Genomic DNA, 69,003 nt, shown 5'->3' with positions numbered 1-69,003 from the left:
GCCAGATGTTATTAGTGTTCAGCATATCATAGAGAATGCATGGTTGTAGCTCAATGTATTTGTATTTTACACAATATTTTCAGTAAAAATTGATACCAGTCTTTGGATTAGGTACTTTGCATGATTGATTAGTATGAGCCACTCACATCGTTTTTTAAGGATAGGTGGGAGTAGTACGATCTAAACATGGTTTAAGCTCGCATAGACGCACATTGACTTATTAGTGCTGTTTTAACTAGCAAGTAGGACAAAATTTATTGCATTACAACCAGGACTGGTTGTCATACTAGATTTATTTTTGTATATCACCAGGGTTAAAATTAAGAAGACAATTTTTTGAGATTAAAAATTAAGAAGACATATTAAGTGGCATTCTGTACCCCCTCTGGTTATGCAAGAGTTATCATTTTGGACATCGACACGGTCTTTAAAAAAAACACAAATTTGATCATTATTTGTTTACATTATGTTTATAAAAAAAATCACAAGTGCATATTGAGAAAAAATTACACGTATAATTTCCAAATATCAAATCTAAATACCCGTAAACATATACTCCCTCCATTCCCCAATATTTGTCTTTCTAGACATTTCAAATGGACTACAACATATGGATGTATGTAGACATATTTTAGAGTGTAGATTCACTCACTTTGCTTCGTATGTAGTCATTTGTTGAAATCTCTAGAAAGACAAATATTTAGGAATGAAGGGAGTATAACATAGTCAAAGTCGTGAAAGTTTGACTTTATCCATGTCCAAAACAAAAAGAAACTTCTACATGACCAGAAAGGCTTCCTCTCCTAGAGAAACGAACTAGCTAGGCCTAGGCTACTTCATATGCCCTAAAGATTGACAAATGTTTTTTTTTGTTTTCCTACTAAAATGGCATTGAACATTTTACTGAAAGGAATACTAGCTAGGATAGCCACACATTGACAAGTGGAGCCACTTGGTTATCTTCGGCCTTGGATAGCTAGCAATCCAGCCTTTTTCAGTTCCACTTATACAAGATGATATTCCTTTTTGCCCTTCCTTTTTTTAGAACAATTCTTATCACTTCGAGAGAGAAATGCAGAAGAAAAAAAAAATCTGTTGCCAGTGGCATATGCGTATGCGTGGAGCTAGCTTGTGGCCGGTCGTCTCTTGCGCTGACGTGAAGCTGCTCCTCTTATTTGTGGGAAGAAAAGGCGAAATGGAAATAAACAAAAAGGAATAACAGGTGAAGAGGAAAAGGCTTGAGGTAGACCCACCACCTAAACCACCTTATAAACCTCTCTTTCTCCACAAGTTGCGAACTCATGACACAAGCACAACTCCACCCCTCTCTAGAACTCTTGCTTGCTTGCTTGGCCTGTCCGTTTCTCTCTCTCTCTACTGCGTGTTCCTCTCTCATCGCATCAACAAGGAGAGCAAGAGATAGAGAGAGATGTCGATGAGCTTCCTGAGCATGGTGGAGACGGAGCTGCCGCCGGGGTTCCGGTTCCACCCGAGAGACGACGAGCTCATCTGCGACTACCTCGCGCCCAAGGTCACCGGCAAGGTCGGCTTCTCCGGCCGCCGCCCGCCCATGGTCGACGTCGACCTCAACAAGGTCGAGCCATGGGACCTCCCCGGTACGTCTCTCTCTCTCTCTCTCTACTTTGCACCGATGTGAAGTGACTAGTATTAATTAGACGCAACCAAGAATTCCTTGTACGATCTTGCATGGATGCATATCGATCGATCGAGAGAGAGAGAGAGGACGGTGGAGAGAGAAAATGTGTTCCACATGCAACGTTCTTGGCCTTTTCTGTTCAATCCAACTTCTTTTGTTCCCTCCCTTTGATTTTTTGTTCTCCTTTTATTTCCCCCCGTTGGTGTTGCTTCCGTGCTAAAGAAACACGCCAAAGCCCGCAATGTGTTGTGCACATATGGCATGCACACTAAACTGCACCCTTTTGTCTTATCTCATTTCTGCCAAGGACAAGCTGAAAAAAAAAATTCTCTAGCGTTTCTTCTACGCGCGGAGTTCTTTCTCCCTCATAGAAATCCAAAGAATCTGATTTATTATAAACTTTCGGAACCGGAAACCGTCTTTGAAGTTAATTTGAAATTTAACTATTAATACTTGACTTGGAGTGCTCTTTGAAGCTTCACAAAAGAATAGTTCTAGTAGCTAGGCATGCAATTGGTCCATAAACTGGAACTGTTAGTGATTTTTTTCTTATGTGTTCCATAGCTATTTGCAATCTTATCGATTGATCATGCGCGTGCGTATTTTTTAAAAGGATCTTTGATCTTTGATGTGGCAGTCGGACACGGGGGTCGCTTTCTGGTTAGGCTCTGATAAAGGAATATGTCAAGTGGGGGACTTCCAAAAATGAAAGAGTTATAGCCTTTACCAATTCCACTTTGCTAGAAAAAGCGTGGTTAACTCGAATCTAGAATCTTTTTCTTGTCCTTCGCAATTCCAGCTTCCCAAATCATTTACTCACCTTCAGATGCGTACGTGGTTTTTCTTTATCTTCTATATTTTAAGTATTTTATCCTATCTAATTTGGTGTATTGTGCAGAAACTATTATTTCGTGTCCCCCTTGGTCAATGTATGATATCTAGCTAGCGACGCGCATGCTGAGCACCGTGTTATACTTTTATCTATATATGAATATAAACCTTTGATCTAGCTAGGGGGCTGTTATGCAGAAACTATTATTTATACACACCAATATATCTTGCAATAATTTGCATCGTTGTGTTCCAATAATAATTCATGAAAAAAGTGCATACAGAGCGGGGATCTTCCATTTTACTCCAAGGCTGGTACTGAAATTTCAGGCCTTCTAAATGTATAGATCTTAGTAATTACACGCTATATGTATGCAACAATTTCTGGTCTTCCAAATATATAGATCAACCATAATGTGTTGTAGACAAGACAAATAATGCTTGTTCCAGTAAAAAAGATGGTGAGACGATGTGAGGATTTTTTTTAAACACCTACTTAGTTCACATGTGGTTCAACACTCCTTGTGTTGCTATTTATTTTATTTCTAACGTCTATCCTTTAAATCCTTTTTTGCGGAAAATCATAATTTAAATCTATGCACTACTTTATGGGGAAAATATATAATTCCAGCCTTTAAATTACTGTTGCACAATCTATCATCAGCACTACCAAGTTCACTAGGCAACTGTTTTTTTAAAAAATTCAGTGGGCTAAAAGGAAATGAAAAACAGTAGTAATAATTAGAAGAATAAAAACCAAGCAAAAAATAATTTGGCGTCGTCTGGATTTGAACCGGAGATCTTCAGCGTGTGAAACTGACGTGCTAGACCAACCACACCACGACACCTTGCGACTCTGTTAATGCAACAAGCATATATATTATGACGTCATCATCACCTATAGGCTAAAAAAGGAGCACAAAAAAATTTGTGGCATCGTCCGGGTTCGAACCGGAGATCTTCAGCGTGTAAAACTGACGTGCTAGACCAACTACACCACGACACCTGTACAGTTCGTTAACGCATCATATTAAATTTATTATTAAGCCAGTATTAGAGGACCGATTATGACGTCACCCTGGGGGTACATGCCCTTTCCCTGTCTAATCTTGGCAGTATGGCACGACGGCGACGGCGACAAACTGTAAAATCACATCTTGCATGCTCGTGGGCTCCCACTGCAGACGATCAGCATGGGCCATACACGTATTGATTGATTGATACATCTAGGATGGCATGTCCCTCTCTAACCTCTAGGGTCTACCACTTGCTCCATGGCTCATCGATTATTTCTAGTGGTAATAAACCGACTTCCATTAAAAGCGGCCAATTGTGACAAGAAAAATAGAAGGTGGGGGGAGGGTCGATGAGATCGACGTGGTCTGTTCCGTCTCCGAGATGCGCGGTTTTATCGAAACGTGTCAATGTCACCATCAAAAGGATAGAACACATGATGGAGAAACCCCGTCTGTGTTACCTCAAGCTTTTTAGGGCTTTTGCCATCGTTTATTTGTGGGGCATGTTTGATAGCTTAGCGATTACAGCTTTTCTCATTATATCTTTCTTTACCATGTTGGTATCTTTATATTATCTTTCATCTATTGTTAGTGACTGCATCGGTGGGTGGCAAGGAGTGGTATTTCTATAGCCTAAAGGATCGGAAATATGCGACGGGGCAGCGCACAAACCGAGCTACTGTGTCGGGGTACTGGAAGGCAACCGGGAAGGATAGGGTGGTGGCACGACGTGGTGCGCTAGTGGGGATGAGGAAGACATTGGTGTTCTACCAAGGGAGGGCCCCTAAGGGGAGGAAGACGGAGTGGGTGATGCACGAATACAGGTTGGAGGGTGCGCATGAGCAAGCTTCCAAGGTAATAAGCTGCCGCTAAAACCCTAGATCATGCATGAAACAAATGAACATATCATATGTAATGTTCAGTGAGTAGCGGTGTGCAAAGCCATCGATTGATTTATTTATTTTCTGTTATGCAAAACATATTCATCTGCATAGCTATGACCTAGGTAGGTACAAATTGGGTGGGCACAACCAATCGTATAGGAGATTTTTTGCAGTGTATAAGCTTGTATTTAATAGTTGTTTTCAAGTTTGACGTACTGTACACATGAGATGGACTTCTTGACCTGTCACTTTCTGTTCATTTATTTATATTAAAAAGAAAAGAAAAAAACCATCTACTTATTGGTTGCTACTTGCCAATTAATTTTCTAGGGGGACTGGTCATTTTCATCCACCGGTTTTGTTGCGGTAGACGTCCTATTTAATAAGGACTAATTTGTTCTAATTTTTAAAATAAATAAAAGGACAATGGTGGACTGATCTTAACATGTAGTATAGGTTAGCTGTTATGGATAATGACAACTTATACCAACTACTTGAAGTACCATTTTCTTTCGTCTCAAATAGTTCAATGATTTTTATTGTTCAAATAGTTCAATGAAGTTCATATTAAACATTGTTTAAAAAGATAGTAGAAGCACTAAACTTTCTTGGTGTTATGATTTTTATTGCGATTTAGCATAAAAGCAGACACACCACCACATGGATGCAGTCGCACAGAGGCGCTCCTCTAAAACACACTTACAACTGATAGAGACCGGGAATAAATATACGGTTCTGACAAAGTTCTTAATGAATTTCATATGTAAACTTGTGGTGACTTTGGAAACAAGTTGGTCATCTATAATCTAGGATAGTGGAGTAGACTAGTTAGATTCTTAGCAAGCTTTCTCGCAAAAAAAAAGAAGATTCTTAGCAAGCTGCAAATAGGTAAACTTATCCAATCCAAAACAAAAAGAGGTGATCAAACAAAGTAACCAAAATGTAAAAGGTAAAACTTATCCAATTTTCCAAAAGAAAAGGAAAAATTCTTGGTTGGATGCATGAACCAATTAGGGTTACATAGGATGGTCCTGTCCACATCACTTCACTGTGACAAGTGATGCACTCAAGAGCAAGTACAGTGACAGTGATCACCAAGATCTCATTCACATCACCTTGTAAGACTGCACCTACCATTGAACTACTGACCAATCAATGCTCTCTTCTTGATCCTCCATGTGTTTTCAGCAGGAGGACTGGGTCCTGTGCAGAGTCATCTGCAAGAAGAAATCAGGAGTTGGTGCCACCCCCAGGCCAAGGAACCTCAGCAACATTGTCCATGGCACACCCACAGACACCTCCTCACCACCACTGCCACCTCTCATGGACACCACCCTAGCACAGCTCCAGGCCACCATGAACACTTCCGCCGCCGCCGCCGCCGCCGCACTTGAGCAAGTGCCCTGCTTCTCCAGCTTCAGTAATAACAGTGCCAGCAACAGCAGCTACCTCCCCATGGTGACAGGCAACAGTAATGGCATGGGCTACATGGACCATGGCCTGCCTGACTTTGGGAGCTACCTAGACCCCGCCATGAACTGTGACAAGAAGGTCCTTAAGGCAGTGCTGAGCCAGCTTAGCTCCATGGGTGGTGAGGTGGTGCCGAGCATGTCTCCTCAGATGGCTGCTGCAGTGAGCTCTACTTGGAACCACTTCTAGGCAAATTTGTTTATTTATGCAGACAACATAAGCAGACAACTGGCTAGCTAGTAGTTAATCTGCAGTGTGTGTGTGTGTGTGTGTGTGTGTGTGTGATGATTTCATATCAAAATGTATAATTATGTCTGTTTGGTGCAATGTTTCTTGAGTGTGAGTATTAGTAGAGGACGCGGTGATTTTTTTTCTCCAGTCGATTTTGAAGGACTAAAACCCTGGAATGATTTTATTTTTGAAGAATTCTCTAATGATTGTTGAACTATGTACATTCATAAGTACAGGTTGCAGTGATAAGAGATATCAGTTTTTTTTTCATCAAGTTTGGATTGCTTACCACATGTGTCACGTGGTAGTGATCGGACAGATCAGATCATTGATGTCCCACTGAATGTTAGACATGCTTTCTCCCCTTAATGAACATCATGGTTGATTGGTGAATGCATCCTCAATAGCCTTAATGGCATGATTCTCACAGTTCCAAGAACAAATTAATTCAACTGATTCCAGAACGAAGCCCACATAAATAGTAGCAGTATTGGAGCTTGTATCAGAATCAGTCCAGATGCAGAACTGGTGTGTCGCTGAAATTCATCTAGAAAAGTAAACGTCATACTTACAGTATAAAATTCCTGCTTGCAAATTCTGGTGCAAAAGATATGACTGCACGCGCCCTGCAAAAAATTTATAATATTACGTACGGAGAAGAGAGAATATGGATGGCACACGCAACCCGTTATACTTTGGATTACCTGATCAACGATACCTGGATACCGTGTTAGTCCAAATTTTATTTACTTTTCCCATTTAATTTTTTTATTGGATGTGTGGAAATCGTATGCATATACTCCCCCCTCAAATTTCTCATATGCTATAATATTTTGGTATGTTTTGTAATTATATTGTAATTGAAATAATACGCCATAGTTTTTATGCTGGAGGGAATGTGTTATTCAGTGAGAAAGATGCAAATTGTTGGGTAGATGGTTTTTTTCAACGACGACACACAAATTGAGGAACAGTACTGAAAGGTTCTGTTTCTCTTTCAGTGCCCTGTTCTGTTGTTCTGTTCTTCATATGCTGGCCAGCTGCATGAGTGAGAGTGACCACCCTTCTCTGCTTGATGGCACCTTTCAGGGTACCTCATGTCATGAATACTAGTACCATATGCGTATAGCAACAAGTCTTGTACATCCATACCAATAATGTGGAAGAGTAAAGTGCAGAAACAAAGGACAAGCTGTATTTGAATGAATCTAGGCAGCAGCAGCTGCTAGGTAATGCTATCTTCTCTTATCTTTAAACATGATTTATTTAACTTCAAACATATTTACACATGATTTATGGTCCCAATTTTATGTTTTATCGACTCTAATATCAACTACTTTTCTTTCAGATCCTTTTTTTTCCAGAAAAAATCATACCCAAGCACAAGCTTTTAAGAAGAAAAAAAACCATGCAATCCAACATTTTCTTTATGCAAAACGGTCAGTCGGACAATGAACACATCTAGGTTGTGATAATAATAGATTGTTAGGCTGATGTGCTGCACCAGTGGTAATCACTTAGCTCCTAGTTGCATGTTGACTGAATTTTTCCGGAGATGCCTGATAGGCTCACATGCATGTGCTCCTTCTCCGATAAATCTACATCAACTGACCAACTCCTGAAATTTTTGCCTCATTAAGTCCACAACTAAGGCTGGTGCTGGATGCATCATTTCAAGCAACTCCAAACAACTTCACTGTTCAGGTAATAAAACAAGAGTTCCATGCAGTACAACAGGTACAAACTGTTGTGAAAGACCAAACCTCACCAGACATACTTGTCGAACGATGCAATGTATCATCCAATTGAGCAAATGCGGCCAAATGCCGGGACAGTTGTGAGTACTGGTTTACAACCACAAAGTAGTAGAATTGAATGGTGCAATAACTTGATCTAATTTAGGAGCTGATCTAGTTAAAGCCCCATAACCAACCAGGGCTTATGTGCCTGCACATTTCAGACCAGGCAAGGTGATATACAGTTGTAGACCAAATTTAGCACACTTGCAGCCTTGAGCACACTTCCTCCTGAGATCCAGCTCCCACATGCAACCAAACTGGCTCACATCACTTCACATCCCAGTGACATGAGCAGTGTACTCTTGGGTATGGACTGTCTGAGCTGAGGTACTAGTGCTCATTGGCCTGCGACGATGGCACGGGGAGAGGTGGCTGCAGCTGAGAGCAAGTTCAGGGCTAGCATGAGCGCGACGCCGACGAATGAGGACACGAGTGATACGCCTCCACGGTTGCAGAAGGAACCAAATTTGTTGCATATCGGGTTCCAACGCGTGTGCAAGTTACCATTCTTGCCTAACTCGGCCATCGAAGCCGCTGTCGCGGCACCGGTGGCCAATAGAACCATGATTACCTGGGACATTGACAGTACAAGGATGAAAATATATCATGTCTTGCCGTCCATTGATACTGGTTTGAAATTTGCCAGATGTGCCACAGTACTAGTTGTCTACAATACAAAGTACAGCACCAGCAGTTTCACTCAAGCCACTGGTTCTGGATAGTTGCAAAAAGATTCTTGATTAGATCGAGTGCTGTGTTTTTATAGTACCACCGTCATAAGGCTCCAAATTTATCAGATATCCCTGGATTGTGTATGAGCATCTAAATTTAAGATCAATACGCTTGCTTAGACTAAGTTGGTTACTCCATTAAAATATTTTTGTGAGAAACAGTCCAAAGATACTCTGATGAAAGTGTGAAACTACTACCGGATGAGCGAGGTTTTGTGTAAGTAATGGCCAGTAGAACCATGATTATCTTATTTGGGACATTGAAATTCCGAGGAAAAAATATCATGTGTTGCCGTCGATCGACACTGGTTTGAGATTTGCCAGATATGCTACAGTACTAGGTGTCTACAATACAAGTGCAGCACCACAGTTTTTCACTCAAGCCACTGGTTGTGGATAGTTGCTTGCAAAAAAGATTCTTGATTAGATTGAGTGCTGTGTTTTCATAGTAGCACCATTAGAAGGCTCCAAAATTTTCAGATCTTCCTGGATTGTGTAGGAAAAACTTCATTTAAGACCAATGCACTTGCTTAGATTGAGTTGGTTGCTTCTCTCGTAGATGTATTCGATATTCGATCTACTAAAATATGTTTATTAGGAGCAGTTCAAGTCTACTTACTCTGATGAAAGTGTGAAAGTACTGCTGGGTGAAGTTTTCTTTGAGTAAATAATGGCCAGCTTATAGATAATGTTAAGTGTCATTTAATCGGTAAATTACTATTAATTGAGAAAAAAGAAATTACCATGTCCATCCTATGCACTACCAAATGCTGGGCCCTTCCCTGCACAAGGCACCTTCTGGTGAGCAGCACCACCAAGTTATACAGACTGGCAATGCCATTGGCTATGACAAAGTACCTGCGAAATTGACGGTTTACCGTCACAGAGACAGCATGTCAGTAAATTCGACAGGTAATGGCAGCAAGCAAGCAAGCAAAGCAAGGAGTCCCCTACACAAACGCAGGCGTGTCGCTGAACTTGGCAGTGAAGGTCTGCGTGAGCGGCCTGGTGCCCACAATGGCCACCACCGCGGTGTAGGACTGCCTGTTGAGCCCCATGACCACCGCGGCCACCGCCGTCGCCAGGACCGCCGCCGCTCGCAGCAGGACCGGCCGCAGGCCGACGAGCTTGTCCTTGAGCGAGCATAGCTCCGCGGCGGCAATGGCAGGGGGCTTCTTGCCATGCTCGAGGTCCATTGGTTGACTGTGAAGAAGAACCTCAGGAGGTCTGGGGTGATCGGAGTTGGTGCTTTTGGGAGGGAGATTATATGCTGGTATAATGGTGATCCCAAATTTGAGGTGATCGGATCTTGCAAGTTTGGGTGACTTACCAAACCTCAAAACCGTAAATTATGGGCTACTTTGTTTCTATACTTCGTGAGTAAGCTCGTCAAGAAAAGATGTTTCTTTTTAGAGTCGTTTGAGACTTGTGATACGGGTGGAAAGTGAAGTGCCACAGAAGAGCATTTTTTGTAGAGGAATTTGCATCTTGAGTATGACAGGGGGAGCGTGAAGTGAGGGCAAACTGTGGCACACTTCACTGGGAGAGGTACTAGTTTCCTGGTTAGGTACATCTAACATGAGAAATTATATGATTTGACCTTGCTTTTTGGGCAAGATTTCTTTAAGATTTAAGGAATGTATAAATAGGTTTACATTGGTAGCAGAACACCAATGGGGTGGTGGCGCAGTTGGCTAGCGCGTAGGTCTCATAGCTAAACGTGAGTGATCCTGAGGTCGAGAGTTCGAGCCTCTCTCACCCCAAATTTTTTGGAATTTTTTTTATTTCCTTGGTGCTAACATCAAAATATGTTTTAGATTCGTATATAAGATTTAACTTTTGTATGGTGTTCCATTTCGTCTGAGTTCCTAGTTATTTTTTGTTTAAATTATGGTCCAAAGTACCCAAACATTGAGGTCGATTTTTCAGTTGACCATTTGCGATAATAATAAGTTTGAATTTGAAACATAACATTTCACTTTTGTGATCATGCATATACATTCCTTACTAACTGACCACAACATATATGGCGTTGTGTAAGAGGAACATTATTCAGAAAATTAACATTTCAACACCACAGCCTGTCCTTTCTTACAGAGCAAACATGGACTTGATCATGAATGATTGCACTTCGTCTCTACGGTCCCTTCGCCCAGTACCATGTCAGGTACGGTGTATAAATACCCACAACTACAAATACACGTACGATACAAACATGCACTTATTCGCTGCTACGCTGTAGAGATGTACGTAAAATAAAATACAGCCTTCAAAGAATTATTCATCACAATAATTACAGTCGTTTAATTACCAATCATTGACAGGTGGGGCCAGCCATATGCAAAGTTATTTGCTGTTATTCATCCAGAACGAGAGGCCCCTTCAGGACAGGACACAGGACACAGGACAGGACAGAGAGGATTTGATCACGCAGTGAGGTCTGACAGTGCCCACATTTTACATACAAAAGAATCAAGGGGGTAAGCAAAATACAGTTTTTCTCCGTATTATCCACACCCGCACTCTCTTTTTTTTTGGCGCGGTCCGTTTACGCGCTTCGGGGTTTTCTTCTACGCGACCGATCGGTCGATCACCAGACACGAGTATAATACGAAGTGTTCCCAACTCCAGATTATAAGACACAGAACAGGGCATCACTTGGTACAAGCGCTGACATGTTTTGCTACTTTTTCCCGCCGGACGTAACCCCGACTACGACGTTGCTCACCTGCGAAAATGTGAACGGGTGGTGTGAGCAATGCGGGATAGCTTCACTGGGCAACACAAAGTACAAATGCAGAGTGATTGGATGGTGGTAGCAAAGCGCAGAGGCGGCTTACCAATTTTCCCTTGTCATCTACTGTCATTGGGTTTTCGACGACCACCGTTACATTCTGCGATTGAGCGGATGGCTGACCAATACAGGGGAAAGGGACAGGGAAATTAGAAGAGGTAAATCACCTTGGAATTCACGGTGAAAGCTCAAAGAGCTCATCATATGCACATACCGCAGAGGTCGATGGGACACTATATGAAATTCCGTTTGGTGCATGCATTGTAGGTGGCAAAGGTCTCACGGTGTTCATCTGGGATAAGAAAGACAAATAGATTAAATAAGCCGGTTTCACTGAGCATTTGCAGCACAAAGAGATCCAAAGAAGATTTTGACATACTCCGATGTTCGTAATAAAATTGCAGATAGCACATTTGACAGAAGATGCTCCGTATGGATACATTAACACCGTCTGGCACTGGCCACAGTTCACATGAGCTATACTATTCACTGCACCATGAACAGATAGAATTCGTCAAGTGGAGAACAGATAAATAGAACACATATGATACACACAAAGGGAGCTTAAACATGCATGAGGTATAGGAACAGAGAAGGAGAACATGCTAAAATGTTAGCATTTTATTGTCTTTACATCCTTCTTAATCAGATTAATTTAACAGTACTGCAGAAAAAAGAAGCCGTGCACATGCACATGTACAACGGTAACAGAGACAAGCAATACATGTCAACTTTCCAGGAGCATACATTGCCAAATCCACAGAGCACATGATATAAGGTGAAAATACAATAAACTTGCCCACAGAGAAATAGTTGCTTGAGCAGCATGGGTGATGTTTGACTACTTTCCAGTCTTGACTTTGAAGGCTGGCCTTGACTTTATGACCAGTAAATCCATACATGCAGGGTTTGTGATATAAAAACAAAACAACCAGCAATGCGCTCTACCCCACAAATACTATCTTGTATTTACAGCTTGAGACAACATGAAACTGGTGCGATCAAACTTACTAGAAAATCAGCTAATTTCAAGGCATACGAAGTTTCTGTTAATCTAGCTACACCTGGGGTAAATAATGATAATACTTTCCTAAGGTATTGTAGCATCAACTTGAAAACTCTCCTGGGTTCTATGCCTGAGTAACCCTTTCTGACTTTATAGAACAGATATTCCATTCATAACTACAATTTCAACTTACAAGCTCAAGGATCTACAGAATAATTCGACACATACATCAGTACCTGGCGGTGCTGGTCTGGCAAGGTTGACTGTATCACAACATGAGCATCTGACAGTAGTTGCATTGCGAGTATACATCAATAAAGTTCGACAGCCGACGCATATAAGCTGAGCCATCTCCATTCCTGAAGAAGAAATTTACTCACTTTTTCATAAGCATGCAACTAGATATTTGAAGCACTACCAACAAACCAAGAGCGTACAACAGTATGCAGCTACAGGGCTAGGAATGGGTAAAAGATTACCCACTGTCCAATGCATGGGCTGACCCGTTATAATGAACACAACAGAACATGTAAATAATCACTAAAACACTTGATATATGGTGATAAGGCATAAAAGATAGAACAGCACAGTGGAGGATAAATCTGCCCAGAGAAAGCAAGGAAGAGGCGTCACACATGGCAAAGCAGAACATAGACCCAATATACATGGCAAAGGAAGGAAGATGTATCTAATGTAGACAACAAAACTGTTTAAGCAATGACAGCTAGATTAGAAGGGTTCTATCAGCTACTAATTTTTGTTAAGATGAACCAATATGGATTAACCAGAAGACAAATTTGTAAGGGGGCTGAGCATAAGTGGGTTGAAAGTAACCGCACAAAAGTAGGTAGATGGGTCAAATAAGGAAGGGAAAGTTCATGTTTCTGCCACCAGTCACCCAAAATGTCATATCAGCATCCCCAGTCCAATGATCTAAATGACAATTATAGGAAAAATCCCCATGGATTCAAATCCTCCATAATTCCTACGGAAATTCTACAATCCAAATAGGCTCTTAGTAGCAACCTCAATCTTCTGAACCCCACGCCATACTGATCGAATTTAACATTTCTCTGGGGAGTACACCACATGGTACATCATTGATCCACCAAACAGTGTGAACCACGATTGATGAATGCGCATGTTAAGCTAGTAGAACCAAACCTAGAAATGGACAGCACATCCTAGGAATCTATCTACTCTCTTAGGCTATAAAATTGGCATGTGAGGTTTCCCACAACCTGCTATAGGATAAATTAGTCCTAGTGTGTCCCTCCTTCATTTCCCTACCCATTCATCAGCACCCCACTACCACATATGGAATATGATCCAGAACATTATCAACAAAATTGAACATAACACGATCTTGTTTGCACCTTTTGTGTTCAAAAATTGCACAAGTGGCGAAACCAGAGCTCGGGCATGGCCGTTACCTGGAGGCGGCGCGCTGGTGACGGCGTGGCACACGGCGCAGCACACGCTGGGGGCCCCTCTGGGGTAGAGTAGAACGCTCCTGCACCCATGGCACACGATCTGGCTCTGCATGCCTGCAAAATCCCGACCAGGCCTGTCAGGGCGTAGCAGTAGATAGTTTTTCATACACCAATCCGATGATGCTCTGCCCGCTGCTCCATCCGAATCCTATCGCCCAACGCGTATCAGCACCTTGCTCTACCGCAGGGCCGTCGAAACGCGATCAATTAGCACGGGGGACGCTGGAATCACCGTGGGAAGCTCCAATTTCGAGAGGACCCAAATCCTGCTGCTGCTCCAGCATGCGCCCACCCTCTGATGATTCCAGGTCGATTTCTCCAGGGAAGCAACGCGATTCTGATCGCGGCGCGAGCAGCCGCGCCGCCGAATCGACGGGGGCGGCGAGAAAAAAAACATCGGATTCGACGCTCACCTCAAGAAGAGCCGAGCAGCGAGGAATCCCTTGCGAGAATCGGTTCCGGGAATGAAGGGGGCGAGCGCCTTCCGCGGGGGAGGAGGGAGGGGAGGCGCCACCGATCTAGCTAGCCGCACACGGGGACCTCGAGGCGCTTCTCGCGGAGGACGGGGAAAATGGCGGAGAAAAACTTATTGACGGGCAGACAGCGGCGGTTGTGGCTTGGATTTATTTGGCAGGCGAGACGAGAGGTTGGAGACGACGGAGGAGACCGCGTTGCGTTGCGTCGGTCTCACTCTTCTCTCTTCTTCTCCTCCCCTTCCGTCACATGTTGCAAGAGTCGTGGGCGACCGTGTCAATGAACAACACAATTCCTTTTCTTTATCTCTACATCTCTATTCTTTCCCAGCAGAATTCAACCCCCTGTTTTACTTGGAAAATTTTATGAAACATATGTTTTTACATATATTTTCTCACTTTTCAACTTGTGATCTTGTGGCACATTTCACCTGTTGTATTAAATTTTCTACTTAAAAACCCATGCACAAGTCACGGTCTGACCTTATGAATATATTTTTTATCTTGACTGTTTGTTTGGACCAAAATAGAAGAATTACACCTGCCACGATGACATGTCAGCCGATAATATTGGACTGACAACTCAGATACGAGATACATAGGGCATCTTCTGACATGGCATAATGGTTTGGTGCGGTGTGACTGGTTTAGCCGCAATAAATTCTAACATGAGTGCACCTACGAATCTTGTATTATTTGTTAGCGTTAGGTAGTGGCAAATAATGCATCAATGGAATAGGCACCGACTGGCATCTTAGTTGTTATGTTCAAGGGACGTGGCGATGAGGCGCTCAAAGAAGTTTACGAAGAGGAGACTGAATTGTACCGAATTTTTCATGATAGCGGAGGGATCATCGATGACTTCACACATGTTACTAATAATGAGTTTATAAGTACACCTATCATATCTCATACTATTAAATTAAAGCAAATCACTTTGGAAATTATATGTAAAGAGCAATTGGTGGTATTGTTAGTCAAGATATTGTTATGCACTTGCATGACTTTGCTGAAATATGTGATATGAAAAGGTTTAAAGATGTTGATTCAAAAGTTGCCGGGTTGAAATTATTCCCTTTCTCATTAAGAGGTGAGAATGGTTATTTTCTTTTCCTAGTGGTAGCATTAATTATTGAAAATCTTACAAAGAGTACTTTATTGCTAATGTTACCCTCTTGCTAAGATTACCCAAATGAGGAACGAAATTATGAACTTTAAATAAAACGTCAATGGACATCATGCTCAATCTTGGGGATTTATTTTTGAAATGACACCATAGTTTAGTCCAGAGAAGTTCAACCTACCATGATACAGCTCCTGAAGCATTTATATTAGTATATCTCTCAACTAGGGCCAAAAAGCTCTAAAAAGCTAACATAGAAGCCATCTGGACCTGGAGCAGTATTTGTTTTCATGCTTTTCACCACCTTGTCTATCTCTTCACTCATGAAGTTAATAAAAATGTGCTTTAAAAGTACCCTACACATGGACTTAATGACCAGCTTATGCTTCAAACCTTTTGTGGCCTTAATCAGACACAAGGCTGAGAGAAGTATCTTTTGAATAACATGATGGTAAATATTGCCAATGGCATACCAAAAGAGCTACATTTTTCTGAAAGGGTAAATTCCACTTATTTATTTTGTGGGTAAAAGGGGTGAATTCTATTTATTTATTTTGCAGGTAAAAGGGGTGAATTCTATTTTTTTGCCGGTAAAAGGGGTGAATTATATTGATGAGATAGAACGTCTAGATGTTAAAGTTGATATAATTATGTGCATTCTTTCTACTAAGGATGTTTCTAGCATTGATGATGTCCCTCTTGGTGCTTTAGTTGAGAAAGACAAAGGCCAAGTCGATGTAAATTTCATTGCTAGAAATATCAAGCAACAAATGCATATATGAACAATTGTGGAAATTATTATTCTAGGCATTATCCCTCAAGTAATAATAATTACAATAATGGTAATGTCTCTAAGGAACTTGGGGTCATATTCAAAACAATTGCCACTCAAAAGAAAGGGGAAGGGAATTTAGTGTGGGGTTCGAAAAAATGATGTGTTGTCTGGAAAAGATGATGCACTAGCTAATGAGGTATCTTACATTAAAAATGCATTAAAGAAGACAAAATGTGATTGTATGGAGATCCTCGAAAGTATGCAAGCCACCATGGATGATAAGAAGTGTGAAACTTAGAAGATGACAGAAGCTAAAAGATACCAATATATGCATGATGACCCACAAGTATAGGGGGTCGGAACAATCTTGGAGGGTAGTATTTCACCTAAATTTATGATTCGAAACAAGGGGAGCCAAAGAATGTTTATAAGACTTAGCAGCTGAGTTGCCAAAGAAACTCTTCTGGTGTCCAAATAGCATCGTCCTATATATCAATCTTTACCTCCGGACCATTGCAGAGCTCTTCATCATGTATGTGATCTCATCTGGGACTCCAAACAACATTTGGTCACCAAATCACATAACTCATATAATACTATATCATCAATGGACGTTAAGCGTGCGGACCCTACGGGTTCGAGAACTATGTAGACATGATCGAGCCACCTCTCCGGTCAATAACGAATAGAGGAACCCGGATGCCCATATTGGTTCCTACATATTCTACAAAGATCTTTATCGGTCAAACCTTATGACAACATACGTAATTCCCTTTTGTCTATCGATATGTTACTTGCCCGAGATTCGATCGTCAATATCTTCATACCTAGTTCAATCTCATTACCACCAAGTCTCTTTACTCGTTCCATAATACATCATCTCATAACTAACTCCTTAGTCACTTTTCTTGCAAGCTTCTTGTGATGTGTATTACCGAGAGGGTCCAGAGATACCTTTCCGATACTCAGAGTGACAAATCATAATCTCGATCCATGCCAACTCAACAGACACCTTCGGAGATATATGCAGAGCATCGTTATGATCACCCACTTACGTTGTGATGTTTGATAGCACACAAGGTATTCCTCCGGTATCCGGGAGTTGCATGATCACATGGTGGAAGGAATGTGTATTTGACATTAAGAAAGCAATAGCAATAATCTGAACGATCATATGCTAAGTTAACAGATGGGTCTTGTCCATCACATCATTATCCTAATGATGTGATCCCGTTATCAAATGACAACTCATGTATATGGTTAGGAAACCTTAACCATCTTTGATCAACGAGCTAGTCTAGTAGAGGCTCACTAGGGACACGATATTTGTTTATGTATTCACACATGTATTTAAGTTTCCGGTCAATACAATTCTAGCATGAATAATAAACCTTTATCATGAATAAGAAAATATAATAATAACAACTTTATTATTGCCTCTAGGGCATATTTGCATCGACAAATGCGTCCTTCATTACATCGCATTATCCAGAAAGAAAATAGTCTTATAGACTCTAGTCGTAGGCTAGTCAAATACATAGTCTTACAATAAGCAAACGGAGTTCAACACAAGCGGAAACAAAAAGCAAATCTAAGGTAAATGTCTTGAGAGGCTCCATCAGCACCACGGGGAAGCATGTCGAGTGGAGACACAAAACCCTACGTAAGTCACTCCTCGTAGAAATCACCTGCAACATGATACATTGCAGCCACTAGGGTCAATATGTGGATTGTATTGGCAAGTCCACAGTTCATTGGTAACCTATTCACCTACTTGCACTTTGGCTGGTGGGGTTCAAGGCTCTTTTGCATAAAATAGTTTTGCCTTGTTATTTATACTAGTTGATACCCCGCGCGTTGCTGCGGGATTTTGTAGAGGATAATTGATGCGCTGATAAATATTTCAAATCATGAAAGGAAATATATATTTGTATATTTATTGAACCATCAAGGTTAGTAGATTTGGGAACAATTTAAGTAAAATACAGATAATCAGCTTAGTGAAGTGCATATCACCCATAGACTTCACAATTCACACTTAATAATTACATAGGTAACATGCAAAGGGTCATTAGGAAATAGTAATACCGTGAGTTTGTCGGGATTACAATTTAATCAAGAATGTAACTAATTTTATGTAGAAAGGTAGTAGTGTAGCTCGTAGGTGCATCTCTTCTATGTCGTTCATGTTGCTAAAAACAACAGTATTCTTGTGCAGCATTATTCTTGTGATTGCATGCACCTTGACGATGTCATTTTTCCCTCGCATGTCCTGATTGCACAATAATCTCTTTATTGGTGGTTTCATCTTCTGAAAGTTCAATGCTCATTTTAGCCAAAGAATACCTGTGAAAAAAAATCATCATTTGAATTTCATGTTGAATCTGAACCAATCGATTTACGCGGAGACTTTTAAAACTGTTACCTATTTTGTTGTCTCTCAATGACATTAGTTGTGGGTTGGCAAGAGGGAGGTGTATTATTGTTTGCATCCTCTGGAGTATGGGTAATCGCACTGCGAATAGAAAATTGTTGGGTCGGTGATGTTTAGATACAGAATGTAAATGCTATTTGGTGATTGATGGCAGACCTCTCGATATTCTTTGAAGATGGATGGCTCATCATTTCTTTGCATGGAGATGGCTGGAAGTATTTCATGTTTAAAGTTAGTACTTTCTATGTAGTAGGTAATATGGTTAAAAACTTAAAATTAGGAAGAACATACTCTTTGAATGAAAAGAAATTAGCCAACCTTCGCAGAAGGTAACACTTGTGCATTGTCAACCGAGAAGCTTTTCTTTATGACATAACTTACGGGGAACCTGTATACTGAATCAATCTTCATTCTCTCTGGCAAGCACCAAACAACCTCATTTGGCGTCATATAGCGACATCCTAGATGATTTTCTATTTCATTGACTGTTTCACTTGATGAATCGGATGATCCAGCATTAGACATTATTTTTTATCTGCCTATCAAATCCCTTCGTCATATATTTGGAAGAGATATTTGTATGTACCACCAGTGGACATTGTGAGGAACAAATTCTCTAATAGTGGCTTGCTCGTAGAAATCTTTAGGGTAATACTTTTGTATTATCCTAACTGACCTCTATTTCAAGGGTGTGACAACATGTTGTGATTGACGGCGAGGGTGGTCATTACTACGTGAGACTAAATGCCTACCAGGATGCCTTGAAGTAGATCGTAGCCAATATGTTTGAACAAATAAATAGAATGAAATAATCTAGAGGAAGAAATTTATATGGTATTTTACTATGTAATACTTGAATTATCTCTTCCTCTAGATTATTCAGCAGTGAGTGTGTTCGTACCAATTTCCAGTATAGAAGAGATAATCTAGAGGAAGAAATTTAATTAGTTACACTTGATGAACAAATAAATAAATAGAAGGTGCATATGCTCATCAAGTGTAACTAATTAAATTCAGCAGTGAGTGTGTTCGTACCAATTTGAGCTGCAAGAGACCTATGAAGCAATGAATCCAGCTCGAGCAGGAAGAGATCCGTGAAGCATAACGTCAAGCACCTTTTGATCCGAGAGCAATCTAAGAAATTCATAAAGATAAGATCACTTCTTTACTAAATGAAAAAACTGATATATGGTGCATTGCTTACAAATATAATTGAGACCATATATAACAATATAACTAAATACAATGGTCCAACCCATAAGAAAATTGAGACCTTCCTGTTTTTCCGATAGAAAGAAGGTGGACCATTGATGTCTTTCTAACATACAATGTGTTTCCTGTAGTCTAGGTCGTCTAAGACAATTGATATCTTTCTAACATGGAATGTGTTTGAGAGAACAAAAATTACCTCTTAGGATCTCACTCGCATCACCACTCTTTCAGGGTCAGTAGCTTCGTGAACCTTAAAAACAGAGGTAAGCAATGCAAAACAAATTACTGGCTTAACACATACAAAACTATTTCAGCAACCATAAGCATGTAAGGTGTATCTAGATGTGACTGACGATGGGGGCGCCCACGACCGCGTGGGACTGAATGGATACCATGATTTGTAGAAGAATTTGCGGCGCTATCCATCTTTGCAAAGCATGTGCACAAAATTGCCTTAAATGGAAGCAGATTGTAGCCTATATGTTTGAATAAATATATCACAGAAAACGATCCAAGGCAGGAAATTCATATGGTATCTAATATGCATGGAAATGAATGGATGGTGCATATGTTCGCATACCAATGTAAGAAGCAGGAGACCGCTGCAAAAATGAAATGAAGCCAATCCGAGGAGCAAGAGACCTACTAAGAAGAAAGTTGAAGCACCTTTCGATTCGGAGAGCAATCTGCAAAAAATTAAAACATAAGTTCAGTGATAAGAGAATTCCCGGGTGACTGAAAACAGGAAGCGTGCAACAGGAGGGAAATAACTACAATGTACTGATAAAATAGAAATAAACAGATAAATTAGTAAAATGATGATATTGGCTTTTGTACTATGTCCATCCTAAATTAGAAACATGTGTTGGTCGCACTGCTAACCAATTTGTGTAAGCATGTATCGTAATCAAATTGCAATTTTATGAAATAAGAATCTGAAAGAAATGCAAGGACCAAGAGACCTGTGATGTAACGTGGCCAATCCGAGCAGCAAGAAACCTACACGCTCAGCATCCTTTCAGCCTTAGCACAACCTGAGAAATTGGAAAGCATAATCTTGTGAGGATAGAAATATTCAGAGAGGGCTGAAAAGAGGGAGTGTGCACCTAGTAGGGCTAAAGTTGGTTCTCAGAGGTGGATGTGAGCAGGCGTTCGTGGTCGATGCGTATGGCAGAGGGGTTATAAGCACAACCTTTTCCGCATTTGCAGGGTAATGAAGCAGGAGATAATGACGACCTTAAATTGAGTGCTGCGAGGCAGTTTCATATGCATTTGTGGCATGGAGGTGGAAGAGTTTGTGACATAAAAGCGGGGAAGACGAAGGAATTTCGTGGAATTAATGCTCATCCGTGGAGCGGCGTTGACTGGTAGGTGGAGGGGCATTGGGCGTGGCGGCGCAAGTCACCGGCAGTGGCTGGCCATGAGGACCATCGATTGGGGCGTGGCGGCGGAATCCATGGTGGCGGCGGCTGGATCCCGCATCACTGGAGAGGTTGCTCGTCAGGGACCACCGGTGGTGAGGGCGGCAGGGTCAGCAGGGGCAGCTGGCCGGAGGCAAGCATGGTTGGTGGCGGCAGGTGGGAGATCATGAGGGACCGCGGCGGCTGGCCAGGGAAGGGTAGGTCGTGCACAGCCGCCAGAAGGAATTATTGCAGCGGCGGCTTGACGAAAGGGATTTTCTTTAGCAATTCTTGACGGAAGGGTGTGGATCGTATGTATCCTGAATGATAGATGCCCATGAGCTTGGAGTGGGCCTTTTAGTGTCCAAAAAATGGTCAAGTCTACGCCCAGCCCACAAAATGAAATCAGACGTTCACTTAGCGGTGGCAGCTCCTAGTAATTTTCACCAACACTTGATCTGACGGCTGTAGAGCACCCATCTATGTTGCATCAAAGGCTAGAACAATTCGGGTGACGTGGCTTCATGAGAAGACAGGAAAATCACCTACTGGGGTGCCCCTATTTAGATATAGAAGATAGTGGACTACTCTAATAGCAATATGACACTCCCGGTAAAGCCTCGGCCATAGTCTATAGGCATTCCCAGTAAAGCCCCAGTCGTAACCCGATGCAATTTGAGCATGTGGGTTCCCCAGTAAAGCCCCGGTTTCTCCAAGCCTTTCTTTAATTAAGAATTCCTGGTAAAGCCCCGGTCCTCTGATATCAGCTCCACAACTCCCCGTTGGTTCAACCCATTGATTTTAATTAAGAAGAGGTGATGAGATCAAGCTGACATCTCTCAGATGAGTTGCTCAAGTTGTCCATAACCAGGGACATGACTAATCATGATCATTTTTATACACTCTTCAGAGGTTTGTGTACTTTACCCATGATTCTCGCTCACACCCTTGAGCCACTAAACTTCACTCGTGAAGTAGCTAGGTAGACCAAGACAAGACTTTTGGGCAGCAATAGCCCCCCAGAAAAGGCAGACCCAGTCTGACTACACACCTATAGCGACAAACTTGGAGAGCAGCCAGTGGGAGCGCAACGGGCGTGGGAGACCTGCATGAGCGGTGCGGAAGACATACACGTGGGCATTGTTGACCGGGGCGGGGGTGCCGTTGACCGGGGCGGTGGTGATCTTCAGGGCCATGGGATCCAGACTCCAGAATGACGACGTTGACTGAGCCAGCCCGATCTCTAGATGGTGTCGAACCAGCTCGATCTGGAGGCAACCTTGACTGGAGTGGCCCAATCTCCCGATCTGGAGACACCGTTGACCAGGGAGAATCCTGGCAGGGCATGTGAAGTGGGAGGGAGGGGAGCGCGAGATGGCCAGAGGAAGATGGCGGCATTGCAGGGGGAGGCAGCGTCTGACCGAGAGGAGGTTGGCGGCGGCGCAAAATTGGATATGCACGAGTTGCGCGTGCTAAAAATATAACCTAAGATCTAAGAGCAACTCCAACACGCCGACCCAAACGGACGACGATCTTGTCCGCTTTTTGTCCGCTTGGGACGGCCCGGCGGACACCCATGCCTGCTTCCGCGTTTGGGTCGGCGCATGCACCCAACACTGGCCCGACCCAATTTTTAGTTCCCGCAAAAAATAGAACATAATATTTTGAAAATAGATAAACATTAATTAAACATTAACTAGCAAACATGACCGTGTGTTGCAAACGGGAGGAAAAAAATAAATCACAGACCCCTACTCCCTAGTCCGCTCGATACGTGGAATCAAATTCGGCCATGCGGGTGTGGCCGAGGGTTGGTCGGCTCAGTTTTATTATTTCTGATGTTTGTTATACCGTCATGATTAAAAATAATTAAATCAGAATTTTTTCCTAAAAAATAACTAACTAAGTCATTTTACGAGCATATGCATCTATTGAAGGAAACATTATGCATCTATAACCATGACATATTTTTTTCGTTCGGGACATAATGTCACGGATGTGTCTTTTTTTTAGTGTAAGCCGTCGTAATAGCCACCCTGTTATAGATGATGTTTAACAAACCCCAAAATTCACGAAGCAAGCACAAATGAACTTGATACTCTCATGGTTTAAGGAATTATACAAACATTAACTCTTTGTATGTTGTTTACCATTAACTTATGACAAATGTATCTCATAGTATAACATCAAATTGGGTTGATTCACCACAAGTGTTCTCCTAACACTTTGTCCTCAAAGTTGCTGGCATAGTTATGCCCCATGTTCTAGAAAAACAAAACCATCATGCAACACTTGGACTAGTATTAGAGACACGACTAGGAATACATTTTACCGTTTATTATTTCACACGTGCACATGAGTTTTCCTTCGAGCCTCGTGGTCATTGCAGACTCGAGAATCATTCAGAATGCACGTATTTATTGTTCTAGCTGATTAGAGGGGTGCAGAAATAGCTAGAAGTGAATGCAGAAAGTATGGAAAAACATCTTATAATGTATTTATCTAGAAAATCGATTATACTCCGGCGTCAGCGGTGGCGCATCGGGGGTGCTTTGGAGGAGCACGGGTGGTGACTGCTCTCGAGGGGATCCGGATTCAGATCCCGCAACACACCAGTTGTTGGCGATGGGAGGAATCGCAACAACCACTCAGTTGCAAAAAACTAGTCTGGATAATACGTTGCTTTTAGTCATCTCATTAAAATCTGATCCAACGGTCACGAAGATGGCGGACGCACGCGTCGTGTTCCGTGAGGTGATCCCAATCATTTCCCTATATATAACTAGTAAGCTTGCACGTGCAAAGCACGTCTTAACTCCATCACATAATTATGATTATTAACACAGTTGTTTGGTTCTACATAGTTTTTCATCTGCATCTGTTTCACCAAAAAATAGTATTTGTTTGGGTGAAAGAAAAATTAAATCGCATGGAAGGTGTAAATAATACTCCCTCCATTCACCAATATAAGATGTTTTGAATATATCAATATGAAATACATATGGACTAAAATGAATGAACAAACACACTAAAACATGTCTTATTCTTTCGATTTAGAGAAAAGTTAGAACCAGAAATGCAATTCGGCTCCCGGGTCCAGATGCTCCTGCAATCTAGACCACGCAGGTGCCTCATGATTTGAGCATGGCTTGGTATTCGGTTCGTATTTCTAATATAAAAACAGTACATGATGCCCACCCAACAATATCACTCAATGCGCGCTGCCTCCCAGACGCCATCGTTGGTACAGACATTGGGACAAACGAAGCCGCCCGTGGTACTCTAGCTGCCCCCACCACCTTCATCGACACCTTACGTCCCATGATTAACGATTTTTTAATTCAAACTGGTAGATGTCACATACAGATAGACCAAGTACAAGTTTTACGCATGAGCCCCCTAAAATGTATCAGGCGTCTTCTAAAATTTCACAACAGGAGTCCATGGGTAGAGGTTTTATTTTTTACACGCACAACCAACACATGGCAAGATTTGTCACCGACACAGAAAAAAAAGTCGGAAAGACATCACTTGGGCAAATAAAATGCTGGAAAAACGTTGGTTGTCAGGTTCTCGGTCTATCTACGAAGGTGCATTTTGCAGCTTAACAGCATCGGGCATTTTGGGGTAATCTCACATAATTAAACATTAGTCCACACGCACGTTGGCTACTACACTGCAATAATAACAACTAATTTAGAGATAGTTCCTCCCAGCGATGAACACAGTAAGCGTCCAGCAAAATACACGGAGGCGCAAACACAAAATACACACAGTTAATTTCTAATTCTAGCCAATTGGTCCATTGACTCGATTTAGCGTCTAGCAGATGAAGCGGATCTGGATGCATACCATGTAGAATGCTTCATTGTCAGCACTCCAAGCCAAGCCTGATGTGAGGACGCCGGTGCTCGGCCAACTGATGGATGGAGCAATCTTCTTCCTCCTGCCACCACTGCTGCACCACTCTCCTCTCCCAACCATACGCAAAAAACTTCATATATTTTGTCTTCCTGACATTAAGCCTACTTTTCCCATAATATCTAATGGTGAAACCATGCTTCCATGAATAAAGATTGTAAAAACCATATGTTTCTTACATAGGGTCTAGTGTTAGCCCAATAGCACCGTGCTCACCCAACTAATCTGTATACCCCTAAATCATTTGCTCCAGTGCACAAATTCTTCCCAGACAGTGTCCGGTCCTGTAATTTCAGCGGAGCAGAGAGTGTCGAGCCTGCTGGGACAGGGTGTCCTGTAATTTCAGCGGAGCGGAGAGTGTGCCGAGCCCGCTGGGACAGGGTGTCCTGTAATTTCAATGCAGCGGAGAGTTAGCATACTCCATAAAATGTACTGTATAAACTTAATCAAGCTCTGCAATGACATGACGAAATCGTGTGTTTCTAATCTACGTCATATTTTACTCCGAAAATTTAGTCGGCAATTAGCATACATGTTCACACACTGTCCATGACCTACAATCTAATTTTAAATGATTAATATTCTAACTCTGTTGGATCGATGACCTCTTACTCTAACTCTGAAAATTCCATGAGCAGTGACACACTTCGTCAGACATCGTGTGTAAACTAAGGAATCTTCAGTCAATGGTTCTACTGCTTCATGCCCGATGGATGACTCTTTACTGAAACATTGAAAACTATGTGTGCACTTGCCATAGATGTGTTTACCACGAAAAACAAGCAAAATGGCATGTCTTACCTGATACCAAAACCATGCTCCCACGAATAAAGGTTGCAAAAATCATATGCTTCACCCAAGGAGTTGAATGTTAAGCCAATAGCAGGCTCAACTACATGGTCCCCCAATTTATCTGCATGCCCTCGAATTGTCTCCTCCAGCGCGTCTAATCTTTCTGGGCATGGGGCTCTATCCGTTGGCTGATTCCCGACTCTTACTCTGCAACAACATGAAGCAAAATTCTTATATATGAAATACCAATCATTTTTTGTACATATGTCTAGTTTTTTTTGTAACAAGAAACTAATTCAGGGGAAATGCAAGATCCAACACATGGCAGTACAACTACAACACTCATATCCATCACAACATTTCCAGTTCTATTTACTTTCTCATAGTCCATGCAACCAAAACAAAAAAGCTGGGCTACTCTGACAATGCCTCAGGGGATCATATGAAACTACAATAACCAAGACATCATCGCAACTCTGGTTTTGCTACACACCATTTACCTCTTATAAGTAAATGCCTATTACCTCTAAGTCCACCCAGGGGCTTGCGGATCCACCTTGCAAGTAGTAGATTGAGCAGACCCTCCATCACCACTTTCAGTTCGATCTTAAATCACAGCCTCTTGGTGTTCATCAATATGTGCTTCGGTCGTCGGCTTGGTCAATTGCATCTGCGTTGTCACCCTCGCTCTCACTGAAACCGGACATGGCGGCACCACCGGTAGCTATAGTCCTCTCCTTGCTGCACACAACACCATGCACGAACTGCCCAGATGAGTCATGCGCAAATCCGGCGACAACAGCCCCACAAGATCCATTGGCGGATTCCTCTTCGCCACCAATCAAATCCATTAGGGCCACCACGCTAGCCGCCTCATCCAGGAAGATGGGCAACCTGCACGCGTTGAACTAAAGCTCTAAGATCTCTCTGATGCTGGATAGTAAATGGAAGAAGATTTCTTTTCCAAGAAGGGGATTTCTGACCTGTCTACCGGAGAGATGGAGAAATCCATCGCCATGTCTGCGCCGCTGGAAATCGGACACCCGCGCTGTCAACGCTCGTCCTCGAGCACACCGCTGAAACACCCTCTGGGAGCTAAAACGCCTCTCCCTGTTGTTTTATGATCACTACTTGTGAAAGAAGATCATACTCTGTTTCTTCAAACCAATTCCAATAATAATCAATAGACATGTTGAAAGGACATGCGGTGCCCCCATGTGTGGTTTTGGTAATTGATGACAATCTCTATGGACTAACGGTTGCCTTGAGTTATATTTGAAGGATTTGTCCATAGGATTGTCTTCAAGTCCATGTGTTGGTTTCAAGGAGTTTATGAGATGGACAAAGTGCTTTTCAAGGAATTATCCAAAGATTGGTCATGTGTGAGTTGAGATGGCAAAAGTGCTTTTCAAGGAATTATCCAAAGATTGGTCATGTGAGAGTTGAGCTTATTGCAAGCATGTCTTGAAGAAGAAGATTGTGTGATCATTCATGTCTACCTTCAAGACATCATTCAAATGAAGAGAATTGGAAAGGTTCAAGGTTGATCAAGACTAAGTCAAGAGTGAATCAAGTTGATCAACTCACAAAGCGCAGAAGATGTACCGAGAGGGATCAAGTGATCCCATGGTATGGTAAGAATTGTCAATTACGCTTTGTGTACTAACCCATGGTCTTCGTGAGAGTTCTTTGTGGGGTTAGGTTGCGGTGTGCAAGTTCAAGTGGATCATCACGAAGAGATCAAATGCTTGAAGCTTGCCGTCCTTTGTGGTGATAATGGACTTGTGAAGATGTGCGGAAGAGTGGCTCACCCATAGTGGAGTATGGGGGAGCAATCAACTAATCTTCATCGAGTCAACACAATCAAGAAAGGTGGTCCAACTTGAGGGAGTCAAGATTGTCATCATCTAGCTCAAGTGGACCATGTGCAAGTCAAAGGTTTGCCCTTGATAGGTTTTCTATTTTACCGGTCTCATGATGGTAGTTGGGAGACCGGGTTATAGGATCGATTGCCGTACTATCAAGGGGGGCTCTCGATGAGTAGCTTGATCGTATCGTTCGTAGAGAGCTCAAACCATTGCATCCTTGCATCATCTTTCTTGGTTCTTGTTTGGTTCTCTTTGTGAGTCTTAGAGCTTATGGTCATCTTGATGACAAGCTTGAGTTCATCGAAAACGGAGTTCGCATGCATCTTCTATGATGTTTTCGATGTTGGAGGTTTTGCCGATTCTTCTCGGTTGGAGGTTTCACTCCTCTTTTTGTTAGGCATACCTCCCCTGCCTCTTCTTACTATTACCAGTCGCTGTTTTGATGCTACTCGTCGTCTTGTTTCCAACAAGCTTCAGTTTGCTCAATTCGGAGCTCATATGCAGAAGTTATGGCAGTTCTTGTTTTCTTGGAAGTGGTTTTTGTCTGGTCCCAGCGGTAGTACCTCGAGCCCCAGCGGTAGTACCGCTTGGAGCTCTCAGCCGTTGTACCGCTGCTTCCGGGCGGTGGTACCGCCATCTTGCTCAGCAAAGACTTGGGCGGTTGTTCCGGCCAGGCACCACCCAAGTACCGGTCAGGCCTCTGTTTTGATGCGGTACTCGGGCGGTGGTGGCCCGGTTGGTCCGGTCGTACCGGTACCACCGGTGTCCGGAGCGGTTCTACCACTCAGGACTTAGCCGCCCGAGCGCTCAAGGCCATGCGGTTGCACCGGCCCGGTACCGCTCGACTACCGCACTCAGGGGTGATTCCCTTCTGTTCCTATGTGGTGGTTGAGCGGTGGCTGGGCGGTTGCTCTGGTTGTTCTTCTCAACCGGTGCTACCGCCTGGTCACCCGGTTGTACCGCCTGGTAGGGTTCTGCACGTATACTGTGAGTCCCGGTTGTACCGGGACCAGGAGCGGTAGTACCGCTCGTGTGCGGGCTGAGCACATAACGGTTGGATTTCCCCCCTCCTTTAAAAGGGGGTCTTCTTCCCCACTGAATCCTATCTCTAGAGCTCGTTTTTGCCCCCATTGTTGACCTTCTTTGAGCTTGCTAACTCTCAATCCCTCCATGGATTCTTGCTAGTTTTTGAGGGAAAAGAGAGAGGAGATCTAGATCTACATTTCCACCAATCACTTTCTCCTCTATGTGAGGGGAACACCTTGGATCTAGATCTTGGAGTTCTTGGTGTTCTCCTTCTTGTTCTTCCTCTCATTTTCCTCCCTAGCATTAGTTGCTCCGGTGGGATTTGAGAGAGAAGGACTTGTGCACTCTGTGTGCCCTTGCCATTGCATTTGGTGCATCGGTTTGAGTTCTCCACGGTGATACGTGGAAGTGAAGTTTGAGAAGCTTATTACTCTTGGGTGTTTGGGCAACCTAGAGCTTGTTCCTCTTGGGTGCCTTGGCGCCCTAGACGGTTGGTGTTGTTCGGAGCTCAATCATTGTGGTGTAAATCTCTGGGCAAGCGTCGGGGTCTCCAATTAGGTTGTGGAGATCGCCCCGAGCAATTTGACGGGTACCGGTGACCGCCCCCAAGGGTTGCCAAAGTGTACGGGTTCGGTGACCACCCCCAAGGGTTGCCATTTGTACGGGTTCGGTGACCGCCCTCAAGGGTCCCTTAGTGGAATCACGGCATCTTGCATTGTGCGAGGGCGTGAGGAGATTACGGTGGCCCTAGTGGCTTCTTGGGGAGCATTGTGCCTCCACACCGCTCCAAACGGAGATTAGCATCCACAAGGGTGTGAACTTCGGGATACATCGTCGTCTTCGCGTGCCTCGGTTATCTCTTACCCGAGCTCTTTACTTATGCACTTTACTTTGTGATAGCCATATTGTTTCTTGTCATATATCTTGCTATCACCTAGTAGTTTATCTTGCTTAGCATAAGTTGTTGGTGCACATAGGTGAGCCTAGTTGTTGTAGGTTTTGTGCTTGACAAATTAACCGCTAGATTTATTCCGCATTTGTTCAAGCCTAAACCGTAATTATTTTAAAACGCCTATTCACCCCCCCCCCTCTAGGCGACATCCACGATCTTTCACATGTATTTCTTGAAGGAAATATGCCCTAGAGGCAATAATAAAGTTATTATTTTATTTCCTTATATCATGATAAATGTTTATTGTTCATGCTAGAATTGTATTATCCGGAAACATAATACTTGTGTGAATACATAGACAAACTAAACGTCACTAGTATGCCTCTACTTGACTAGCTCGTTAATCAAAGATGGTTATGTTTCCTAACCATAGACCTGTGTTGTCATTTGATTAACGGGATCACATTATTGGGAGAATGATGTGATTGACATGACCCATTCCATTAGCTTAGCACCCGATCGTTTAGTATGTTGCTATTGCTTTCTTCATGACTTATACATGTTCCTATGACTATGAGATTATGCAACTCCTGTTTCCCGGAGGAACACTTTGTGTGCTACTAAACGTCACAACGTAACTGGGTGATTATAAAGGAGCTCTACAGGTGTCTCCAAAGGTACATGTTGGGTTGGCGTATTTCGAGATTAGGATTTGTCACTCTGATTGTCGAAGAGGTATCTCTGGGCCCTCTCGCTAATGCACTTCACATAAGCCTTGCAAGCATTGCAACTAATGAGTTAGTTGTGAGATGATGTATTATGAAACGAGTAAAGAGACTTGCCGGTAACGAGATTAAACTAGGTATTGAGATACTGACGATCGAATCTCGGGCAAGTAACATACCGATGACAAAGGGAACAAAGTATGTTGTTATGCGGTCTGACCGATAAAAGATCTTCGTAGAATATGTGGGAGCCAATATGAGCATCCAGGTTCCGCTATTGGTTATTGACCGGAGACATGTCTCGGTCATGTCTACATTGTTCTTGAACCCGTAGGGTCCGCATGCTTAACGTTACGATGACAGTTTCATTATGAGTTTATATATTTTGATGTACCGAAGTTAGTTCGGAGTCCCGGATGTGATCACGGACATGACGAGGAGTCTCGAAATGGTCGAGACATAAAGATTGATATATTGGAAGCCTATGTTTGGACATCGGAAGTGTTCCGGGTGAAATCGGCATTTTACTGGAGTACCGGGAGGTTACCGGAGCCCCCCGGTAACCTAATGGGCCTTAATGGGCCTAGTGGAGGAAGAGGAGAGGAGGCCTAGGGGCTGCCGCACGCCCCTCCCCCCCCCCAAGTCCGAATTGGACAAGGAGGGGGGCGGCGCCCCCCTTTCCTTTCTTCCCTCTCTTCCTTCTTCCCCAAGTCCTAATCCAACTAGGGAAAGGGGGGAGTCCTACTCCCGGTAGGAGTAGGACTCCTCCTACGCGCCTCCTCCTAGGGCCGGCCGCACCCCCCTTGGCTCCTTTATATACGGGGGCAGGGGGCACCCCTAGACACACAAGTTGATCTCTAAGATCGTTCTCTTAGCCGTGTGCGGTGCCCCCTTCCACCATAGTCCTCGATAATATTGTAGTGGTGCTTAGGCGAAGCCCTGCGACAATAGAACATCAAGATCGTCACCACGCTGTCGTGCTGACGGAACTCTTCCCCGACACTTTGCTGGATTGGAGTCCGGGGATCGTCATCGAGCTGAACGTGTGCAAGAACTCGGAGGTGCCGTAGTTTCGGTGCTTGATCGGTCGGGCCGTGAAGACGTACGACTACATCAACCGCGTTGTCATAACGCTTCCGTTGTCGGTCTACGAGGGTACGTAGATCACACTCTCCCCTCTCATTGCTATGCATCACCATGATCTTGCATGTGCGTAGGAATTTTTTTGCCAATAGTGGCATCCGAGCCTAGGTTTTATGCGTTGATGTTATATGCACGAGTAGAACACAAGTGAGTTGTGGGCGATATAAGTCATACTGCTTACCAGCATGTCATATTTTGGATCGGCGGTATTGTTGGACGAAGCGGCCCGGACCGACCTTACGCGTACGCTTACGCGAGACCAGTTCTCCCGACGTGCTTTGCATAAAGGTGGCTAGCGGGTGTCAGTTTCTCCAACTTTAGTTGAACCAAGTGTGGCTACACCCCGGTCCTTGCAAAGGTTAAAACATAACCAACTTGATAAACTATCGTTGTGGTTTTGATGCGTAGGTAAGAACGGTTCTTGCTAAGCCCGTAGCAGCCACGTAAAACTTGCATCAACAAAGTAGAGGACGTCTAACTTGTTTTTGCAGGGCATGTTGTGATGTGATATGGTCAAGACATGATGCTAAATTTTATTGTATGAGATGATCATGTTTTGTAACTGAGTTATCGGCAACTGGCAGGAGCCATATGGTTGTCGCTTTATCGTATGCAATGCAATTGCGCTGTAATGCTTTACTTTATCACTAAGCGGTGGTGATAGTCGTGGAAGCATAAGATTGGCAAGACGACAACGATGCTACAATGATGATCAAGGTGTCGCGCTGGTGACAATGGTGATCATGACGATGCTTCGAAGATGGAGATCACAAGCACAAGATGATGATGGCCATATCATATCACTTATATTGATTGCATGTGATGTTTATCTTTTATACATCTTATCTTGCTTTGATTGACGGTAGCATTTTAAGATGATCTCTCACTAATTATCAAGAAGTGTTCTCCCTGAGTATGTACCGTTGCGAAAGTTCTTCGTGCTGAGACACCACGTGATGATCGGGTGTGATAGGCTCTACGTTCAAATACAAGGGGTGCAAAACAATTGCACACGCGGAATACTCAGGTTATACTTGACGAGCCAAGCATATACAGATATGGCCTCGGAACACGGAGACCGAAAGGTCGAGCGTGAATCATATAGTAGATATGATCAACATAGTGATGTTCACCAATGAAACTACTCCATCTCACGTGATGATCGGACATGGTTTAGTTGATTTGGATCACGTGATCACTTAGAGGATTAGAGGGATATCTATCTAAGTGGGAGTTCTTTAGTAATATGATTAATTGAACTTAAATTTATCATGAACTTAGTACCTGATAGTATCTTGGGACAATTACATTTGAGCCCCTAGTTGTGTCACACCCGTGTGTTTTGCCCCTAAATTCAAAAAACCCTCGTTTCTGCCCGAGCTCGTTTGCTCTTCTTATGCTTTTGCCCTTTGACTGTTTGACCGTAACTTTGAAAACTTCATAATGAATTCATACTAACTCAGAAAAATGCATATAAGATATCAAAATGTTCGGATAAACATCACCTATATGTTTTGAATTTGTTTTCAATTTTTTCATCATTTACTATTCATACTGACATCATATGAGCTCAAACTAAGATAGGGACTTTTGAGCACTTTTGTCATGAATGCAAATGACATGCACATATAGGTGATGTTTTTCTGATCATTTTGATATCTTATTTGTATTTTTCCGAGTTAGTATGAATTCATTATGAAGTTTTCAAAGTTGCGGTAAAACGGTCAAAGGGCAAAAGCATAAGAGGAGTAAACGAGCTTGGACAGAAATGAGGGTTTTTTGAATTTAGGGGCAAAACACCCGGGTGTGACACAACTAGGGGCTCAAATGTGATTGTCCCTAGTATCTTGCTTGTTTATGTTTGATTGTAGATAGATGGCCCGTGCTGTTGTTCCATTGAATTTTAATGCATTCCTTGAGAAAGCAAAGTTGAAAGATGATGGTAGCAATTACACGGACTGGGTCCGTAACTTGAGAATTATCCTCATTGCTGCACAGAAGAATTACGTCCTGGAAGCACCGCTGGGTGCCAGGCCTGCTGCTGGAGCAACACCAGATGTTATGAACGTCTGGCAGAGCAAAGCTGATGACTACTCGATAGTTCAGTGTGCCATGCTTTACGGCTTAGAATCGGGACTTCAACGACGTTTTGAACGCCATGGAGCATATGAGATGTTCCAGGAGTTGAAGTTAATATTTTAAGCAAATGCCCGGATTGAGAGATATGAAGTCTCCAATAAGTTCTATAGCTGCAAGATGGAGGAGAACAGTTCTGTCAGTGAGCATATACTCAAAATGTCTAGGTATAATAATCACTTGATTCAATTGGGAGTTAATCTTCCAGATGATTGCGTCATTGACAGAATTCTCCAATCACTACCACCTAGCTACAAGAGCTTCGTGATGAACTATAATATGCAAGGGATGAATAAGACTATTCCCGAGCTCTTCGCAATGCTGAAAGCTGCGGAGGTAGAAATCAAGAAGGAGCATCAAGTGTTGATGGTCAACAAGACCACATGTTTCAAGAAAAAGGGCAAAGGGAAGAAGAAGGGGAACTTCAAAAGGAATAGCAAGCAAGTTGCTACTCAATAGAAGAAACCCAAATCTGGACCTAAGCCTGAAACTGAGTGCTTCTACTGCAAGCAGACTGGTCACTGGAAGTGGAACTGCCCCAAGTATTTGGCGGATAAGAAGGATGGCAAGGTGAACAAAGGTATATGCGATATACATGTTATTGATATGTACCTTACTAATGCTCGTAGTAGCACCTGGGTATTTGATACTGGTTCTGTTGCTAACATTTGCAACTCGAAACAGGGACTACGGATTAAGCGAAGATTGGCTAAGGACGAGGTGACGATGCGCGTGGGAAATGGTTCCAAAGTCAATGTGATCGCGGTCGGCACGCTACCTCTACATCTACCTTCGGGATTAGTATTAGACCTAAATAACTGTTATTTGGTGCCAGCGTTGAGCATGAACATTATATCTGGATCTTATTTGATGCGAGACGGTTATTCATTTAAAACAGAGAATAATGGTTGTTCTATTTATATGAGTAAAATCTTTTATGGTCATGCACCCATGAAGAATGGTCTATTCTTATTAAATCTCGATAGTAGTGACACACACATTCATAATGTTGAAGCCAAAAGATGCAAAGTTGATAATGATAGTGCAACTTATTTGTGGCACTGCCATTTAGGTCATATCGGTGTAAAGCGCATGAATAAACTCCATACTGATGAACTTTTGGAACCACTTGATTATGATTCACTTGGTACTTGCGAACCGTGCCTTATGGGTAAGATGACAAAAACACCATTCTCCGGTACTATGGAGAGAGCAACAGATTTGTTGGAAATCATACATACAGATGTATGTGGTCCGATGAATGTTGAGGCTCGTGGCGGATATCGTTATTTTCTCAGCTTCACAAATGACTTAAGCAGATATGGGTATATCTACTTAATGAAACATAAGTCTGAAACATTTGAAAAGTTCAAAGAATTTCAGAGTGAAGTTGAAAATCATCGTAACAAAAAAAATAAAATTCCTACGATCTGATCGTGGAGGAGAATATTTGAGTTACGAGTTTGGTGTACATTTGAAACAATGGGGAATAGTTTCGCAACTCACGCCACCCGGAACACCACAGGGTAATGGTGTATCCGAACGTCGTAATCATACTTTACTTGATATGGTGCGATCTATGATGTCTCTTACTGATTTACCGCTATCGTTTTGGGGTTATGCTTTAGAGACGGCCGCATTCACGTTAAATAGGGCACCATCAAAATCTGTTGAGACGACGCCTTATGAACTGTGGTTTGGCAAGAAACCAAAGTTGTCGTTTCTGAAAGTTTGGGGCTGCGATGCTTATGTGAAAAAGCTTCAACCTGGTAAGCTCGAACCCAAATCGGAGAAATGTGTCTTCATAGGATATTCAAAGGAAACTATCGAATACACCTTCTATCATAGATCCGAAGGCAAGACTTTTGTTGCTAAATTCGGAAACTTTCTAGAGAAGGAGTTTCTCTCGAAAGAAGTGAGTGGAAGGAAAGTAGAACTTGATGAGGTAACTGTACCTGCTTCCTTATTGGAAAGTAGTACATCACAGAAACCGGTTTCTGTGACACCTACACCAATTAGTGAGGAAACTAATGATGATGATCATGAAACTTCAGAACAAGATACTACTGAACCTCGTAGATCAACCAGAGTAAGATCCGCACCAGAGTGGTACGGTAATCCTGTTCTAGAAGTCATGCTACTAGATCATGATGAACCTACGAACTATGGAGAAGCGATGCTGAGCCCAGATTCCGCAAAATGGCTTGAAGCCATGAAATCTGAGATGGGATCCATGTATGAGAAGAAAGTGTGGACTTTGGTTGACTTGCCAAAAGATCGGCAAGCAATTGAGAATAAATGGATCTTCAAGAAGAAGACTGATGCTGACGGTAATGTTACTGCCTACAAAGCTCGACTTGTCGCAAAAGGTTTTCGACAAGTTCAAGGGATTGACTACGATGAGACCTTCTCACCCGTAGCGATGCTTAAGTCTGTCCGAATCATGTTAGCAATTGCCGCATTTTATAATTATGAAATTTGGCAGATGGATGTCAAAACTGCATTCCTGAATGGATTTCTGGAAGAAGAGTTGTATATGATGCAGCCGGAAGGTTTTGTCGATCCAAAGGGAGCTAACAAAGTGTGCAAGCTCCAGCAATCCATTTATGGACTGGTGCAAGCCTCTCGGAGTTGGAATAAACGCTTTGATAGTGTGATCAAAGCATTTGGTTTTGTACAGACTTTTGGAGAAGCCTGTATTTACTAGAAAGTGAGTGGGAGCTCTGTAGCATTTCTGATATTATATGTAGATGACATATTACTAATCGGAAATGATATAGAATTTCTGGATAGCATAAAGGGATACTTGAATAAGAGTTTTTCAATGGAAGACCTCGGTGAAGCTGCTTACATATTGGGCATTAAGATCTATAGAGATAGATCAAGATGCTTAATTGGACTTTCACAAAGCACATACCTTGACAAAGTTTTGAAGAAGTTCAAAATGGATCAAGCAAAGAAAGGATTCTTGCCTGTGTTACAAGGTGTGAAATTGAGTAAGACTCAATGCCCGACCAATGCAGAAGATAGAGAGAAAATGAAAGATGTTCCCTATGCTTCAGCCATAGGCTCTATCATGTATGTAATGCTGTGTACCAGACCTGATGTGTGTCTTGCTATAAGTCTAGCAGGGAGGTACCAAAGTAATCCAGGAGTGGATCACTGGACAGCGGTCAAGAACATCCTGAAATACCTGAAAAGGACTAAGGATATGTTTCTCATATATGGAGGTGACAAAGAGCTCATCGTAAATGGTTACGTTGATGCAAGCTCTGACACTGATCCGGACGATTCTAAATCGCAAACCGGATACGTGTTTACATTAAACGGTGGAGCTGTCAGTTGGTGCAGTTCTAAACAAAGCGTTGTGGCGGGATCTACATGTGAAGTGGAGTACATAGCTGCTTCGGAAGCAGCAAACAAAGGAGTCTGGATGAAGGAGTTCATATCCGATCTAGGTGTCATACCTAGTGCATCGGGTCCAATGAAAATCTTTTGTGACAATACTGGTGCAATTGCCTTGGCAAAGGAATCCAGATTTCACAAGAGAACCAAGCACATCAAGAGACGCTTCAATTCCATCCGGGATCTAGTCCAGGTGGGAGACATAGAGATTTGCAAGATAGATACGGATCTGAATGTAGCAGACCCATTGACTAAGCCTCTTCCACGAGCAAAACATGATCAGCACCAATGCTCCATGAGTGTTAGAATCGTTACTGTGTAATCTAGATTATTGACTCTAGTGCAAGTGGGAGACTGAAGGAAATATGCCCTAGAGGCAATAATAAAGTTATTATTTTATTTCCTTATATCATGATAAATGTTTATTGTTCATGCTAGAATTGTATTATCCGGAAACATAATACTTGTGTGAATACATAGACAAACTAAACGTCACTAGTATGCCTCTACTTGACTAGCTCGTTAATCAAAGATGGTTATGTTTCCTAACCATAGACCTGTGTTGTCATTTGATTAACGGGATCACATTATTGGGAGAATGATGTGATTGACATGACCCATTCCATTAGCTTAGCACCCGATCGTTTAGTATGTTGCTATTGCTTTCTTCATGACTTATACATGTTCCTATGACTATGAGATTATGCAACTCCCGTTTGCCGGAGGAACACTTTGTGTGCTACCAAACATCACAATGTAACTGGGTGATTATAAAGGAGCTCTACAGGTGTCTCCAAAGGTACATGTTGGGTTGGCGTATTTCGAGATTAGGATTTGTCACTCTGATTGTCGAAGAGGTATCTCTGGGCCCTCTCGCTAATGCACTTCACATAAGCCTTGCAAGCATTGCAACTAATGAGTTAGTTGTGAGATGATGTATTATGAAACGAGTAAAGAGACTTGCCGGTAACGAGATTAAACTAGGTATTGAGATACTGACGATTGAATCTCGGGCAAGTAACATACCGATGACAAAGGGAACAAAGTATGTTGTTATGTGGTCTGACCGATAAAAGATCTTCGTAGAATATGTGGGAGCCAATATGAGCATCCAGGTTCCGCTATTGGTTATTGACCGGAGACATGTCTCGGTCATGTCTACATTGTTCTCGAACCCGTAGGGTCCGCACGCTTAACGTTACGATGACAGTTTCATTATGAGTTTATATATTTTGATGTACCGAAGTTAGTACGGAGTCCCGGATGTGATCACGGACATGACGAGGAGTCTCGAAATGGTCGAGACATAAAGATTGATATATTGGAAGCCTATGTTTGGATATCGGAAGTGTTCCGGGTGAAATCGGCATTTTATTGGAGTACCGGGAGGTTACCGGAACCCCCCGGTAACCTAATGGGCCTTAATGGGCCTAGTGGAGGAAGAGGAGAGGAGGCCTAGGGGCTGCCGCACGCCCCTCCCCCCCCAAGTCCGAAGTGGACAAGGAGGGGGAGCGGCGCCCCCCTTTCCTTTCTTCCCTCTCTTTCTTCTTCCCCAAGTCCTAATCCAACTAGGGAAAGGGGGGAGTCCTACTCCCGGTAGGAGTAGGACTCCTCCTGCGTGCCTCCTCCTAGGGCCGGCCGCACCCCCCCTTGGCTCCTTTATATACGGGGGCAGGGGGCACCCCTAGACACACAAGTTGATCTCTAAGATCGTTCTCTTAGCCGTGTGCGGTGCCCCCTTCCACCATAGTCCTCGATAATATTGTAGTGGTGCTTAGGCGAAGCCCTGCGATAGTAGAACATCAAGATCGTCACCACGCCGTCGTGCTGATGGAACTCTTCCCCGACACTTTGCTGGATCGGAGTCCGGGGATCGTCATCGAGCTGAACGTGTGCAAGAACTCGGAGGTGCCATAGTTTCGGTGCTTGATCGGTCGGGCCGTGAAGACGTACGACTACATCAACCGCGTTGTCATAACGCTTCCGCTGTCGGCCTACGAGGGTACGTAGATCACACTCTCCCCTCTCGTTGCTATGCATCACCATGATCTTGCGTGTGCGTAGGAATTTTTTTGAAATTACTACGTTCCCCAACATTTCTCTAGGAAGAAAAGCAATACACATGAGTGCCTCAAGATCAAGGGCCAACTGTTTTGGAAAATATCATAGCATATATCATATTTTTTATAAATCTGTACTAAAAGGGGATGCACGTACACTTATATTGGCTTGATCACCTATAAAATCAGATCTTACCACTGGACATTGGTACTCTCAGATGCTTCCCATTAAACATCATGCAATTTATGAATTACCACTGCCCTAGGCACTCCATAGTCCAGCTATCTTGCTTGTGACGATCTTATATGTGCTCAGCATATCATCCTAATATACAACTACAGGATCGCGAAGTAAAAGCAGAGAGAAAGATTATAGGGAAGAAAGGGTGAACAAAAATTAGCCAGTGCGCGCGGGCTAGCATCTCATATGATGAGGGAAGGCACTACATGGAGAAGGTTTCGGCAACAACTTTAAATAATGCGGAATAGAAGGCAATCACATTTGAAATGATAGGAGACAAATTATATCAGGTTATATGAGTGATAGAGGCTATAAACTACTTTGAGGTGCTGGGCATATATTGGCAATGTGAGATGGCACAATGAGATTATGTTTATACCAGAAAAAAAGGATCGACAGAGGTGTGGGGCATGCATTCGACCACTCGCCATGCAGTTATAAGTTGTTGAAGCTTAGTTGATTGTCACCATCATCATACTGTAAAATGACTTATGCGTCAACCTGCATACTTATGCATGTCTATCTAGCAGTGTATAATTGGTATAAGCACACGACGATTAGTTATGCTAAAAAACAACACATTTTAGAACTGATAAGGTTTGCTTTTCTCAAGCTATTCATCATCTAATATGCAGGTAATCCAGCAATACTATCAAACTTAAAAGGCCAACAATAATAAATAGCTAAGCTGCTTACTGCTCACGGCTTCATGCATATATTCTCCATGGCTGCCACGGTGTCATTGCACCTGAATAAAAAACAGCAACTTCACACGAGTCACCAATGACATCGCTGAATACATCATATGTAAGTCAAAAGTATGCACCATGCATGAGCAAAAAAATTATGCATAGACAAATGGAAGGTGCATATCCTATACTTAAGTTGTACCAAAATACCGAATAATGCAGGTGCCCCTGAATCAGTAAGAGTAAGCCTTCATGAACTTCAGACGTAACAAATATCCCTATGCTCACACTACCAAAAGTTTCCTTTTAGGACCTTCTGCTACAGGTACGCCGTCAATTTTATTATCCTTCATGAACTTAAATCTTCTAAGATTAGATCATCACTGTTAACCGTAATAACTTGAAGAAAACACGTTTGTACATATATTAATAAGGAGCAATACAAATCCAAATATCCATTTGCTCCTCCTACACGAACTCAGATCCAATATCGTCTGCTCCTACCACAAGGAAACGTCATTCAGACTTAAGAAGTATAGAACTACTTATGAGAGGGAGAAGATCAGTGAAAGAAAGAGATGCACATATAAGTTGCATTCATCGCACAATAAAGATGTGGATCTCTTGGTGCCTGTGATACATACCATGAAAAAGGCATGGTCATCGCTATCGGTTGGAGGCACAAAGATCGCCACCAGCGGACGGGGGTGGCCGCGAGGCAGTTTGGCGGTGGCCGTGCGTGACAGGAGTTTCCTGGCCTTCTGGTGCTCCTCGTCCTTGTCCTCGTAGTCGACGTTGTCCTCCTCGTCCTCGAACTCGAAGCTGCAGCCCCTTCCGCCGCCCCAACGGCCGCGGGCCCTCCAGCTTGTCGTCCTCCTCCTCCTCGCGGACACCCACCGCCACTCAATGGAGGGCGCCTTTCGCATGTCGGCCACCGCCGACGACTCAGCTGCCATTCCCGGGCCGTGGCTTCAATCAGATCGAGAGATGAGAGGACGGGGCAGGGCTTGGGAAATCCTCCCGCCCGTGCACCAGTAGTCTCACGTGAAGCAGAAGAGGAACAACGGCGAGTGGCACGGCGGCGGCCTGCGGCGAAGGGCAGCTCCGACGGCGGCTCCAGCGGCGCGGGGGAGAGGGGGGGGGGGCGAAGGGCGGATCCAGCGTGGCAGGGGGCGGCTCCAACGGGGTGCGGCGAAGGGCGGATCCAGCGGGGGGCGTCTCCAGTAGGAGGGGGTGGTGGGGCGAAGGGCGGTGAACAGGTGCGGGAGGAACGGGGCGGGAGGATGTGGGGGAAGAGGTGGGCGGTGGCCAAACTGCCCGAGGGCGTGGTCGCGGGAGGACTCGGAATATTTTTTTTGGACGGGACGTGTTTGTAAGGATGGTAACCCAATGGCATGGTGGGTAATTAAAGCATACAACGTGTTTGGTGTTTTGAAGGGATGTAGACCATCAGATTGCAGGTTTGGATGGATAGGATAACTTGGTTCTCCGTACTCTCGTGCTTTTATAGTGGTAGTAGATAGATAGTAGATTATTTCTACGTTTAAATATATTCACAATATTCAAAATAAAACAGAAAAACGGATGTAAAAATGTGAAAACAAAACGAAAAAAAAAGACTAATCAAAGCCCAACGGGCTAGAAGGCACTGGTAACTCACAACCGACCTTACGCCGTCCGTCGCGCCGTGGTGCGCCTCCGCCGGACGCGAGGCCCGCCGTCTCTGCCCCGCGCGCCGCTTGCTCTCCTCCCTCTCGCGCGTCATCCCGGGGTCTTCCGCCGGCCGAAGTTCGCTGCCCCGAGCTCCGTCCCACCGACATCGCCTGGTCCCCGCTCCGTCTAGCCGGAATCAAGCCACCGTTCGGCGTCACCGGCGGCGAGGTAGTAGGCACCGCCATCCCTTCCCACTTTCCTTTACCTCTCGTTGTTTGTTTCGATTGGTTGGCTGAAAGCCTGAAACCATGCCCTGAAACCCTACGTTTTGATTTGGGGATCGAGGAGGCGTAGAGCGGCGGGGCCATGGAGGAGGACGGCCTCGACATGGACGGCGTCTTCGTGGGCGGCCGCGACGGGGAGTTCTACTACGAGGGCCGCCGCGAGCGCGCGCCCCAGACCCGCGACGAAGCCCTCTACGGCGTCTTCGGCAAGGGGCACTCCGACTACGACTACGACTCCGAGGAGGACGAGGGGTCGCGACGCCGCAAGCGCAGAAGGGACGAGTCCGAGTCTGACTACACTAGGCCCGTGCAGTTCGTCTCCAAGGGAATGCCCGAGGGGGTGGAGCAGGAGGAGCAGAGGCCTGGGCTTGGCCAGGCCCCGTCTTCCCTGCGCACCGCCGCCGCCGAGGGCGACCAGGAGGAGGTCATCGACCTGCCCACGGGGTTCGGGCAGCGGATCGCCGAGGGTGCGCGTGCCAGGCGGGAGGAGAAGGACCGGCAGCACGAGGCGGCCAAGCGCCGCCGCCAAGCGTCGTCGGCGGGGGTGGATGATGGAAAACCAGCTCTGGCCCCTGGCAGCGTGGAGTCCAACACGAAGGTGGCTAAGATGATGGCTATGATGGGGCACAAGAGAGGAATGGGCCTCGGCAAGCATGCTCAGGGAATCACCGCACCGGTGGAGACCATCCTGCGCCCCAAAAATGCCGGACCTGGCAGTGTTGAGGAGTTTAAGGAGGCCAAGCCCTTCACTGCCAAGGAGAACCTGCCACCCCCACCTCCTCCGCCGTCTGCCAAGAAGGAAAAGCAACGGTGGTCCAAGAAGGCCAGCTTGAAGAGAGATCAGGTCCTGACAAAGAATGAGTTGCTGGCTATGCGCGCCGAGCAGGAACAGGATGAGCAGCCCACGGTTGTCCAGAAGGTGATTGACAGTGGCGGAGCCAGAAACTCAATATAGAGGGGGCCAAACATGTTATGGGCCAAATCATCTAAATCTTGCTAATTATGTTTGAAAAATGGGGGATTATGAGTACATATAGCTGTATTTGTGAGAGCATAGGGGGGGGGGGGGGGGGGGGGGCAAGGCCCCAGCCAGCACCCCCCTGCCTCCGCCACTGGTGATTGACATGCGAGGGCCTCAGGTTCGTGTGCTGACAGACTTGAAGGGGCTCAGTGATGAACAGGAGATAGAGGCGAATGATGTGCCAATGCCAGAGTTGCAGTACAATGTGCGGGCGCTTGTTGACGAGACCAAGGCTGATATCATCAGGTTGGAGGGGCAGCTGCGACAGGAGCAGGAGAGGGTGGCTAGTTTTGTGCGGGAGAAGGAGAAAGTAGCAAAGCAGGAGGCGTTGCAGAAACACCAGCTGCAGGTTATGGAGACGTTTGCAGGTGTGCTGGAGCAAGTCTGGGTGGACGATACAGCTGGTTTGCTCATGCTGCGAGGGTTGCTCAAGACCTTCCAGGAATTGAAGCTGCGTCATGAGGAGGAGTTCAAAATGTGCAGCATTGCATGGATTGCTTGCCGATTTGCTCATCAGTTACTGATCCGGGTCTTCCAGGGGTGGCAGCCTCTGCAAAATCTGTTGTTTGGCTTGGAAGTCATGTCATCATGGAAGGATTTGCTGCAGTGTGACCAGCCATATGATTTCTCAGATGCTACTGAATCAATGGCTCCATATGTACAGCTGGTTAGTGAGGTGATCCTGCCAGCTGTGAGGATATCAGGAACTAACTCATGGGAGGCTAGGGATCCAGAACCAATGCTCTGCTTTCTTGAGTCATGGGAGCGGTTATTGCCCCCTATTGTGCTCCATTCAATATTAGAGCATGTAATCATGCCAAAGCTCACAGCTGCTGTTGAATCCTGGGATCCACGTAGGGAGAATGTACCACCGATTCATGTATGGGTACACCCATGGTTGCCGACTCTAGGACGAAGGATAGAGACCTTGTGTCACTCTATTCGGTACAAGCTGAGTACTGTCCTCCATGTTTGGCAAGCTCACGATGCATCAGCCTGCGCTTTGCTATCTCTATGGAAGGGTGTATTTGATCCATCAAGTTGGGAAGACTTGATAGTGCGCTATATCATTCCTAAACTTAAAATGGCACTCCAGGAGTTTCAGATCAACCCAGCAAACCAGAAGTTCGACCAGTTTAACTGGGTTATGATTTGGGCTTCTGCTGTACCAGTACACCATATGGTCCATATTTTGGAAGTTGATTTCTTTAGCAAGTGGCAGCAGGTTCTCTACCATTGGTTGTGTTCACCGAATCCTGATTCCAATGAGATCACAAACTGGTACAAGGACTGGAGGGGTCTTTTCCCACCAGAGTTACTCGCCAATGAGCGCATACGGATGCTTCTAACGGCTGGTCTTGAGATGATGAACCAAGCTGCTGAAGGGGTTGAGTTGGTGCAGCCAGGGGCAAGGGAAGATGTGGGCTACTTGAGAGCAACAGAGAAGTGGAAATATGATGCAGCACAGCAAGCATCGCAATACCCAGCTTATCATTCAGTGCCAGGAGCAGTCATGGGAGATATGAGCTTCAAGGAGTCTATTCAGGCATATGCGTCTGACCAAGGTTTGCTGTTTATGCCTAGAGTTAATAAATCCTATAATGGCAAGCCAGTGTATGAATTTGGCACCGTGAGTATCTTCATAGACTCTGTCAAGCGACTACTCTATGCGCAACTTAAAGAGGGAACAGATAGATGGAGTTCTGTGTCTCTTACACAACTGCTGGAAATGAACCGGATGGCAAGATCACACTAGCAAATCATCTAAGCTTGAAATTTCATTTCATTTCTATTTTTCCCGCCATGTAGAAGTCTTCAGAATGTGGCTTTTGAGAGCATTTCTGTAGAATTAGTTACTAAAGAACAAAGTTTCTGGTGATGTGTCTGAATGTGATTTTCTACATGTATATACATGGAACTCAGTTATTGCTGCCCAAGAATGAATAATCTATGCAGATCTATTTCTAGTTGTACGTTGATATATACTCCGTATTTGTTTATTTCTTGAGGTTTCCTGTTGTTTTGTTAAGTTCATTTCTTGCTGTGTTTCCTGACATTATCAGAATGTCCCCCACTAGGACTATTAGTGTGCATCTAACTTTTGTCATTATGTGTTAAAGATTCAGGAATCTCCAGTATGTACTAGTGACCTAAAACGTCTTACATTTGTTTACAGAGTTTGATGGATGAAAGTTTTTGCTGTGATACCATGTTCAACTGTTAAGATGACATGGTTGGGTTATTACTGTGGTGCATTTTTTTTAAATGACAGCAAGTACTTTTGTTTAACTCGGGCTTACCCAGACTGTTTGTTTGGTTTAACTTGTACTGTTCAAGCTGCGGAAACCATTCCTATACAAGGTGATTTCACATGGAATGTTGTGAAGTTTTATCATGACTAATTTGATAGTGCTTTTCAGTGTTTTGAAGGTTCTTTTGTCAATCCCTGCTTTCAGTGTTGAGCTTCCTCTTAAGGATATTAGTTTTTGGAACTGCAGTTCCACGGTTCCTCTTAGATTCAAGGCCTCGTTCGGTAAGATATATTTTTAAATCACTTCTGTACCTAGATATCTTCACTTGTTTCAGTTTACATTTTATTGCTACAATCATCCTCAATAATCTGCTGACGTATTTGATTGAAATATTTGACATTGTCAGTTTGAATTATTGGCATTTCAGAGTGGAACTTTCACAGGTCTTTCATGCAGATCCAAGTCATGTCATTATCCGTGTGAGATTTGTACTGTATACTTAACTAAACATTGTACCTACTACAGTATTTCTGTGCACACAAAAAAAGGTAACCCTGGCTTGCTTAACTTAGGAAGGGTGCTAACTAGCAAATCTCTGTAAGTCCAGCACTCCCTGCTTGGGTGCCTGGTGTAGCTGTGCTCTTCTTCCTTCACCTATAAGCCATGCTCCACAGGACACTGAGGGTCTTCAGTTGTTGATCACCAAAAGCTCAGATGCAACATATACAAACAACTAACAGTATATCTAAGCAATCCAGAAACACAAAACGAAATCAAATGCCTCTCTTGACATGTTTTTCGTCATCCCTCCAATTTACAGCCATTGTTGCCTGAGCATATTCTCCTTCATGTGCCTTTTTAACTTGTCATTAGGGGCTGTCCCTTATCACAGTGCTACCAGCGAATGCAAGGTTAGACACCAGTGAGTGGTTATCCAGTGGAGACATTGGTGGAGACACACTTAACTGAAGAGCAGGCTCGATTGTTCTGACTTTCAGGTCCATGACATCTGTGATCAGGCCTGGCCTCATGATCTTGTCGCTGACGGCACACTCACCCTTTAGCATCTTGGCGACTGTCGACATGGAGGGCCTGACCTTGGGGCTATCCTGGGTGCACAGAAGTCCTATTTTCAAAAACTTATGAGCTTCGTCGGTGCTGAAATCATCTTTTAAGGTCCTGTCGATGATGCTCCCAAGATCACCAGACTCGTAGAGTGTCCAAGCCTGGGAAAAACAAGTGGGGATTTCTGATTTATATTCTTTAATCTACTACTGACAATGTCAAGAAACAATGCTTCAGCTATTTTTGAAATAGAACCTTTTGACTTCTCTTTGCAGGATAAGAGATTAAAGATCTCTCATAAATCGCTGTTTTGCAATGCAATAGCAGGTGCATATAATAATTGGACAAAAGCTAACAGATATGTCCTAAGAATGAGAACACCAGTCAATGCAAGTGGCATAGAAAACATTTTCAGAAACAAATCCAGAACGAGTGGGCCAATAAAAAATAATCTCAAGATAAGACGATGAAAGCTGGCAGTACTACCAAAAATATTAATTTTCAGGACAGAGAGGAAACTTCCTGGTACTTTCCTTCAGAATACTTCCAACTGTATTTCCTCTTCAAAAAATAAAGAATACTTCCAACTGTGGCAAGTATATTATGCGCATCTACTTGTGGTTATCTAAATTGTTCAACCATGTGCACATAGTAGGTATATGTCTGGCATGGTTCTCATGGTCTAATGTGGAGCATCTTCGATCTATCATAGCTGTATTCCATACTATTGTACTAGACAGAAAATATTTGTTTTTCCTGATATATATTTTTGAACTTTCTAGAGAATCATAATTCAGTAGATATTGTTATTGAAATTGTTCTTTACCGTTTCTAGGAGGAACTGATCTTGGAGAGGCAATCTGGGGTCAGTGTGCCACCTGCCACTGACAATCTCCAGCAGCAGAACCCCAAAGCTGTACACATCAGCCTTCTTTGTCAGCTGCCCTCGGATTGCATACTCCGGTGCCAGATACCCTCTGAGAAATGAGCATATGTCAACTTGTCTTAACCACACAGTACAGTATATATCAATATATGCAAGGTTAAATGAGAGCAGCAACAGGTGTCACTTTGCTTACAATGTTCCTGCAACCCTCGTGCTGATATGCGTCATGTTGCCTGGGAAGAGCTTTGCTAGCCCGAAATCCGATATTTTGGGGCTCAGGTCCTTGTCAAGCAGAATGTTACTCGCCTTGATGTCACGGTGGACGATATGCGGCCGGATTTCTTCATGCAGATATGTGAGACCGTCGGCGACACCAATGCAGATCTTCGCCCTTGTGCTCCAGTCAAACCGGATACTACTGTGGGCATTGCCTGAAGAACATCATGACAAACCAGGGGGTTCTGAGAATGAATTTACCAGCGATTTAAAGTTCTGAGGAAAATAGAAATTTGGTTCAACATACCAAAGAGGGTCCTTGCAAGGCTGTTGTTCTCCAGATAATTGTAGACCAGCATTTTCTGACCTCCATCGACGCAGCACCCGTGCAGTTTAACGAGGTTGTGATGGGTTATGCTGGATATGACACTCAGTTCATTCAAGAACTCCCTTGTTCCTTGCTTTGACTCAGAGGAGAGCACCTTGATGGCAACTTTTTGACCATTCATCAGCTTTCCCTGCATAATTTAGACCCGAGCCTGAGCACTCATGAAACACTAGTGTTTGAATTTTGATAGCTGGTCCAAGTGCTACAGTGACGGTAATCACTACAGCAGGAAGAGTATAACCTGCCGCTTCCAAATAATTCAGGATTATTTGGAGTGACTGATTGGTGCATACAATATGTTACGGGATAAAGAGATTGTGGTGTTTGAACTTGAAAATGTCAAAGCTTATATGGTGCAAACTGCCAAACTGGCTACTAAACCTACCAGGTAAACACAGCCGAAAGAACCTTGTCCAAGTTTGTTTCCTGAGCAGAAATTCCTTGTGGCCCTTTTGAGCTCCTTGGAGGAGTATATCTTCACGTTGCCATGGAGTGGTATGTCTGAACAGAATAGGTTGAGTCAGAAGGGTTTTAGGATGCTTCAGAAGAACAAAAGTTAAATGAGATATGCAGGGTTTACCTAAGTCCTGCTGTACAATTTGGCTTCTGGATTTTTTCTTCCACCAGAGCAAACGAAAGCAAGTCATTGCTAGAGTATGGGATTTGCTTCTTAGAAGCTTCAGATATGTGTTCAGAAGCTCATGCAAAGAGGAGTTCGATAAGAACCTGAGGGTAAAGAAGAATAGCCAAATAAATTATGTAAGTATCTCACTGGAATTGTTTTTCCTTTTACTTTCAGCCGCAGAAAAAAAACTCACTCTTAAACTTCCTACATAAAATGAAGCTAGTTATATATTTCTGGTTTAACTCCAAAGAAGTTAAGCTGGTAAGATGTCCTCTTAAGAGAGGAAAATGACACGACACGTGGCACTCCGCTCATAACTCAAACATGTAGTTCTGGTATGTTTCTTCTTCCTCTGAGGCGCAGCAGGAAAAGAAAAAAAAATACACTATGCATACTTAGGGGGAAAAGATAATGACAAAATTAAGTAAGCTGGTTATAGTTAGTGGACATATGAAGAATATTTTGTGTGAAGAACTCTGCTTCTGAACAACAAAATCAATGGGAAAAGAAAGTCCCTATACAGGGGGAAACCATTTTCAGCATGATCCCTGAACTTCAAATGTTCAACAGGCAACAACTGAGATCTTCTAACAGAATCAGATGAACTTGATGGTTAAAGAAACACAACAACTGAAGGAACTCGAAGTGAATCAAATGTTTTCATGAGAAACAGCCCTGGATGGATTTGCAACACAAAAGCCAAAAAATTAGAACAACTGATTTTCTCAAAACAAATCTAACCAGGGAAATCGGGTAGTTTCAGCAAAAGGGAGAAAAGGAAACCAAGAAACTAAACTCACCCAAGGATTAGGCGCAGTTGCTCGGAGGAAATCCAGGGTAATTGGGTAGATTCTGCAAAAAGGAGAAAAGGAGAGAAACTGAACCTACCCAAGGATTAGGCGCAGTTGTTCGGTGGAAACTCCACTGTGATGTGCTGCAGTGTGTATGAAGAGCCAAGAGCGTGTAATATAAGTCCTGGATGATGGTGGTATGAGGAGCAGAGCACATGTATCTCCTAGCTTTAGAAGCAAAAGGGTGCTACAATATGCTCCCTATATATACTAGTCCAGGCAGAGGACTCAAAGGTCCCACTGGGATTGACCTGGCCTGTTCTCACCTTGGAGAGATGAGCTGGTTGCAACTTAGGAAGTAGCAAGGAAAGAAACACTTGTCCTCAGCTCCCATCATCAGGAAACAAAAAGATGACCAAGCATTGGGGAAAAAATGCTTATTTATCTCTTCATTATAGGCTTATTCTTAATGCCCGTGTCCTGACTTTAGTATTGCTATAGTCGGAGACCGGTCCACCGGTTATCGAGTCGCACACCGTGTTCACTGTTCATCAGGCATAAACTAAACACTGTGACTTGAAAACGACCTGCTCTTTAAGAAAAGAAATATGTCTACTTTGTCTCCCATAGTTAGTCTTCAGTTTACATTAGTGAGATATAACAGAAATTTCATGGCACAGTAATTAAGTGAGGTAGGCTGCACGCTTGTATTTCACCTCATGGTGGATTATAATAACAACTTTTGTGTTTCATGGCACGCAGTGGGAATGGTTCCTGAATGCTCCTGTTTTCCTTCCAGAATGGTGCTTCCTCAAGCCTGACTTTAATTGCAGTTTGACATGCTGGTTTTTCCCATTGACAATTCAATGATCGAGACAATATATAGGTTGAAAAAGAGGATGAGAAGAGCCACCCAACCTCATCTGAAAAGGTATGCGTTGGATCATACTACTTTCTGATCATCAAACTGAGATGTACTCCCTCTGTAAACTAATATAAGAGCGTTTAGATCACTATTTTAGTAATCTAAACACTCTTATATTAGTTTACGGAGGAAGTACATCTCACTGTGTATCGGAGAAAGTAATCAGCGTGACCCAGATACATTCCCCTTCGTCGACTCACGCAGGCCACAGAAATTAACAAGGTGATAAAATTCGGATATCTTTGAGCAGAAATGACACAAGTGCCCTGTGATTATAATTGCCTTGCGAAGACGAGAGAGGATGATTTGTGTGGCTTGTAATAAACAAATGCACACGAGGGAGACATAACAAATGAGGGCATTTGGGTAATTATCATCATTACATTGCATAACTTGCCTACATTTATAAACATAATTTAAAAAAATGCTTACTGTACATTATTCACTTGAAAAGGATAGTCGGTATTCTAGTGACTAGTACACTTTAGATTCAGTGGTTGTAGTACTTGTGCTTTATTTACCAGCATTGTTTGTTTTTATCGTATGCAAGGCACGAAAATCCAGTTTTTCCTCCAAAGTAAAAGGAAGAAAACCCATGTCTGCTTTATGTTTACAGAATTTTCTTGTGAAATGTCTACTTTCGCGCCTCAATAGTCATATAATTTTGTCAGCATCAGTCAGGTGTGACGTTGACTGTTTTGGAGATAACTGTAATGTTAAAGTAAGCTCAGACTTTTGGCCTTTCCAGGCTATCAAGGGGCAACTTAACAACCGCTAATGATCTGACAGGTCGACCTAAGAAATTTTCAACAATTTTCCGTTGTACAAAAAACACAACGGGATCAGCCATTGACCACATCCGCTGGTAGATCAAGTTATCTTTAGTTCGCTCCCCGGCTCATTTATATTATTGCACTGTTGGTCAAAATTGTAGTTGTGACCATCATGTTACATTTTTTGTCAACATAGACTTTTTGAATTCTGTTACCACTGAAGTTGATAAATTCAAGCTGAGTAACTTTATTTCCGATATATATGTACAGGTCAAGTACATATTATTGCACCGTCGGTCAATATTGTGAGCTGCGAGCATCATGGCAACTTTTTTTTTTTGTCGGCGGACTTCTGAATTTTGATAGAGTTGATAAATCCAAGAGGTTCAGTAAGTTTATTTCAGATATATGTACAGGTGAAGTAGTACATATTATTGCACCGTTGGTCAACATTGTGGGCGGTGATCATCATGGTAACTTTTTTTTTTCGCCCGCACCGACTTTTGAATTCTGATACAGCTTAAGCTGATAAATTCAAGAAGTTCAGTCAGTTTATTTCTGATATATGTACATGTCAAGTATAATTTATCATTTCAGATTTCAAAGACAAGTAGAGAAGTGTGTCCATCAAATCAGTCTCTCTGCTAGGCAGGCTGACAGCTGTATCAACTAGCAGACTTGTCTGGTCAAGGAGTATCCATCAGAACGGTTCCTCTCAAGCTTTTGAGTTGAATTGTCCCATTCGTTCTCATGCAAGTCAAGATACTTGTTTAGCCTGAACACTGCAAGAGATAAACACAGCGACCCGGTTTCAGTTCATTTTCTACCGGATAATACTCGGTCTAGATCATTGCTCAGCTATCTGTCCAACAAAAACAACTTAGTCCAAAATCCTTTGGCGATGCAATTTCTTTATAATACGCCGAAATGGTCAAGCATATTCCTTTGTTGTGGGAGCTGAAAGAAATCAAGAACCTATGTATACGAAGTAAGCCCTAGGGTTTGATTTCGTTATATTTTGCCAACAAAGTCTTGGAACTGACGGTGTACATAAGAACTGCTGGTTAATTAATGCATTTGTATGACATTGGAGAAATGTGCACGTGATGCTTGACAACACCCATTCATTCAAATATTCAGGAGCAGAACAAAGATATGACAATCAATTTCTAGAGCAAAGTTGCACACATATGCTGGTGTCATCATGTAATCAAGTCTTCCTTCAGGTTCAGAACCGTGGCAGGAGGAGCCTTGTTGCAAGAAGATGCTTCAGCAAATGCAGCAAGTGCATCGTCGTCTGACCCGTCAGTAATCCTGGTTGGAGTATCATCCTCCATTGTCTTCCTAAGTCCTCTCCAGGTAAAATGGATGATTCACCGGTGGCATTTTCTGTCCTGAATAGAACATGCAACAAAGTCAAGTTGGCCGTAGCCCATGTGGAACTTGGCATGCTCTGGGGTTCTCTGAAAATAACAGCAAAATATCAATGAATCGGTTCATAATACACGAAAAAGGATAAATAATGGGAAATGAATTACGATCCTGGTGTGACATTACTGCAATGTGATTCTTCCACCAACCATCATCGGCCCAGTGATTCCTCTTCCAGGATCCGACCCAATAACCGTCAAAGATTTGGGTTCCATCTATCTTCTGTACTGCTTTAACGAGTCCGATCTATGCTTGAAGCGCTTCTTCACATACCTCTGCCCAGCTCTATCCTAGAATTTGAGCTCAGGGTTCTTGCAACCTTCGGCACCCAAGCACACACCCAGACTAGCTATTGCCAGCAGTCGTTTCATGTTCGCCTATTTCGCAAAAGATCTTGGTGTGATATGCATCCCAGATTGCCCTCCTTCATCTGTTCGATTCCAGTTACAGAACTCATGAAGTTGCATGAAGCAAAAAGTTGTTGGATAACAATCGAGCAACACACTGTGCATAGCCCTGCACAATCAATCCTTCAGCATCAAAAAACAAAAAAATAATTCTTGAACCAACACAAGGACCAACCATATCGCACTAATAACTACAAAAAGCATTGCGCTGTTGCCAAATCAATTTCTAACATGGAAGAGCTGTTCCAACTCTACAATTCATCAACCAACTCTACATTGACCCATCACATCACACTACAAAATTACTAGTAGTAAGCAATCATGGAGTTTGTAATCATGCAAGACTAATCGCCAAACCTCCAAAATGCATTTCCACCATAAGCAATGGCGACAGCGCACAGCAATCTAGCATCAGCAATGACGACTCCCCGCAGCAATCCACCACACGCATTTCCACCGTAAGCAGCCAAGCAACCGTGAGGCACAGAAAAGAGGAGGGATGGCTGCATACCGCTGGGGGTGGGGACTGGGGAGGATGCCGGCCAGATGGACGTGCAGTGCAGGTCAGGGGGAGGCAGCTGCGGGTCTGGGACGGTGGCTGCATACCGCTGGGGGTGGGGACTGCGGGTCTGAGGCGTGCAATGGAGATCCGGGGAGGGGGGCCATATTGATCACATGGAAATCTAAAGTCGACGAGGTTAATGAGCACATAATGGAGCGGATCCAAAGTGATAACAGTATGGGTCACTGCTTGCAAAGCGGTGTCGCATAATAACAACAGTGCAGGCATTCTTCGTCCGACAGTACATTTAGATACATCCCCTTTTATTCATTTTGATAACAAGTATTTTCGGACAGAGCGAGTATTTCTGAACAACCCAAGGCCACGTTTGGATTCTTGTTTTCCTTCAAATACACCTGTAAAAAAAATACATGTCTCCGTCTGTCGTTTGCATTCGGCCAGAAATCGTTCGTGCCCTGGTAAGTTACACCTGTAAATTAAATACAGTTGTATTTGAACACACCGATGCCAAGCGCAGCCTGAGGCTGTGCTCGGAATAGATGTAACGAGATGCATGTGTATTTTCTATATTGGTGTAACTTACCGGCTCAGTGCAGTTTCCAGGCGGAAACGAAAATGACGGGCGAAGGCTTGTATTACTTACAAGTATATATTTAGAATGAAAACGATAATCCAAACAGGGCCTAAAGTTTTTTTAAATTCCAAACCACCAGCTCAAGTTGAAAGTTGGACTACAAGTTAGGGCATCTTGAACACGAACCCTCAAAGCCTCCGGATCGACGTGCCTGAACGCACTTTGCCATCTAAAATGGTACCGGTCAGCAGACGTGTTTGGTTGTCCGAAATCTTGTAAATCAGGTGCAACACAGGAGAGTTTTGTGAGACGTGCGTAGCGAAACGCGTCCGACAACCTAGACCCACCCAAAAAATATCTCCAAACAAAGCGGCTGTGGTGCATTCATGCTGGTCAACGTCGCTCCAGAGCAGAGCTGACTCCACAACTCTGATCCTCTTCGCGTAGACATGCAGCGGCTCCGGATCTTGGAGCCGCCACCGTCGCTCTCCGGGGCCCTCGACCTTCATGGCATCCGGCTCCTCTTAGACTAGCCACAATGGAGAGTAACATACACATATCTCTAAACCATATTACTACTTTCATACTGGGTAGTATGAAGGTAGTAACATAAGTGTGGTAACATGCAGAGCTTCATTTATTAGTTTATAGACTCATATTACATTGGACATGTGATGTTACAGTAACTAGCTAAGTTACTACAACTATCTCTCTCCTCATTAACTCATTGCCACATAAGCAAATTTGCTGAGTTGGACTCGATGTTACTGCTGAAGTTACTCCCACTGTGGCTAGTCTTAGAAGGAGATCATCATCTTCTCCTGCGATGGGAAGGAGCATCCGTCGCGCCTCCTCGCAAAGGCGGCGGTCACGGACGATGAGTAACAGCGGCAAATGGAGCTCATGATCGAGCAGTTGCTCCGGGACCGTGGTCTGGCACCGCCCTCCCTGCTGCGAACCTGCGTCAAGGAGGAGCAGGCACCGCCGCCGCACAACCGCTACGCCTGCGTCAACCAGCCACCGTCGCCGCCACACCATTTCTAGCGGCAACTCGGTGAAGGATGAGGTGCCACCGATGATTGAGAAGGCGTGCGGGCGCCTCCTCCACTACCTCGATGCTTGTGACTGTGGTCAACGGCGGAGCTAGGAATTATACATAAGGGGGGCCGAATATTGAACAAGACACTAAAGGGCAACATGGTGTATCGAATATGTATGCGACTTCTTTAAAAAAATAATAGAAATTAATTGATGCCAGTATAGCAGAATATGTGCTATTATTACTAATAAGGTGTTGATAACATAGACATATCACATACTCCCTCTGTTCCTAAATATTTATATTTTTAGAGATTTCAAATGGACTACCATATACGGATGTATATAAACATATTTTAGAGTGTAGATTCACTCATCTTGCTCCGTATGTGGTCACCTGTTGAAATCTCTAGAAAAACAAATATTTAGAAAGGAGTAGATAGCATGAAAGCAAAATGCATAATTAGATGGCAATGAATAAACAATTAACAGTCAGCATAGACCTTTCGTCGTATTTAATCCAACATCAATTGATTTTTTTTAGGTGTTACGTTGGTAAAACGTCAGCTATTTATATATTTTGAAAACAAAGTAACCAAGAGACATTTGTAAATTACAACAACAAAATTTGCCTTGTCCTTGTGTATTTTGCGTCTTCCGACATTGTCTTGGAAGTGTAGAATAGTTAGTGGCAGAGGACAAGCCGCAGTACAAGATAAACAAGGGGTGACTAGTGTGCGTGTGTGTCTGAAGCAATAGAAGCTAAAGTCAAACATGCTATTCACTTTTACTACTCAGTTGGATCTTCTGTGGGTACTCTATCTCACAAAAATGCTGTTCGGAGAGGGATATAGGTGAGGCCACATAGCTCTTTACATCAATAATCCGGGGGTCTTCAAAAAAATTCTGAATGTTGGGGGGAGCCGTGGCCCCTGCTGGTCCCCCCTGGATCCGCCGTTGACTGTGGTGGCTCCTCCTCGTGCAGAGCATCGTGGGGGCTGAGGAGAGGGCCGTCGGGAAGGCGGCGCGGCGGGAGCAGCGCAACACGGTGCATAGCTCGGCGTTCGCGTAGTCCGACGAGGCGCAGGCCTGGGTCCGCATGGACCCCAACTTCGCGAAGGCCTGGACCCATGACCAGCCGCTGGCCACCATAGAGACGTCTGCGCGATGACTATGCCGCCTCAATGGGGAGCTTGCCAAGATCAGCGATGAGTGGTCTCCCAGCAAGACCAACGCTGCCGCCGGCATGGGCAAGGGCAAACCTCTCCGGCCATGGTCGGTGTTGACTGCGGCGGTCCTCTGCACGGTGCAGGAGGAAGTGAGGCGGCTCCTCTGTGAGCATTGCGGGTGTACGTTTACCACGAGTGTTGGATGACGACCGGCTCCCGTATCAGCGTCGGGCGATACGGCGAGTGTTGGATGCGCGTATAGACGTGTCTATGAGTAATATGTTCGTTTTAAAGGTCTGGGTTGAAGATGCCCTTACACTACTAAGAAACATCAACCAAACTATGCGACAAAACAAGAATGGCAATTGCATAGGCCAGAAAGAGATTCACGGAACAACAACAAGAAGTCATGTGAAAAATAAAATATACCTCCACGGATAATGATGTTATCAGGTGCCCTTTCGTGTTAAGGAGGTGACAATATCCTTTATCCATTTGCTTCACAAGGATAATCAGAGTGAAGGAAAAATCTTTGAGCTTGCTTGATGTCCACTTCCGCAAACAAGTATTCTACCGTGGCTATTTTACGTGGCTGTATCCGCAGAAACAAGAACGGATGGGTTGAAGGATCTTAATCTTGGATAATGAATGCCCAGGTGAGAAAGAAGCAAGAACATTGTTTATGGACAAAATTTCCGAGTTCTTTATTAGAATTCAGATTGCTTTGAACGAGGTTCTCAGTTACGTAGAAGTCTCAAATATTAAAGAACCTAAATTTTGAATCTAGCAGCGCAAATTGTGCGGGCAACTCTACTAGTTATCGACCAAATGACTGCAATCAGTTTGCGTGCTATTATCCTTACAGTCACTTCCCGATCTCTTTTCTTCACACACACACACACACACACACACACACCCGTACAACCATAATTACTGGTAAGTCAAAGCTGACTTGTTTCTTGCCTGTAAGCAGATTCAATATAGCAGGGAAAAGGCATATGGAAATTATGAAAATCACCATCTTTTGCTCTCAAGTATCAAGCTCGGTACATATATCAGGCCTAAAAGCCCAGCAATCTCATCTGATTTTGAAGGACAAAAATGCCCTTCTATTTTTTGTGCAGAATGGGTTTATTGCAAGAGAGTTGATCAAGTGAACCTCGAAAGGCAAAACGGCAAGGCAGGAAGTAACAGGACATTCATGTAGAACAACTATTCCCGGTGTCTCCTAGGCCTACCTTAGCGACTGAAGCCACTCGAGCACATTCCATGGATTTGGGTAGCAATATTACTTGCTAGGTTGCTCCTTCACCTCCCCCTTATATGTTACTCCTTACACTTGCGTATATGTCTTTTTTATTCTAGTGATATAATTGTGTTCACCTACTACTATAAATGAAGCCATAAGTAATTAGTCTTACATGTACAGCACCTCCACTCAATTGAGGAGGTGAATGTTCGATCAGATATATTATATATACTAGAGAGCATACCGTGCTTTACGGTGCTAGTTATGAGAAGATAAATAGTACTCCTTTGTAACAAAATGTAAAATCAGAAAAGGTCTTACATGCTTGCCTGATAAAGGAGCACACAATTACAATATCTGAAGCAAAAATTCATATTGTGGTGCATGTTTGTAATGGAAGCATATAACATTTGAACTTGAAGCAAACTAAGATTGTGGCGAACAAGGGGATGCATGTTTATCTCACCGACATACAATTTGTATCTAATTTTTATCATGTTCTGCAGACTAAAAAAGCATCTTTGTTACAATTTAGAAGCTCCATAACTTAGAAGCATGGAAATAGTTCTCTGTAAACAGAACTGGTCTTAGTTAGAAGCATGCAATTTTAAATTTATGAAAAAACTATATTACCATCAAGATGGGATGAATATTAGCGTGACCCGCGTACCAAATTAACAAAAAAAACGTTCATGATTTTGGATATAATATATTGACACCCGTCAAAATTCACGAAACCATAAATCAACTCCCGTTGTAGAAATAAAAAATGAATCAAATAGATGACTCAAACCCTACGCCATAGTTCTGCTTTTTTTTACACTCTATGATTTGATCATATGATCCACACACTAAGGAGTGTTGCATGTTCTCAAAGTTCAGCCGAGCATTTGAACTTTTCAATAAAAGACATTAGATCTCTAGGAAATTCAAGAGAAACGACAAATGTCAAATAGGGATTATACAATACATTTGCAAAACTGTACTAGGACCGACTTGAGAAGGTGTATGATTTGCTTTGCGCCCTTTCCCATGGTTTCCATGCCAATGGTGATGTGCATTACAAGAAACTAGAGCCTAGAAGAAAAATAAGAGAATGAACTTAACACTAAATAGAAAATTGTGGCTCTTTTCAGCTCGACGGAGAATTGGCTAGATCCTATTAAATTCATAGGTATTAGAACACACTTCAGAATAACATTCATAGATCACCAAGATCGATCCAAAAGGTCACACACAAACCCCTCATTACTGCTTTCAGACTCCGTGGACCATCCTATAATTGCACGAACGAGATGGCATTTGAGTGGCAAGAACACATGAAACAACAAATTTACTTGGTAGAAAGAAGGAAAGAACTCCCTCGGGCTGCTTCTCCTACAGTATGAAATATTGAGGTAGCCATTTAAAATACTAAGATCACGCAACTGAACTAGTGATAGACTAAGTAGTGACATTAGATCAATACTTCCCATAATCACGGCATCATTCCTGACCATAGTTTCCTCCCCACATCTCTCACAACTGCCACCGACGACGTCAGGGTATCCCTCCAGGGGTCTAATGTCGCCATATCTCCAGATGAGGTGGTAGTTTGTGGAAGTGGTATCCTAGTTGACAATGCTACCTAGGCTAGTAGCAGCACACTCACACATGACTAATCGACGACTCTCCTTAGAGGTTGTTAGCGTTGGTCCATGTTCTCCCTGCACGGTGTTGAGGCGATGGCCGCCCCACGTTTTTGCGTGTGGATGGGCCCATAGGGTGGTGCCTTTGGACCAGACATCAGTCTTGATGTAGACAGGGATGGGCCAACATGTACCTTACTGCGGACTATGGGTAAAAACGGAGTGGATACAGATGTAGTCCCTCAAGTCACTAAAACGTCTTATATTTGTTTACAGAGGAAGTATGTTGATTGTTTCATATCCAGATATCCTAAAAACACTTTTTTGGAGTTGGAGCAGGGCACTGATAATGTTGAATACAAATATGAATATGGAAAATATCAATCATGAATACAAATCAAATATAAAGGGAACCTAATATGGACATCCTTGGCCGTGAAGATTTTACAAGATATGTGGTGAAAACAAAAACAAAATAACACCATGCTATAAAGATTGGTCAAAAATGCAAGAGCTCCAAAATGCAACTAAGTTACCCACTGAAAGGTGTAGTGCTTGCTGGATTCATTCAAATTAATACCACTTTAATGTTTCAAAATAACTATGGAGACAAATGTGTAGAATTACAACAATGGCTAAGACATGAGTGTATGAACATGTGTGATGGTGTTCGACAAGGGAGACATGAGATGAGCGCTGAAAGAAATAGGTTGAGGAAGTTAGCTTGCCCTAGATATAATTATTTGGATGAGTACAACTGAAAAAAAGCCTTGATACTCAGATGTTGTCCGATCTCACTCATAGCATATCCTTCATTGTGTCCTATGAGTCTTATATATGTGTCGGAATCTGAATCAGGCACATATATTAGCCTATAATAATTTCACTTAATATTATCCGTTACGAAAGCTTTAGGTCGGACAGACCATACAAAAATATATTTTTGCATTTTCACATAAAGTTATTGCATGCAAAGTTGTTTAGGCGGAACAATGGGGTATAAAACCCCATTGCAATTTGTATACTTTTACTATGCTATGTACAAAATGGTTTAACACAAGCTAGGAAGATTAACAAGTGAAAAAATAATAGAAAATTATAGTGGGTATACAGTAAGAAGGCAATATGCCACCAGACCCAAGTCGTGGCTTAGTACATTTGCGTATTCGACTGCATGTTTCTCTTTAGCGAGGTTATCTTCCATCGACCGGCAACGTGTGTTCTTGTAGTCATCTACTGTCAGTTTCTCTGGAATTCCTGTTGGCACAAAAGAGAGCCTAGAGCTCTCAAATTGCAATGCCTCGCAAGCCCACAATAACAGCAAGAGTGCATCCAAGCCAACTCTCCAAGGAGAGCTCGTCTCTCTTCTCAACTAGAAAAACCAGCATTCACTACGAGAGTGCATGTGCTCATTTCATCTTATCGAGCTCTTGTGGAGCAAGATAGGTATCTCCACATCATTTATATTGAAAAATTATGTACTCTTTGATATTTTGATTCAAGCAAATATAACGGCAGAGTTCTGTACAATATGTATATGTATACCTAGTTACCTACCACTAGAGCTTGTACCTCGCCATCCTTGTCCAGGAAATCCTCACAAGCTGTAGTTTCATTCAATCTCTTTGGAGCCACAATAATCTGCCATGCACTACCATTGTGTGTTTGATCACCTTTTTAGTATCTTTGGACCCACACTATTTTAACCCTTTTCAAATGAATTTGTGGCTCGAAAATATGGCCCATATGAGTATTCATATGATTGCATATATGCGTATATGTGTACATAAGATCGCGCATGCAAAATCTTCTTTTCTTTCTGTTATCGCTTCAAAGTTCATATAAACATGTATTTAGCAAGAGAATACACTAGGTCTTGCAGAATAAAAATTCCAAACATATAGAGCTCACTAAACAAACTCAAAAATCACATACTGATCAGAATAAAGAGAGCATTTCTGCTGAATAATTCATGGGATTTTGACTCGAACACATCTTCAATCATTCGCATGAGTTACCACTGCTGCAAATCCAGTTGTGCATAAGTACCCGATTGACAAACACACCTATGTATATCTGGATTACTGCAAACTGAGGTAAGAAGTGTTCGAATTAATCATTATTTTTTATTTTCTTTTGAAAAGGAGGATATCCCCCGGCCTCTGCATCAAGACGATGCGTGCAGCCATATATCATTAATAGTGCAAAATCCAGCAGCCGAACATCATCGACCCAGAAAAAAAAAGCGAAAAACAAACCCCGAGGCCGTATACCTCGCGACAGTAACTCCCCCGGGATAGCCACTAACCCTATGATAGAAGACACAACATAAACGAAAAAAAATACAACTCCTAGGCTACGCCTTTAAGAAAGAATCGCCGCACGTGCGCCGATGATGGCTAGTCCACCACAAGGTTGAACTTCGGATTCTCATCCCCAAAGCAAAGCTTCAATCCACCACCTTCAGCAAGGACACGACGCAGGCGCGTGACGACATAGCCCGATCAGAGATTTTGTGTTTCCACCGGAGTGCAAAAGCTCGTTGTTGAAGCCGACTGTACCATCCGCCCTTATCCGGCTACTGACGCCTCGATAGATGGATACCTCTGGAGGAGACAACGAAGACAAAGACGTCCCATACCGCTTGCCTCCCGCTACTGTCGCACCACCTTCGATCCAGCAACAACAGGCTAAACTTGACACCTCTGCCAGAGCCACCGTGCATCACCTGCCGGTAACAGGCATGGCTTGACCTCTCCATATAAGACGTCGTGTGTAGCATCCGCCAGTAGCACATCCACCGATGGCTTCACCTGCCGACGACAAGCACCGCCCGACAACTCCGAAAGAGGCACATGTGTCATCTGCTGAGCTGCATCGAACCCCGTCTGTTGATGGAAGGGACATCCCATACCTTAATCAGCCTCAGAAGGCAGTCACCATCTCAAGATCCGGACTCCGAGTCGCCCACACGACCCCGGAGTCCGCCGCCGTTGATGAAGAGGAGCCGCCGCCCCGATTCCGGGTGCTACAAGGAGCACCCATCATCGCGCCAGCCGCTATCGTCGCCCATACAACGGCAACCGCCGCCGCGATCCCACATCAAGCGCCGTCGACGCCGGAGGAAGCTCCGGCCGCCACGTGCGTCCTGCGACGAGCCCGGACACAGGATCCCAAGATCCGCCGCCATCGGTGCCGCCATAAGGACCCACTACCTGGCCCGTCATCCCCGGCGGAGTGGACGCCACCACCACCATGGTCGGATCCGGGTCAGCCATCGTCGTCGCCACCGCCAAGACCGGATCCGGGCTGAACGCCGCCGCCGCCACCGCCACCGGCCACACCCAACCCCACCTTCATCTTCTAGCCACGTCTAGTCGACCGACACGCCACACCCAGCCAATCTCCACCCACACCACCACGCGGAGCCGCCGCGCCGCCATGCCTTGGAGCCGCATGACGCCGTTGCCGAAGCTGTCGTCCCGCGCCGCACGACATCGAACGAGGAGAAGGGAAATCCCCGCCGTCGCCTATGCCGTCCAGATCGATGGCGCACACCAACGGCGGCGAGGGAGGGAGCTGGAGGCGGTGGACTACCCCGACGGCTAGGGTTCCACCCCTCGGTCGCTCTCGGGAGTGGCGCGAGGGGGTTACATGAGACATTCTTTTACCAGATCGGAAATCCCTGCTCAAATTAACCATGATTAGTGTATATACTTTTGTATCCCCTTGTAAAACATAGCAAGGTCAGATTGAATAAAAAGAAAGAACAAGAACAACACGCTCCTGTGGCTATTACATATCACGTCAGGCATACGAGTGGCTCCCCCTCGCACGCAACAAGATCGCTCCCAGGCTCCCTCGTATCGCTCCCTCCAGGGCGATTAGGGGGTCAACCCCAACGCTCCGGCCGCCGCCCCCTCCCCCCTCTCCTCCACCTCGTCGTCCCCAGAGACGTGCACCGGCTAAGCCGGGCACCGCCGGTGATGGGGACGGCGGGGATCTAGGCTGCAGCCCCGCGGTCTTGAGGGACCGGCAACGCGAGATCGCCCTTCGGTCTTCGTCTTTCCCGGCGGTTCGGCGCTGCTCTGGCAGCTTCGTGGGGATGGAGGATCGGGAGGGATGTGGCTATGGTTGACTGGCCGGCGCCGCCTCCGGTCATATCTGATCTGGCCGGTGCCGCTGGCGGTGGTGGCCATCTCCTCCGTTGGAGGTGGTCGGCCTGAGGCTGGATGGTCAGATCTCTATATCCGCCATCTAGTTTCGGCTGCTAGTCGGGAAGACATAGTTGCCAGTGAAAACCGAGCCGATGGCAGGCGATGGGGGCGTTCTACGTCGTTACCGTGTTGAAGGCATCGTCGTGTAACTACTGTCGACCCACTCTTGCTGCTCCGGGGGATACCCTAGGATCTGGTCTTCCAGATCCGACGATGACAGTACTGCGGTGTCGTTTTCTCTTTTGGGAGCATCGGTTGTGGAGCAGAGCTGGAAGACAGAGGCAGGAGGTGGAGCAGCTTCGTCTTGCACGGAGCTTTCGGTGGAGAGTCAAGTCATGCCTGGCCGATAGGTGCTACGCTGTGTCATGCTTGGTCGACAGGTGCTACGCACGACAGATCTTCCAGAATCTTCGCGTCTGGACGGACAAGCACGGGGCGGTGGCGCCCTGCGTCGACGGATGGACGGACTTGCAAGGATGATGCGGATCTCTCTCCTGAAGATGGGTCAGCGGTTCGATGATGATGGCGGCGTCTAAAACGTGTGCATGTGGTGTACGCTTTAGGTCTGCTGCACCGGCTGTGGGTTCTGAGATACGTTATGTGGATGGATCGACGACGACACTGGTTTTAGATATGGGGAGTGAGAGCACTCCATATTATCAAGTTTTGTAGATGTGAGTGATGGCGTCGGGTGGCGTGGTGTATGTTCTTGTTAGACCTATGTTGAATAATAAATAAAGATGAACATATGCATCGATTGATGCGGAGGCCAGGAGTCTTAACCTCCTTCTCCATCGATTGATGCGGAGGCCAGGGGTCTTAACCTCCTTCTCCAAAAAAAATCACATATCACGCGAGTTTCTGTGTTTCGCTGATTTCTGCTAATTGATCACATTAGCCTGCATTGTGTAGTTTGCTTCGTAGCTAGCCTCCACAAAGCACCCACCAGCCTGCCCGCTTAGTACTACTCCCTTCGTTCCTAAATATTTGTCTTTCTAAACATTTCAAATAACTACTACATACAGATATATGTAGACATATTTTAGAATATAGATTCACTTATTTTGCTTCATATATAGTCACTTGTTAAAATGCCTAGAAAGATAAGTATTTAAAAATGAAGGAAGTACGTACTTGTGTACGTGCGTGTTGTAGACGTTTATTGATCGGCTTGGAAGAACATGAGCGTGAACCATACGTGCGTACCTCATCCAAGAGTAATTGGCGAGTCACGTCGGTTGATCGGGACTCTGTTAACAATTGGTTGATCGGTGTTAGAAGTATAATTATATTTAAGTTAGAGATTAGGAGTTGGAGATAGAATAAGATTAAATAGTATATGACTTGCGCTCTACTTTAAGTCTTTCTTCCTCATATTATACTTTACTAGCACAAATGCCCGTGCGTTGCAACGGGTACAAAATAAATAAACTTATTCTTAGAAATTTTAAATAAAAACTCAAACAACTTTGAAAGTAGCAAAAATATTATTTGAAGTGTTGAAAAGTGCATTTTCTATGCCATGTTGAACGACCAATCTTATAATTCACAAAGAAATATTTTCTAATAATTAGTTCATAGTAAAACACATGAAAATCTGTCAATTTTGAACATAAAACCAAAAGGTAGTGTGGGTGCAAAGTTGAATGTCGAGCATCACCATAATATTCTGAAGTTGTTGATGTAACATTATGTATCCGGATTTCGCTGAGGAGGACTATCACTATGGCAGCCATCATATTCCTTTGTTTATATAGGAGGCAAGGATAAGAGCAGTAGTATGATGAGAGAGGGGAAAGAAAAGGCTTCCATGAAAACGTAATATAGTTCAGATTCACCAAAAAGCAACAAAATATCACTACATCAGATCATAGTTTGTGACAACACAATCTTTACTTTCTTGGTGCATCTGATCTGCATTCTATAGATCTCAATTACATTTCATGGATAAGAGCAAATTAACTTTCCCACAAAAAAAGAGAGCAAATTAACCTAACGGTTTTGTGACATATCTGGCCATCAACACAGGTTCCATGATCCACAACTTATGTCTGGAGATGTGCATTAGTTATTTCAGTTTAGAAAAAAGGATGTATATTGTGAAGAATCAATCTACAGTGTTACTTTGTTATTGTTACCTTAATGATGAAGAGTCTTTATCACGATGGGAACACCCACCAGCACAGAAAGGACATCCATGCACTAAGTGACCACGGGACGACATGAATCATTCCATTTTGGAAGGAGGGGTGGAGGAGTTGCCATCATATGCGGAGGAGGATTCCTCCGAGCCCAGAGGATGAGGAGGTGAAGAAGAGTCCCGGCTGAGACTCTTTTCCCTCGGCTCGGTTGGGCCGTTCATACTGAGGCCCATACGGATAACAAACCCAGCGGCGGACGAATCCTTCTTTTTTTAGGTATATATATATATATATATATATATATATATATATATATATATATATATATATATATATATATATCCTGGACACAAACGTCGATAATATTGCAGAAACAAAATTTAGTACCACCTCGAATATGTTTTAAATTCAAACTGAAAGCATAAAATCACGGGAAGAAGCGTATTGTGACGGTGAACCCGAAAAACTCAACCCGTGCTTTATTATTATAGCAAAAAGGCCCGTGCATTGCAACGGTACAAAATGAAAATGGTTATAAACTCAAAATACAATTTACTATTTAAATAATGTTGCAGGTAGCATAACAATATTAGAAGTAAATTAAAGTACCAAGGACCATATTCTTGACACAACGAGTGGAAATTCGCTAATACTTCAAGAAAGAAAAGAAATTCCCTGAGGTTAGAAGCAAAATGATGCACCTCGTGTTCGTGTTTTACTTGTGAAGCTAACGTGAAGCTGACATCAAAACAGGAAGTAAAAAATCAAAGATATTAAAAGGCTTAGTAATCAAAGAAGATAAGCAATGTCCAACAAAAAGAGAAAACATTAATATTCGGAGTAATTGCGTACCAGTCACGCCTTAAACCATTTGCTACACAACGATTGTCGCATATAAGGAGTAAGTATATTTCCATTTTTGCAAAAAAACTTTCAATATATTCATCTTCCGTTATCTATTTCCCTTTTTCTTTTATTAAACATGTGTACACTGTTTATCATGCCTACTTTTCTAGATCACAACCGATATCTTGGCCTGCGTGCCACTTGTAGTATCTTTCTCTGTTCAACTTGTGGAATATTGTAATTTAAAAAAACATGTGGAATATTGGCACATTTTGGACCCATTCCAGGCATTGTGTATGAATGCCGATTTAATCGGTCAGTTTAATTAATAATCGGCCTCCATTAAATCCATCAATCCGCCTTTAATTAATTCCTCCATTCCATATATGAGCGAGATTTAATTGGGGTCTTTCTCCCATAATTCGGGATTGCTGGGATTTGATCTGATCTCTCTCCCATTAATTTCACCAAACCATCTCTCTCCTCATAATTTTCCCTTTCATTACTTCCATATATGAGCGCCCGATTTAATTCTACTTTTTAATTCCTCCGTATATATATAATTCCTCTTCTCCCGTAATTCCTTCTTTTTGGGAAGCATGGTCGCTATGTATACATATCCTCTCTACTTTTACATGTTTACAAGACTTGTCTCAATTGGTGGCAGCGCTCAACATTGAAGTGGAGGTCATGAGCTCGATCCCCCGTGAGCAATTATTTTTCTCCACTTTCTTTGTTAGTCGGCCCGACTTTCCCAGATGCCGGTCACCGGCCCTTTTTCTGAAAGTACAATTGCAAGATAACACATGCACCTTTGTATTTAAGAAGTGAATCCGAGGCTAAAATAGTACTATCTTCTATTGACCATTCCACATATCAAATTTAGTCCATCTACATATCGTATAGCAAGAGACGGAGGTTTGAAGGAAGGGGGGGGGGGGGGGAGGGGGATCTAACCTTGGATACTGCATCGTCGCCAACCTCGTTCGCCTCTCTAAACTGAATATTATGTCTGAAATATCCAAAATTAATAATTGGTAATAGTATTTATAGTGCTTCCCTACTACTCGAGGAAGGTAATATACCGCGAGACGAATGCGACAACGTCATTGCCTCAGCCATGTACGCCTCCCTTCTCACCAAGCCTAACTACAACAACAGACTTCAGTCCTTACAGGCCAAACAAATAGCAGCAACGTTAATGTTCATGCACTGCTTAAAAGTATTTGATAAATTATTAGTAGTACAAAATTATTACAAAAAATCTAGCGCATGTTCACACAGCAATTATTTTGCATCTTGTTGTAGAAATTTATCAATATGCACAATTAGCGTAAACTAAATTATAGGATTGTACGTAGGCAACACACAGCCACACATGTACCTTGATTTCTCTCTGAACTTCCCAGGCTTTTCCACTGATCTACTGAAGGGATATGTTGGCGTCGGTGGCGGTTAGCTCCCAATGAGGGGAATCAGGATTGCTAGCACCCGTAAATCTTTTCAGTCATCAGTCTCCAGCATGCTTGGCTTCCCGCCGCCCACAATGGTTTCTAGCGTTCCATTGTATGCCAGCTAGGTTGTATTACTCAAAAGATGCAAAGAATACTCACATATGTTTCGCTGCTTCTTTATTTTTCGGAGACCAATGAACGTCTTGTTATTAGTACCACCAATTATATGCCACTCTAGGATTAGTCTACGTGATCATAGTTATGTCTTGATTTATTTGCCGCTGGATTCGCTCGCCACACCACCGAATCAATCAAGACAATAAGATACCGATTCTCTGCCACACCACCGATCTGCTTTCATCGCTCGCCCGCACCAACTTCCAACGATCCCAGTTAAAGGAGCACAACGGTTGGTTTTCTTCAGACTTTATGCGTACAACATTGGTTACCGGCGACAACGCTCAAATTTTGAACGACGACGACGTTGCAGGTGAGCCTCGGGGGCTGGTCGTCACGCAGCTAGAGCGCGAGGCGCCGTAAAAGCCTGCTTGTCGGACTTGTCGGTGTTGCAGATGTCACGGAGGTTGTAGGCAAGCTTGATGACTTGCAGCTTGCCGGAGATGAGCAAGTCGCGCGTGCCTTTGGGCTAGGTGTCGAGGACCACCTATATGAAGAAGTTAGACCACAATATACGCACCTAGATGAAGTGCCCCGCGGGATCAGCCTCGGCGGACGTCTCCTCGCCCAACGGCTCCTCCGCCTCCACCGGATCCACCCTCACCTCTTTCCGAGCAAAATCGCTAGATTTTTTCGGCGCTCCTCCTTGTGTTTGCTCTCAATGGGAAGCGAGCGGGGGCGTCAATCAATCGGAGATCCAGATCGAGCAGGATTAGGGTGCGATGATGGGCCATAGAATGGGCTGAGGCCCAGGCAAGCGATCCGAGGAATCGGTCGTACGAACCATTAACTTTAGTACCACCTTGGATTTTGGAAAAATATGAACGTGTGGAAAAAAAACTGAAAGCGTAAATTCACGAGAAGTAGCGTATTGTGACGGTGAACCCACGGAGTCAATCCGTACTTTATTATTAGGGATAGATATATACCCTACATCTGAATTAGATCAATAAAAACATACAATAGAAATATTAGTCATCCTATACTTTCACCAAGCTATATGACTACATTGTGCCAAAGAAAAAGAAAATTGTACGTCGAGC

The 69,003-nt window shown here is 43.6% G+C and overlaps 6 protein-coding genes, 2 long non-coding RNA genes and 2 other non-coding genes across 16 annotated transcripts; 4 read left to right on the top strand and 6 right to left on the bottom strand.

The window, feature by feature from the left end:
- The first annotated feature begins 1,284 nt into the window (after window positions 1-1,284).
- Window positions 1,285-6,359, top strand: LOC125528221 (NAC domain-containing protein 21/22). Of its 2 annotated transcripts, none has more exons than XM_087525488.1 (3): window positions 1,285-1,616; window positions 4,097-4,359; window positions 5,580-6,359. In XM_087525488.1, exons 1-3 carry the CDS (start codon window positions 1,430-1,432, stop codon window positions 6,045-6,047), a joined length of 918 nt encoding a protein of 305 aa, XP_087381614.1. In that variant the 5' UTR covers window positions 1,285-1,429; the 3' UTR covers window positions 6,048-6,359. The 2 variants fall into 2 exon arrangements, with proteins under 2 accessions (XP_087381614.1, XP_087381612.1); XM_087525486.1 differs by having other exon boundaries at window positions 1,286-1,616; window positions 5,577-6,359.
- Window positions 3,420-3,494, bottom strand: TRNAV-UAC (transfer RNA valine (anticodon UAC)). The gene has a single exon. It is a non-coding gene; the product is annotated as a tRNA-Val (tRNA).
- A 1,504-nt stretch (window positions 6,360-7,863) lies between the features above and the next one.
- LOC125507831 (CASP-like protein 1B2) lies at window positions 7,864-9,996 on the bottom strand. The gene is made up of 3 exons (XM_048672347.2): window positions 9,574-9,996; window positions 9,363-9,477; window positions 7,864-8,459 (listed from the first exon to the last, which is right to left on the bottom strand). Exons 1-3 carry the CDS (start codon window positions 9,813-9,815, stop codon window positions 8,226-8,228), a joined length of 591 nt encoding a protein of 196 aa, XP_048528304.1. The 5' UTR covers window positions 9,816-9,996; the 3' UTR covers window positions 7,864-8,225.
- Window positions 9,997-10,294: 298 nt separating this feature from the next.
- Window positions 10,295-10,382, top strand: TRNAM-CAU (transfer RNA methionine (anticodon CAU)). The gene is given in 2 exon segments: window positions 10,295-10,332; window positions 10,347-10,382. It is a non-coding gene; the product is annotated as a tRNA-Met (tRNA).
- A 488-nt stretch (window positions 10,383-10,870) lies between these two features.
- LOC125507829 (protein LOL2) lies at window positions 10,871-14,639 on the bottom strand. Of its 3 annotated transcripts, none has more exons than XM_048672345.2 (7): window positions 14,326-14,639; window positions 13,853-13,966; window positions 12,656-12,778; window positions 11,793-11,902; window positions 11,628-11,705; window positions 11,460-11,531; window positions 10,871-11,347 (listed from the first exon to the last, which is right to left on the bottom strand). In XM_048672345.2, exons 2-7 carry the CDS (start codon window positions 13,962-13,964, stop codon window positions 11,303-11,305), a joined length of 540 nt encoding a protein of 179 aa, XP_048528302.1. In that variant the 5' UTR covers window positions 13,965-13,966; window positions 14,326-14,639; the 3' UTR covers window positions 10,871-11,302. The 3 variants fall into 3 exon arrangements, with proteins under 3 accessions (XP_048528302.1, XP_087381610.1, XP_087381611.1); XM_087525484.1 differs by lacking the exon at window positions 14,326-14,639 and adding an exon at window positions 14,145-14,297; XM_087525485.1 differs by lacking the exon at window positions 14,326-14,639 and adding an exon at window positions 14,085-14,228.
- A 3,560-nt stretch (window positions 14,640-18,199) lies between these two features.
- On the bottom strand, window positions 18,200-21,657 carry LOC147967998 (uncharacterized). Of its 4 annotated transcripts, XM_087525480.1 has the most exons (9): window positions 21,036-21,656; window positions 20,892-20,963; window positions 20,510-20,615; window positions 20,322-20,405; window positions 20,126-20,179; window positions 19,036-19,851; window positions 18,874-18,926; window positions 18,709-18,798; window positions 18,200-18,629 (listed from the first exon to the last, which is right to left on the bottom strand). In XM_087525480.1, exons 6-9 carry the CDS (start codon window positions 19,240-19,242, stop codon window positions 18,536-18,538), a joined length of 444 nt encoding a protein of 147 aa, XP_087381606.1. In that variant the 5' UTR covers window positions 19,243-19,851; window positions 20,126-20,179; window positions 20,322-20,405; window positions 20,510-20,615; window positions 20,892-20,963; window positions 21,036-21,656; the 3' UTR covers window positions 18,200-18,535. The 4 variants fall into 4 exon arrangements, with proteins under 4 accessions (XP_087381606.1, XP_087381607.1, XP_087381608.1 ...); XM_087525481.1 differs by having other exon boundaries at window positions 19,036-19,256; window positions 19,753-19,851; window positions 20,126-20,615; window positions 21,036-21,657; XM_087525482.1 differs by having other exon boundaries at window positions 19,036-19,252; window positions 19,753-19,851; window positions 20,126-20,615; window positions 21,036-21,657.
- Window positions 21,658-25,007: 3,350 nt separating this feature from the next.
- Window positions 25,008-41,463, bottom strand: LOC125555618 (uncharacterized). The gene is made up of 3 exons (XR_015603969.1): window positions 40,235-41,463; window positions 26,052-26,249; window positions 25,008-25,636 (listed from the first exon to the last, which is right to left on the bottom strand). It is a non-coding gene; the product is annotated as an uncharacterized LOC125555618 (long non-coding RNA).
- Window positions 41,464-41,891: 428 nt separating this feature from the next.
- On the top strand, window positions 41,892-45,146 carry LOC125507826 (septin and tuftelin-interacting protein 1 homolog 1-like). The gene is made up of 2 exons (XM_087525479.1): window positions 41,892-43,082; window positions 43,279-45,146. Exons 1-2 carry the CDS (start codon window positions 42,247-42,249, stop codon window positions 44,939-44,941), a joined length of 2,499 nt encoding a protein of 832 aa, XP_087381605.1. The 5' UTR covers window positions 41,892-42,246; the 3' UTR covers window positions 44,942-45,146.
- Window positions 45,147-45,883: 737 nt separating this feature from the next.
- LOC125507825 (cold-responsive protein kinase 1) lies at window positions 45,884-49,653 on the bottom strand. Its single transcript, XM_048672342.2, has 7 exons — window positions 49,506-49,653; window positions 48,573-48,718; window positions 48,378-48,493; window positions 47,912-48,122; window positions 47,582-47,819; window positions 47,329-47,479; window positions 45,884-46,663 (listed from the first exon to the last, which is right to left on the bottom strand). Exons 2-7 carry the CDS (start codon window positions 48,637-48,639, stop codon window positions 46,307-46,309), a joined length of 1,140 nt encoding a protein of 379 aa, XP_048528299.2. The 5' UTR covers window positions 48,640-48,718; window positions 49,506-49,653; the 3' UTR covers window positions 45,884-46,306.
- On the top strand, window positions 48,554-51,514 carry LOC125507828 (uncharacterized). The gene is made up of 3 exons (XR_007283049.2): window positions 48,554-48,751; window positions 50,171-50,339; window positions 51,377-51,514. It is a non-coding gene; the product is annotated as an uncharacterized LOC125507828 (long non-coding RNA).
- Window positions 51,515-69,003: the final 17,489 nt, after the last annotated feature.

This window comes from Triticum urartu, chromosome 5A (assembly GCF_056163025.1).
Source record: "Triticum urartu cultivar PI428250 chromosome 5A, HENAU_Tu73, whole genome shotgun sequence".
Classification (NCBI taxonomy): Eukaryota; Viridiplantae; Streptophyta; class Magnoliopsida; order Poales; family Poaceae; genus Triticum; species Triticum urartu.
This window is presented reverse-complemented; position numbering and strand designations above follow the sequence as displayed.

Excerpts from the sequence above, each read along its gene's own strand:
- LOC125528221 (XM_087525486.1), top strand. The coding sequence starts at position 1,430 with ATGTCGATGAGCTTCCTGAGCATGGTGGAGACGGAGCTGCCGCCGGGG. Across the intron at positions 1,617-4,096 it reads CGAGCCATGGGACCTCCCCG|TGACTGCATCGGTGGGTGGC; the intron begins GTACGTCTCTCT and ends ATCTATTGTTAG. Across the intron at positions 4,360-5,576 it reads CGCATGAGCAAGCTTCCAAG|CAGGAGGACTGGGTCCTGTG; the intron begins GTAATAAGCTGC and ends ATGTGTTTTCAG.
- LOC125507831 (XM_048672347.2), bottom strand. The coding sequence starts at position 9,815 with ATGGACCTCGAGCATGGCAAGAAGCCCCCTGCCATTGCCGCCGCGGAG. Across the intron at positions 9,478-9,573 it reads AGCGACACGCCTGCGTTTGT|GTACTTTGTCATAGCCAATG; the intron begins GTAGGGGACTCC and ends TCAATTTCGCAG. Across the intron at positions 8,460-9,362 it reads TAGTGCATAGGATGGACATG|GTAATCATGGTTCTATTGGC; the intron begins GTAATTTCTTTT and ends TCAATGTCCCAG.
- LOC125507829 (XM_087525484.1), bottom strand. The coding sequence starts at position 14,196 with ATGCTGGAGCAGCAGCAGGATTTGGGTCCTCTCGAAATTGGAGCTTCC. Across the intron at positions 12,779-13,852 it reads CACCAGCGCGCCGCCTCCAG|GAATGGAGATGGCTCAGCTT; the intron begins GTAACGGCCATG and ends TTTCTTCTTCAG. Across the intron at positions 11,706-11,792 it reads ATTTTATTACGAACATCGGA|ATGAACACCGTGAGACCTTT; the intron begins GTATGTCAAAAT and ends TTCTTATCCCAG.
- LOC147967998 (XM_087525481.1), bottom strand. The coding sequence starts at position 19,242 with ATGTCTAATGCTGGATCATCCGATTCATCAAGTGAAACAGTCAATGAA. Across the intron at positions 18,799-18,873 it reads TCTTCAAAGAATATCGAGAG|TGCGATTACCCATACTCCAG; the intron begins GTCTGCCATCAA and ends TTCTATTCGCAG. Across the intron at positions 18,630-18,708 it reads ATTGAGAGACAACAAAATAG|GTATTCTTTGGCTAAAATGA; the intron begins GTAACAGTTTTA and ends TTTTTTTCACAG.
- LOC125507826 (XM_087525479.1), top strand. The coding sequence starts at position 42,247 with ATGGAGGAGGACGGCCTCGACATGGACGGCGTCTTCGTGGGCGGCCGC. Across the intron at positions 43,083-43,278 it reads CAGCCCACGGTTGTCCAGAA|GGTGATTGACATGCGAGGGC; the intron begins GGTGATTGACAG and ends GCCTCCGCCACT.
- LOC125507825 (XM_048672342.2), bottom strand. The coding sequence starts at position 48,639 with ATGACTTGCTTTCGTTTGCTCTGGTGGAAGAAAAAATCCAGAAGCCAA. Across the intron at positions 48,494-48,572 it reads AATTGTACAGCAGGACTTAG|ACATACCACTCCATGGCAAC; the intron begins GTAAACCCTGCA and ends TATTCTGTTCAG. Across the intron at positions 47,820-47,911 it reads CCTTGCAAGGACCCTCTTTG|GCAATGCCCACAGTAGTATC; the intron begins GTATGTTGAACC and ends GATGTTCTTCAG.